The 70796-nt window shown below is 46.6% G+C and overlaps 3 protein-coding genes and 1 long non-coding RNA gene across 7 annotated transcripts; 1 reads left to right on the forward strand and 3 right to left on the reverse strand.

Moving 5' to 3' along the window:
• Window positions 1-20201: 20201 nt before the first annotated feature.
• LOC103630250 (probable dolichyl pyrophosphate Man9GlcNAc2 alpha-1,3-glucosyltransferase) lies at window positions 20202-23233 on the reverse strand. Of its 4 annotated transcripts, XM_023300379.1 has the most exons (8): window positions 22894-23233; window positions 22662-22739; window positions 22479-22580; window positions 22347-22396; window positions 22001-22255; window positions 21778-21885; window positions 20801-20873; window positions 20202-20719 (listed from the first exon to the last, which is right to left on the reverse strand). In XM_023300379.1, exons 5-8 carry the CDS (start codon window positions 22184-22186, stop codon window positions 20670-20672), a joined length of 417 nt encoding a protein of 138 aa, XP_023156147.1. In that variant the 5' UTR covers window positions 22187-22255; window positions 22347-22396; window positions 22479-22580; window positions 22662-22739; window positions 22894-23233; the 3' UTR covers window positions 20202-20669. The 4 variants fall into 4 exon arrangements, 1 of the variants encoding a protein (XP_023156147.1); XR_002262881.3 differs by lacking the exons at window positions 20202-20719; window positions 20801-20873 and adding an exon at window positions 21046-21373 and having other exon boundaries at window positions 22894-23222; XR_004850352.1 differs by lacking the exons at window positions 20202-20719; window positions 20801-20873 and adding an exon at window positions 21046-21373 and having other exon boundaries at window positions 22479-22545; window positions 22894-22994.
• A 2771-nt stretch (window positions 23234-26004) lies between these two features.
• Window positions 26005-26596, reverse strand: LOC103630251 (uncharacterized). The gene is made up of 4 exons (XR_002262883.2): window positions 26518-26596; window positions 26336-26437; window positions 26204-26253; window positions 26005-26112 (listed from the first exon to the last, which is right to left on the reverse strand). It is a non-coding gene; the product is annotated as an uncharacterized lncRNA (long non-coding RNA).
• A 3301-nt stretch (window positions 26597-29897) lies between these two features.
• Window positions 29898-39435, forward strand: LOC100274372 (Chlorophyll synthase chloroplastic). Its single transcript, NM_001148732.1, has 15 exons — window positions 29898-30071; window positions 30160-30210; window positions 30303-30397; window positions 32218-32305; window positions 35305-35390; window positions 35498-35584; window positions 36519-36584; window positions 36669-36752; window positions 36864-36925; window positions 37028-37103; window positions 37188-37250; window positions 37342-37423; window positions 37883-37959; window positions 38529-38576; window positions 39057-39435. Exons 1-15 carry the CDS (start codon window positions 29963-29965, stop codon window positions 39117-39119), a joined length of 1137 nt encoding a protein of 378 aa, NP_001142204.1. The 5' UTR covers window positions 29898-29962; the 3' UTR covers window positions 39120-39435.
• Window positions 39436-40616: 1181 nt separating this feature from the next.
• LOC542280 (embryo specific protein 5) lies at window positions 40617-41609 on the reverse strand. Its single transcript, NM_001111879.3, has 2 exons — window positions 41373-41609; window positions 40617-41230 (listed from the first exon to the last, which is right to left on the reverse strand). The coding sequence occupies exons 1-2, from the start codon at window positions 41488-41490 to the stop codon at window positions 41007-41009; spliced, it is 342 nt and encodes a 113-aa protein (NP_001105349.2). The 5' UTR covers window positions 41491-41609; the 3' UTR covers window positions 40617-41006.
• Window positions 41610-70796: the final 29187 nt, after the last annotated feature.

Below are 70796 nucleotides of genomic sequence, written 5' to 3' on the forward strand. Positions count from 1 at the left end.
CACCGTCAATTTCAAAATATAAAGTCTTTCAAATTTGTATTAAAAGAAAAGTTGTTTTCGATTGGTATCTTATTTGTGATATAATTTCAAATTGGAATACCCTCTTCAAAATTAATATCAAAAACCCTCTTGAACACTAAGAGGAGGATTTCATTAAGGGGGAGTTTTGTTTAGTCAAAGGAAAAGCATTTGAAACAAGGGGAGAAAATTTCAAAATCTTGAAAAATGCTTCTCAAAATCTTATTCATATACCTTTGACTATTTTCCAAAGACTTTGAAAAAGAATTTCTAAAAGAGTTTGCAAAAACAAAACATGTGGTGCAAGCGTGGTCCAAAATGTTAAAATAGAAGAAAGCATCCATGCATATCTTATGAGAATATATATTGGTTCAATTCTAAGTAACCTTTGCACTTACATTATGCAAACTAGTTCAATTATGCACTTATACATTTGCTTTGGTTTGTGTTGGCATCAATCACCAAAAAGGGGGAGATTGAAAGGGAAATAGGCTTACACCTTTTCCTAATTAACTTTGGTGGTTGAATTTCCCAACACAAATAATTGGACTAACTAGTTTGCTCTAGATTATGAGTTCTACAGGTGCCAAAGGTTCACAACAAACCAATAAAAAGACCAAGAAAGGGTTCAAATTAAAGGAGCAAAAGACAACCGAAGTGTGCCCTAGTCTGGCGCACCGTACTGTCTGGTGTGCCACCGGACAGTGTCCGGTGCACCAGGGAACCAAACTCTGAACTGCTCACCTTCGGGAAGTCTGGGAGCCGCTTCGCTATAATTCACCAACTGTCTGGTGTAGCACCGGACTGTCCGGTGTGACAGCGGAGCAACGACTACTTCGCGCCAACGGTCGTCTGCAGAGGACATTAAATGCGCTACAGTGCGCGGCTGCGCGCGCAGAAGTCAAAGCACGCGCCTGAAGGCGCACCGGACAGTCTACAGGACCTATCCGGTGCACCACCGGACTGTCCGGTGGCCCAGCTGTCAGAAACTCCAACGGTCAGAACACAACGGCCGAGTGACGTGGCTGGCGCACCGGACAGTGTCCGGTGCGCCAAGCGACAGCAACCTCCACCAAACGGCTAGTTTGGTGGTTGGGGCTATAAATACCCCCAACCATCCACCATTCATTGCATCCAAGTTTTCAGCCTTCAAACCTCATACAAGAGCTATAGCATTCAATACAAGACACAAACAAAGAGATCAAATCCTCTCCCAAGTCTGGAATCACTCCAAACAAATTGGTGACTAGAGAGAGACATTTGAGCTCTTGCGCTTGGATTGCTTTTCTTCTTCCTTCTTTCTTGTGTTCAACTCACTTGTAATCAAAACAAGAGACACCAAGTTGTGGTGGTCCTTGTAGTGGACTTAGTGTCCCATTTGATTGAAGAGAAAGGCTCACTCGGTCTAAGTGACCGTTTGAGAGAGGGAAAGGGTTGAAAGAGACCCGGTCTTTATGACCACCTCAACGGGGAGTAGGTTTGCAAGAACCGAACCTCGGTAAAACAAATCACCGTGTCATCCGCCTTATTCGCTTGTGATTTGTTTTCGCCCTCTCTTTCGGACTCGCTTTTATTTCTAACGCTAACCCCGGCTTGTAGTTGTGCTTAAAGCTTGTAAATTTCAGAATCGCCCTATTCACCCCCTAGGCGACTTTCAACCTCTTAATGCAATACTACGATCAACACTACACTGGACTAGGACGAAAGCCAGAACCCTAGAACAGAGTTTTAAAGAAGATAGGCTCAAAAGAGCCTCATTTGGGTTGTTCTGGGCCTCACCGGACTGGGTCCACAGGGGCCTATACTTAGCTGGTTGGGCGGTCTGGTGCACCGGACTAGGTTCGTGTGCACCGGACCGCATGTACGGCTGAACTCGGTGTTCTCAGGAAATTTATTATAAAATTCACCAGACCTTGAATAGTGTCGATCCAGTGGCGCACCGGACTGCCCTCCATTAGCTACCTCGCGAGCGCGCGGGCCAGACAATGGCTAGCTGACGTGGCACCCGGTCTCGAGGTGCACCGGATCGGTTTGGTGCCCATCAGCGAAGGAAAGTGTCAATCAGGATCCCGGACTTGGGGCACGTGGATCTGGTCCGGTGCCTCCGTAGGAAGCTAATTTTCGACATCTTTTGCTAGGAAGGGCCAACGACTATGGGGCCTTTTGGGGCTATAAAATCACCCCTATGGCGATCTCCTTCAGCACCCAAGCATACCTAGAGTCATACTACACTCCAAAACTCTATCGCCAGACGTTCTAGCTATTTTTAGTGAGACCGAGCGCAATTTTGAGCCATTCTTGTAACTTCATGTGTGTTGCGCTCTTGTGATCTTATTCTTGCGTTGTGTTGTTGGTTTTGACTCTTATGTGCGTACTCCCTCTCCTTCTCTTGTGCTTAAGTTGTAACTCTGATTTGTGTATGGGTACAAGAGACTCCAATTTGTGGAGATTCCTTGCGAGAGGTATTAATTGATATAAGGAAGAACTGTGGCACTAAAGTTTTATCTTCGGATCACTTAAGAGGGGTTTAGTGCAACCCTTGTCCGTTGGTACACCACAACATGGATTTAGGCAAGCATTTCAGGCTTGGTCGAACTACGAGATAAAATTGCTTGTCTTGTGCATTTACTTTCTTGTGATTTTATCTCTTCCTTAGTTCTCCTAATTCACTTGGAATATTTCTCTTAGTCTAATGTATATCTTTGAAGGGCAATCAAGTGAAGATAACTTTATCTCTTCTTCTCTCTCAAATTTGGTTTAAGTTTTGCTCTAACTCTCATTTTAGACCATGTTTGTGTTTTAATGATTATTTTGTAGGATCACCTATTCACCCCCCTCTAGGTGCTCTTAGCAACTCTGTAGTCAAAGGATAAGTATTGTCGTAGAAGAAATAATCATAGATGTGGTCCTCATGTCATTGATCCTTACGATAGTATTATTGTTCTGGTTGCTCAATTTGTTGTGTCATGTTGCACATTTGTTCATATGCTTCATCAATCTGCTTCTGAAGATGGGAAAGTCGAAGCATCTTCTCTTTGTGTTTCTCAACATGTTGGATAGTTTCGAGGTTGTGGATCTCTTGGTTGAGCTCTTCGTCTTGTGGTGGGGGTCAACAACTTTTATTTTTTGGCTTCAAGTTGACGAAGAAGTGCATCTTCATCCTAGTTTTGATCTCTTGGGGTAAGAACAGAACCAGTTGTAGTAACTTTCTTCAGAGGCATGATGAAGATGTTCCTTGTGGTCGACGTGAGTTCACTGGAGGTGGGCACCAATGTTGGTCACTCGTTTTCGGCTCATTCGGGAGATCAGAAACAAGGCAACAAAATTAAATCAAGCTTCTTCTTCATCCTTCACTTTACCTATCTCGAAAGAAAGATACAATAAAGAACGAAGATATTTGGAATCAACAGAAAACAAGTGGGAAACATTAAGAGCATATGTGATGTAACATAAAGATAAAACACATGATTCAACCTTATTGAATAATACCTCCTTCATCCTTTTATTATTTAACATAAGATTACAAGGGTATTGTCAGTTGCTTGAAGTTTATAACACGAAGGTAAAAAGTACAACTTCGTAGGCAGAGTAAATTGATTTTTCTACAGCTAAAAAGCATGTCCAATGCATGACATTGTTCCTCTATTTATAGTCAGGGGGTACAACTTCGACAAAATTACAATTATGCCCTTAAGCCTATGCATTTGCACTAGCTAGCAAGTTAAGGGCAATGCTATCATTTCCTCTTGTATTCTTGCTGAAGAAGTCATGATCGCTTTGCCCTATTCCAGTCAGCTTCTTCATCATGTGCATGTGGCAACAATATGAAGCTACTAGCTTCATCTTTGTAATCGTAATGGTTGTGCACTATCCCTGAACAAAGGTATTCTTTGGCATATATCATGTCATACTTAAAACAAGCTAAAGAATAACTGGTTAATCAATGTTTTGAGGACCTTCAGCTAAAGAGGCCCCCCAACACATTCTATGTATATATGAGTGGTAAGACATGGTAAATACTATTTTCAAAAACATATCTATGATTATATGATAGTAGTGTCGGGGACCATAATTAGGGGTACCCTCAAGACTCCTAATTCTCAGCTGGTAACCCCCATCAGCATAAAGCTGCAAAGGCCTGATGGGTACGATTAAATCAAGGATCAGTCCATTCGAGCGACTCGATCACGCCTCGCCCGAGCCTAGCCTCGGACAAGGGTGGCCGACCCCGGAGGATTTCCGTCTCGCCCGAGGCCCCCCTCCGACGGCGAACATATTTCCGGCTCGCCCGAGGCCCTGCCTTCGCTAAGAAGCAACCCTGACTAAATCGCCGCACCGACCGACCAAATCGCAGGAGCATTTAATGCAAAGGTGGCCTGACACCTTTATCCTGACGTGCGCCCCCCGGCAGAGCCGAAGTGACCGCCGTCACTTCGCCGCTCCACTGACCGGCCTGACAGAAGGACAGCGCCGCCTGCACCACACCGACTGCGGTGCCACTTGACAAAGTAAGGCTGACAGGCAGTCAGGCCCTGCCGAAGGAACCATAGGAAACTCCGCTCCGCCCGACCCAGGGCTCGGACTCGGGCTAAGTCCCGGAAGACGGCGAACTCCGCTCCGCCCGACCCAGGGCTCGGACTAGGGCTAAGTCCCGGAAGACGGCGAACTCCGCTCCGCCCGACCCAGGGCTCGGACTCGGGCTAAGTCCCGGAAGACGGCGAACTCCGCTCCGCCCGACCCAGGGCTTGGACTCGGGCTAAGTCCCGGAAGACGGCGAACTCCGCTCCGCCCGACCCAGGGCTCGGACTCGGGCTAAGTCCCGGAAGACGGCGAACTCCGCTCCGCCCGACCCAGGGCTCGGACTCGGGCTAAGTCCCAGAAGACGACGAACTCCGCTTCGCCCGACCCCAGGGCTCGGACTCCGCCCTGGCCTCAGCCGACGACCTCCGCCTCGCCCGACCCAGGGGCTCGGACTCGGCCTCGGCCACGGAAGACAGACTCGACCTCGGCTTCGGAGGAGCCTCCACATCGCCCAACCTAGGGCGCAGGCCAGCCACGTCAACAGGAGGCGCCATCATCACCCTACCCCGAGCTGACTCGGGCCACAGGAAACAAGACCGGCGTCCCATCTGGCTAGCTCCGCCAGATAGGCAATGATGGCGCCCCGCGTACTCTGTGACGACGGCGGCTCTCAGCCCCCTTACGGAAGGAAGAGGACGTCAGCAAGGACCCAACCGCTCCGACAGTTGTCCCTCCGCCAGGCTCCATCGCTCCTCCGACGGCCACGACATCACACCAGCTGGGTGCCAAAATCTCTCCGGCTGCCACAACGGCATGTACTTAGGGCGCTAGCTCTCCTCCGCTAGACACGTAGCACTTTGCTACACCCCCCATTGTACACCTGGATCCTCTCCTTACGCCTATAAAAGGAAGGACCAGGGCCCTCTTAGAGAGGGTGGGCCGCGCGGGGACGAGGACGAGACAGGCGCTCGCTTGGAGCCGCTCGCTCCCTCTCCCGCGTGGACGCTTGTAACCCCCTACTGCAAGCTCACCCAACCTGGGCGCGGGACAAACACGAAGGCCGTGGGATTCCCACCTCTCTCACGCCGGTGTCCGGCCGCCTCGCTCTCCCCCCTTCGCGCTCGCCCTCGCGCTCGACCCATCTGGGCTGGGGCACGCGGCGACACTCATTCGTCGGCCCAGGGACCCCCCCCGGTCTCGAAACGTCGACAGTTGGCGCGCCAGGTAGGGGCCTGCTGCGTGTTGACGAACAGCTTCCCGTCAAGCTCCAGATGGGCAGTCTCCAACAACCTCTCCAACCCGGGACGGTGCTCCGTTTCGGGAGTCTTGAGTTCATGTCCTTCGACGGCAGCTACGACATGATACTCCTTCCACCGCCGCGCGACAACGACAATGGCGGCCGACAGCCCGCCCGCCGGCGGCGGAATCGACGACGTCTTCCCCGCGTGGTGGAAGAACAACCTTCGAGCTCATCCCGCCCTCTTCCCCGCCGACGGAGGGGAAGGCAGGGCAGCCAAGGCCAAGCAGGAGGCAGCGCCTCGTCGGCTGTCGAGCAAGTCGACGGCGCCGGCACCCCAACGGGGTGCGCACCGGGTATCGACTTCGCGCTTGAGACGAAGACGAGCGCCGTCTCCCCGCGACACGCCAATCCCGAGCAAGCGGACGACGCCAGCACGCTTGCGAAAAGCTTGCTGGACGTCGCCCTCGTACCTGAGACGACGGTGCAGTCAGTCCCCGACGTGACTTTATCGCCGCTCGTCGACCAAGAGGTACCGATCGATTCCCATCCCACGTCATTTGGATTCAGCCTCAACCCGCCTAGCGACCTCGCTTTGGCGGGCGCTCTCGTAGAGGCGAGTCCAAACCCTCTGGGGTTTCGCATGCGGTCGCCTTGGGACCGGCTGACGGGCGTCTCGACCTACGGGCCTTCTGGGTCCGAGGAAGACGACGACCCCAGCATCTGTTGGGATTTCTCTGGACTTGGCAACCCTAGTGCCATGCGGGACTTCATGACCGCATGTGACTGCTGCCTCTCCGACTGTTCCGACGGTAGCCGCAGCCTCGACGACGAGGACTGCGGCCCAAGCCGCGAATGTTTCCACGTCGATCTAGGGGGTCCCTCCGAAGGCAATCATCTCGGCATGCCGGAGGACGGTGATCTCCCTAGGCCGGTGCCCCACGTTGACATCCCACGGGAGCTAGCTGTGGTCCCCGTTCAGGCGGGGGGCCATGACCCACAGCTCGAGCAAATCCGCGGGGTGCAGGCCAGGCTCGACGAGGGAGCAGGAGCGCTTGAGCCGATCCGCCGAGACGTCGGGCAGGCATGGGCGGGCCAACCCTCGGCTGGAGAAATACGTCACCTGCCCCAGGGCTTCCAGCACCGCGTCACAGACGACGTCCGGGTCAGGCCACCACCCGCATCTAGTGGGGTCGGCCAGAACTTGGCTGCAGCAGCGATGCTTCCCCGCGCGATGCCGGAGCCATCCACCACCGAGGGCCGGCGAATCCAGGGGGAGCTCAAGAATCTCCTGGAAGGCACTACGGCCCGACGGGCCGAGAGCTCTGCCTCCCGAAGGCAGGGGTACCCCTCAGAACCTCATGCCGCGACTTCCCGATTCATGCGGGAAGCCTCGGTCTACACCGGGCGCACGCGCAACACCGCGCCTGCGGCTCCGGGCCGCCTCGGCAACGAGCACCATCACCGCGACCGTCGGGCCCACCTCGACGAGAGGGTGCGCCGAGGCTACCACCCTAGGCGTGGGGGATGCTACGACAGCGGGTAGGATCGGAGTCCCTCGCCCGAGCCACCCGGTCCGCAGGCCTTCAGCCGGGCCATCCGACGGGCACCGTTCCCGACCCGGTTCCGACCCCCGACTACTATCACAAAGTACTCGGGGGAGACGAGACCGGAACTTTGGCTCGCGGACTACCGTCTGGCCTGCCAACTGGGTGGAACGGACGACGACAACCTCATCATCCGCAACCTCCCCCTGTTCCTCTCCGACACCGCTCGCGCCTGGTTGGAGCATCTGCCTCCGGGGCAGATCTCCAACTGGGACGACCTAGTCCAAGCTTTCGCCGGCAATTTCCAGGGCACGTACGTGCGCCCCGGGAATTCCTGGGACCTCCGAAGCTGTCGGCAGCAGCCGAGAGAGTCTCTCCGGGACTACATCTGGCGATTCTCGAAGCAGCGCACCGAGCTGCCCAACATCACCGACTCGGATGTCATCGGCGCGTTCCTCGCCGGCACCACCTGCCGCGACCTGGTGAGCAAGTTGGGTCGCAAGACCCCCCACCAGGGCGAGCGAGATGATGGACATCGCCACCAAGTTCGCCTCCGGCCAGGAGGCGGTCGAGACTATCTTCTGAAAGGACAAGCAGCCCCAGGGCCGCCCATCGGAAGATGCTCCCGAGGCGTCTACTCAGCGCGGCGCCAAGAAGAAAGGCAAGAAGAAGTCGCAAGCGAAACGCGACGCCGCCGACGCGGACCTTGTCGCCGCCGCCGAGTACAAGAACCCTCGGAAGCCCCCCGGAGGTGCCAACCTCTTCGACAAGATGCTCAAGGAGTCGTGCCCCTATCACCAGGGGCCCGTCAAGCATGCCCTTGAGGAGTGCGTCATGCTTCGGCGCCACTTCCACAGGGCCGGGCCACCCGCGGAGGGTGGCAGGGCCCGCGACGACGACAAGAAGGAAGATCACCAAACAGGAGAGCTACCCCTCGACCGAGCCGAGGCTCGGCGGGTGGCGCGGCGCGCCAAGTCGTTCGTCTTGCTGGGCGAAGAGAAGGAGCTCTACCACCGCAGCCCCTCAGGCATCCTCCAGCGATGCATCTCCGTCGCCGAAGGTCAGGAACTCCTGCGGGAGATACACTCGGGGGCTTGTGGCCATCACGCAGCGCCTCGAGCCCTTGTCGGGAATGCCTTCCGACAAGGCTTCTACTGGCCGACGGCGGTGGCCGACGCCACAAGAATTGTCCGCACTTGCGAAGGGTGTCAATTCTATGCGAAGCAGACCCACCTGCCCGCTCAGGCTCTGCACACGATACCCATCACCTGGCCCTTTGCTGTGTGGGGTCTGGACCTCGTCGGCCCCTTGCAGAAGGCACCCGGGGGCTACACGCACCTGCTGGTCGCCATCGACAAATTCTCCAAGTGGATCGAGGTCCGACCTCTGAACAGCATCAGGTCCGAGCAGGCGGTGGCGTTCTTCACCAACATCATCCATCGCTTTGGGGTCCCAAACTCCATCATCACCGACAACGGCACCCAGTTCACCGGCAGAAAGTTCTTGGACTTCTGCGAGGATCACCACATCCGGGTGGACTGGGCCGCCGTGGCTCATCCCATGTCAAATGGGCAAGTAGAGTGTGCCAACGGCATGATTCTACAAGGGCTCAAGCCTCGGATCTACAACGACCTCAACAAGTTCGGCAAGCGATGGATGAAGGAACTCCCCTCGGTGGTCTGGAGCCTGAGGACAACGCCGAGCCGAGCCACGGGTTTCACGCCGTTCTTCCTAGTCTACGGGGCCGAGGCCGTCTTGCCCACAGACCTGGAATACGGCTCCCCGAGGACGAGGGCCTACAGCGATCAAAGCAACCAAGCTAGCCGAGAAGACTCGCTGGACCAGCTGGAAGAGGCTCGGGACAGGGCCTTACTACACTCGGCGCGGTACCAGTAGTCCCTGCGACGCTACCACGCTCGAGGGGTCCGGTCCCGAGACCTCCAGGTGGGCGACCTGGTGCTTCGGCTACGACAAGACGTCCGAGGGAGGCACAAGCTCACGCCCCCCTAGGAGGGACCGTTCGTCATCGCCAAGGTTCTGAAGCCCGGAACGTACAAGCTGGCCAACAGTAAAGGCGAGGTCTACGGCAACGCTTGGAACATCCAACAACTACGTCGCTTCTACCCTTAAGATGTTTTCAAGTTGTTCATATACCTCGCACCCACGCAAAGTTTAGTCATCAAGGAAGGGTCGGCCTCGCCTCGGCAAAGCCTGACCCTCCCTCGGGGGCTAAAAGGGGGGGAACCCCCTCTGCGTTGAAATTTTCCTCGAAAAAAGATCTCTTCTGCCAGAATGTCTTTCGTGCTTTTTGACTACTTCGAAAAGTGGATCCTGAAAACGACGGAGTACACGTAAGCAGCCAAGGCTGACCGAGCCGAGGGACTCCTACGCCTCCGGGATACGGATACCTCACTCATCACCTTCTGCGATAAGTAACTCACGTTCGGATAAGTGATTCCGCGGACCGAACAAGTCTTCACGTTCGGAAGCTCTTCTGCCGAAGCGATCCTTCGAGCCTTCTCGACTGAGTCGGTGACAGAGCCTCATGGACGGGTAAAAGTGCGCGTAAGCGGCAAGGCCGACCGAGCCGAGGGACTCCCACGCCTCCGGGATACGGATACCTCACTCATCACCTTCCGCGAGAAGCAACTCTCGCTCGCACAAACATCCCTATTACCGACAAAAAAGTCCAGATACTCGAAACAAGAGGAAAATAGACGCAACTTTACAATACAGCGAGGGTGTGTTCTGGCCTCGGCGGCCGCAGGAGACACACGCTACAAGACAATCTGATCCTGCAGGCTCGGGTCTTGACGCTGGAAGGGGGCAGCAACACCCTCGGCATCGACGACACCATCGGCGAGGTCCGATCTAGCCTCGGACGGCGACGCGGTCCGAAGATCTCCACTCCGAAGGACGACGTCATCGCCACGCCCGGGCCATCGCTGCCAGGGTCTCCTCTGGGAACCCGGCCCGAGCGGGCGGCTCGGCCGGTCGCCCCGGGGCCTCGGCCAGCCTTCCACCGAGGGCGCCAGCCCGACCCGAGGCGTCGGAGCGTCGGTCCCGCCAACGGACGACCCGACTAGGCTCCGACCAACCAGGTTTCATTTTTGAGCTAACTCTGCCCCTGTTCATGCTGATATCGCTACCCCTGGCCTCGGCTCATCCAAGAGCGGCCAAGGGGTCCCTTTAACTAAGCTAGAGGAGCCTCGGGCAACAAGGCCGACCGAGCCGAGGGACTCCTACGCCTCCGGGATACGGATACCTCACTCGTCACCTTGACACGGGGCGACTCACGCTTGGTGAAGCGGTTCAGACAACCAACAGGCGAGTCTTAGTGCTCGAAAATGAGGAAAAAACACGGCTCCGTGCCAAAATTACATAAATGTTCAGGCCTCGACAACCATAATGAACAAAAAACACTGGCATTCAAAGTGCCATTACAAAACGGAACTCCGGTTCCACCTCCGCAGGTACGAACAACCCCACTCGATGGGGGAAGGCCTGCGGAGCAATAGAAGACTGACGGGCGGCTCGCCGCCACCCGCTCTGACAGCGACAACAACGACCCCCGCTCCGGGTGGCCGAACTGCAGCAGCGCAGGCCTCAGGGTGGGCGCTGCTGTAATCTTGCCCTCGCCCACGCCAATGCTCGAGGGGCGAGGACAAGTACAAAGAGCCGGAGGCCCGAAGCGCGGATGGTGGCGGTGATCCCGTCGGCGACGGGGACTTCTCGAGCCGCCTCCGCCTCGGCACCGACGACAGGGGCCGTCAGCCCTCCGGCAGATCCCCACTCAAATCCTCCCGGACGAGTGGGACACCGACCTCTGCGCGGAGGCGCCATACCGGTGCAAAGGCAGGACCGCCCCAGAACATGAACGCCGCCCTAGCAGCGCGCGACATCTTGGGCGGTCCTCCCGTGCACACGGCGCGGCAGCCGCCTTCCGGCAGGAGGGGCCACCGGGAGCCAAGTCAACGAGCTCGACACGCTGGGGCTGACGACGCCCGCCGTCGACCAGCCCCGCGTTGTCGAAGTCCGACCCGCCCGCAGGGCCAGCGAGCGCCCTCTCCCTCGAACACCGCAGGAGAGGGTGACCCACGAACCCGCGCGGGAGGTAGAGCTCCGGCTCGACCCGGCCTCCACCCTAGCGAGGATGATGAACATCCTTGAAGCTGAGGGTGGGACCAAGATCGCAGCCCGCTTGCTTCTTCCCACCCAGGGGCTGGTGGTCGCCGTCTTGGGTGACCACCGGCGGGGGAGTACAGCCGGGCTGGCTGATGAAAATCCTTGAAGCCGAACGATGGCTGGAAGGTACCAACTCCCGCGGAGTTGCGTTCCCCCGACGACAAGGCGGAAAGACGGCGGGTATCCCCCATCCGGGGGCCTGGAAGGTGGAAAGACACGATGCATAAGGGAGAGCGAAGACATGGTCACCTTCCAAAGGGGGTCACCCTCCTTTTAAAGGCGACTCTCCCTACTTGCGTCCCCAGCCGTCACGGGCTGAGTCTTCTCCAACACGCTCCAAGGCCCTCCCCTGCGGCGCGGGGGCTGGGTCCCACATGTCATGCAAGCCGGCTCAGAGCAGAAGAAGCCAAACCGCCATGCGCGGTGCGCACAACCGCCCAGCGGTTACAAGTGACCCTCCACTTTTGCCTAGACCAACGGGCGAAAGGGGCGGGCAGCCATGCAGGCGGCATGCAACCGCGCCAAGTGGGCGCACTTCTCCGACTCCCAACACGCCCAGCATGGAGGCCCAGGCCCACGCATCAGGCAACCGGCGCGCCGAATGCTTCGTGCATGCAACTGCACCGCCACTTGCGCCACCACCGTGCCTCCTCGATTGCGGAACCAATACCGCGACTCAAGGCGACCCAGCGCACGACCCAGCAGCGCCAGCCTGGCGCGGCGGTCAGTGCGGCCAAAAATGGGCCGGCAGTAATGACGGTGGCAGGCGGGCGGGAGCAGCGGTCACGTCGTCAGCCAAGCTCACGTCCCATCCGGGGGCAGCGAGAGAACCCCCTCTCACGGCGTGAAGACAACGCGCCCGTGATCCGTTCCTTGAACGGCTCGCGCACGCGCAACGGCTGCCCCGCCAACCACTCGCCCCGTCGCATTAACTCCGCGGCGGGACAGGCGACGCCTCTGGCAGGAGAAGCGGGCGACGCTTCGCCTTCGCCATAATGACCGCGTCAGTAAAGGTACGCCGCGTCATTCGATTTCGTATCCTTTTCCTTTTTTCCTTTTTCTCTCTCTTGCAACAGGGACCGGGAAAGGGGGATACCCCGAAAAGGATCCTTCCCCGTGAAGGAACCAGGCTCCGAGCCTCCCTACTGATCAGAGGTTCGAAGGCTGGCCCCTCGGAAGGGTTCGACAGCCGCCTCAGATCGCGTGGGCCCTACACCCACTACTGGTCAGAGGTTCGAAGGCCGGCCCCTTGGAAGGGTTCCACGGCCGCCTCAGGCTACTCGGGCTCCGCGCCCATTACTGATCAGGGGTTCGAAGGCTGGCCCCCGAAGGGTTCACAACCGCCTCAGACACCGAGCGAGGGATGACCATGGGTACGTTCGATACATAACCAAGGCTCGGGCTGCGCTCCCGAGGTACCCTAGGACATTTCCGAGACCAGCGGGAACGATCTTGTAACGGAATCCCATCAGAGGGAGGCATCGAGCCCTCGGACCCCGTCGCCAGGGGACCGGGTCCGGCAGATCACCCGCAGGTACTTTTGGGCGTGCCTCTGGGCCCCTAGCCGACCCCTAACGAACGGGGCACGGACGTCCACTCGGATTACCCGCTTGCAGCTCACCGGAGACACCATGTTCGGCGCCCATCGAGGGCAACATGGCGCTTTCCCCCCTCCTCCTTGCGGAAAGGCGACGCAGGGGAGTATGTAAAAAAGCCAAGTCTGTCCCTGATCGCCCTCTCGCCCTATGCAGAGGCTCGGGGGCTGCTCTCGCAAACCCGGCTCTGGCCGAACCGTTGACAGCGTCAACATACCAGCCCGAGAACTTGGGACCCGACCGTACACCCGGGCTACGGCCAGCTCGCATGAGGGAACAACCAGACCAGCCGAAGCATTACACGAGGCATTAAGACCTCGAAGGAGTGAAACCACTCCTCCGAGGCCTCGGGGGCTACACCCGGCGGGTGCGCTCGCGCGCACCCACCGGAACAAAATGCAACCGAGAAAGGCTGGTCCCCTTGCAAAAAAGTGCGACGAAAGCCTCCAAGCGAGTGCTAACACTCCCTTCGAGGCTCGGGGGCTACTGTCGGGGACCATAATTAGGGGTACCCTCAAGACTCCTAATTCTCAGCTGGTAACCCCCATCAGCATAAAGCTGCAAAGGCCTGATGGGTACGATTAAGTCAGGGATCAGTCCATTCGAGCGACTCGATCACGCCTCGCCCGAGCCTAGCCTCGGACAAGGGCAACCGACCCCGGAGGATTTCCGTCTCGCTCGAGGCCCCCCTCCGACGGCGAACATATTTCCGGCTCGCCCGAGGCCCTGCCTTCGCTAAGAAGCAACCCTGACTAAATCGCCGCACCGACCGACCAAATCGCAGGAGCATTTAATGCAAAGGTGGCCTGACACCTTTATCCTGACGTGCACCCCCCGGCAGAGCCGAAGTGACCGCCGTCACTTTGCCGCTCCACTGACCGGCCTGATAGAAGGACAACGCCGCCTGCGCCACACCGACTGCGGTGCCACTTGACAAAGTAAGGCTGACAGGCAGTCAGGCCCTGCCGAAGGCACCATAGGAAACTCTGCTCCGCCCGACCCAGGGCTCGGACTCGGGCTAAGTCCCGGAAGACGGCGAACTCCGCTCCGCCCGACCCAGGGCTCGGACTCGGGCTAAGTCCCGGAAGACGGCGAACTCCGCTCCGCCCGACCCAGGGCTCGGACGCAGGCTAAGTCCCGGAAGACGGCGAACTCCGCTCCGCCCGACCCAGGGCTCGGACTCGGGCTAAGTCCCGGAAGACGGTGAACTTCGCTCCGCCCGACCCAGGGCTCAGACTCGGGCTAAGTCCCAGAAGACGACGAACTCCGCTTCGCCCGACCCCAGGGCTCGGACTCCGCCCTGGCCTCGGCCACGGAAGACAGACTCGACCTCGGCTTCGGAGGAGCCTCCACATCGCCCAACTTAGGGCACAGGCCAGCCACGTCAACAGGAGGCGCCATCATCACCCTACCCCGAGCTGACTCGGGCCGCAGGAAACAAGACCGGCGTCCCATCTGGCTAGCTCCGCCAGATAGGCAATGATGGCGCCCCGCGTACTCTGTGACGACGGCGGCTCTCAGCCCCCTTACGGAAGGAAGAGGACGTCAGCAAGGACCCAACCGCTCCGACAGCTGTCCCTCCGCCAGGCTCCATCGCTCCTCCGACGGCCACGACATCACACCAGCTGGGTGCCAAAATCTCTCCGGCTGCCACAACGGCATGTACTTAGGGCGCTAGCTCTCCTCCGCTAGACACGTAGCACTTTGCTACACCCCCCATTGTACACCTGGATCCTCTCCTTACGCCTATAAAAGGAAGGACCAGGGCCCTCTTAGAGAGGGTGGGCCGCGCGGGGACGAGGACGAGACAGGCGCTCGCTTGGAGCCGCTCGCTCCCTCTCCCGCGTGGACGCTTGTAACCCCCTACTGCAAGCGCACCCGACCTGGGCGCGGGACGAACACGAAGGCCGCGGGATTCCCACCTCTCTCACGCCGGTCTCCGGCCGCCTCGCTCTCCCCCCTTCGCGCTCGCCCTCGCGCTCGACCCATCTGGGCTGGGGCACGCGGCGACACTCACTCGTCGACCCAGGGACCCCTGGTCTCGAAACACCGACAAGTAGTTACTATATACAAGAAGCTCAAACTAGTGTTGACCTGTCACCCATTAATGTGTACCTCCGAGGGTATAGGGACCAATTGTGACGTGGCTCGAGGTTCTATGCAGCCAGCAAGAGTTAGAATGATTGGTTAGTTGCTCACAATTTAGAATTATATGTGAAAGATTCAAGCAAGAGGCCCCCCAAGCTCGAGGTCCTATGCAGTCAGCAAGAGTTGAAATTTGTGTTTCTAATTGTAGGAGCAATATGGGCAATAGATGATTCAACGGTATGGCAAAAACTATGATTGATGGAAAAGACCGATTGACCCGATGTTGGTGCATGCTAGTGGTGGTGGAAACTGGAAAGGTGCATGTATAGTGCGAGTATAGTTTCTTAAGTTTTCATTACCTTTAACTAAAATATATATATTTTAGATTTTAAAGCTACTCCATGTTCACTAAGGTGGTCGACTTAGGAGATGTCCCAACATAGAGAGGATCTTCCTCTCATAGTTAGGGTGGTAGTAGTAGTTGTTGTCAATACACGGAACAAGACATTGTCATCAAGAATTTTCAAGAGGCATTGAGGGCGCAAAACAAGTATAATATGAGGCAGAAAGAGTACTATAGGCAACAACAAGAGTACTTTACTAACTACAATGCTCAACAATGAAATTGGATTACTATAAGTATGATTTTAGAATAATTAGCATTTTGATCATTTAGCACAAATAACTAGTTGAATTTATAATCAAGGTTGTAGCAATAGTATGCCATACAAATGTTTTCTGAATTGACTGAACTAATAACATAAGAAATGTCCGAAAAATCCGCAAAAAATGACTAAAAACAATAAACAAATTAATGTTTTCTGAAAAATGACTTAATATTTACTACAATGACTTAATGTGTATTGGAATGACTTAATATGGCTAGGAAACGAGTTGCGAGGGGTTGGAGACGTACGGGGACACGAGCCGTGCGGGGTCGAAGCCACACGGAGGGCGGAGTCGCGTGGAAGGGCGGGCGCCAGGATGGTCCAAGTGATGGACTGTTGGATCTATCACCCTAGGTGATTATTAGAGTTCATACATATATATATACTATACTTAAAGCACCAGTTTTAACAGTCGTCCTGCGTCATTTTTTCACAAAAAGTTCCTATATTTCTTTCAAATCAACTCAGTGTAAAATGTTAAAAAAACGGTGCAGGACGTGGGGTTTGAACCTGCACCCTCCTACATTTCTTCCAAATCTCTACTCTCTACTATACTTAAAGCACCAGTTTCAACTGTTGTCCTACGTCATTTTTTATAAAAAAATCCCTACATTTCTTCCAAATCAACTCAGGGTAAAATGTTAAAAAGCAGTGCAGGAGGTGGGGTTTGAACCTACATCCTAATCCTAATGGGAAGAAGGGTGGGAGACATTAGATGAAGTTGTCTAACCAGTAGAACATCATGCTCATGTGTTTATAATATTGAATATAAATTGTACATACGTACATATGATTTTTTATAAAATAAAAAATTGTACCGGGCTAGGCCAGCACTACGGGCCGAGGCTACGGTCCAAAACACCGCACGACGCTCGTGCCGGGTTGGCCCAGGCACTATTAAATGGGTTGTGCCTCGGGCTGGCTCGCCAGACACAACCCATTTGGCAATCTATAACTCCACACAATAATCATAGTCCTCGCCTCAGTTGCCACCACCTCGTTCGCCATTCTACTTTTCTCTCTCCCCTCATGCCTCCACCTCCGTGTCACCCTATTCTCGGCAAAGGGCGTAGGAGCATGTGCCTCCTCCCCGTATTCGTCCGACAACAGCCCCGACATCGACTCGCGCTGTGGCTATTGCACGTCCATGAGGACGTTTCACACCATGCACGCACCATCGGTTTCGTCGTCGTCGGACATCCCGTTCGTCTTCCCGGCCTTCGCCCTGTTCTTCCTCCCCAACTTGCTGCCCCCGCCCACGGTCGCAGCCGTGAGCCGACCGACGCTCGTCGATGCGTTTACGGGGCGAGTCGGGCATGCTCCTCTCCGTGCGTGCCGTCGAGGAGGACATAGTGGCGCCTGCCACGCTTAGGTTATCTTAGCGATGAGGAGTCCAAGTTTGAGATATTGGACAACTAAGGCATGTAGCGTGGCAGCAGTCGGCATATGCTACAGAGTTGGTGGTGGTCTTGTGTCGCTTTGGCGGGTCCAGGGCTGGGAAGACACTCGCATTGTCTCGCCCTTCTCGGATTGACGCATTGTGCGAGTGACTCTAGGTTTGGAGCTGCTCCGGCTGGGCTTATTTCTACGCTTATGTGCTCTCTCCCTATATATCTAATAGTATACTACATATGTCGCCTCTAGATGTTTAGGTCTTCGTCGTGTCCTTCTCCGGCAACGAATAGGTATGTCCGCCTCTTTCCTTCCTCTCCTGCTCTACGAAACCTTGGAAGTAGGGGAGACGAGGGATAAGGGTCTCTGATTTACTGTCTATGGTACTCGTGCGTTCATAAAAAATATTATGCGAAGAGCGAAGACAATCAATAAAACATCTTGAGATCTTTTTATGGATAAGTTAAATGGGTATTGTTGTAAACCTTTGCAACACACGGTTAACCGACTAGCATATATATATATATATATATATGTGTAATTATGTGTATGTGTGTTTGTGGCATCACGGGTAGTGAGCACGGGTAGCAAGTGAGGGTGTGACGTTACCCTCGCGGGTATGGGTCTGTAAACCCTATACCCGCACTGTTCCCATCCCGGCACGTCAGTGGAATGCTCTGATTCGCGAATGCTATGTTTTTTCTATCTGTTGTGTGCTTTATTCAGATGTTGTGGCCACGTCGGTCCTTGTTGGAATTTTGGTGGGGTACAAGGAATGTTGGCGGTACCTTGTGCACGCGTTCCTCGTGCAACGGTGCAAGTGTACCTAAAATATTACTCCTATAGTTGTTAATTGGGGCACCCGGGAATGACAGCAACGCCATGGACAACATCAACATGCCTCACGAGCGTGGCCTAGGAGTCCACTCCAACCACCGCGTGTTTTGCAGTTTTTCACAATGGATACGGCATCCCACATGCAGGTCTTTTTTGAGCGCGACCGGTTTGGTGCCCAATGAAAGTACGGAGCAGGGAAATCGCTATTATTATTTGCTGCGTGCGGCAATTTAATCGATCGCCACGCCATCGCATTCCCGTGGATGAGATAGTACATGTGCGATGTGCGATGTGCGAGTGTGTGTGCATGGCGAGGCGAATCCTCGTAGCCAGAAATAAATACAAACAAAATGGCAGACGTCCTGTTCATTGTTGCTCTATCACAGTGGTTTTGCTCATTAATTGTAACATATATATTTAACTATCGTATTTTTACGGAGGTAAATTAAAATTAGGTTATAATAATAAAAATTGTTTGAGTAATCTATAGTTTTAATGCTCCTGATTATGGATTCTGTTTTGCTAGTAACCTACGTCCTCGTCGTGACGAGTCTAACCTTGGATAATTAATGTACTTACTAGGTATGTGCCCGTGCGTTGCAACGGGAGTACGCTGGGATGAGCATCGACATATATCTGATCGGATCTTATATTTCTTTGGGAATCTGGAGAAAGTTTGCTCGGAAGCCAAACATGTTAGGCTATCTCCAGCAGGAGACTGTAAACGATCCGGTACGCTAAATATAGCGCTTCCAATCGTCCGGAAACCGTCAAGCAACGTCTGCTATCGTCTCCGCTAAAATATAGCGCTCGTCCTTCGCCCGCTACATTTACCGATTTCCTGTGCGTCCTCTATCCATCGAATCCTCCAGCCCAGAGCCGAAGAGAGAAAGAGTGTCGCCGTCGTCTGCGAGAAAGGACGATCCAGTTTTGGATTGACACTCGTCGGGGACGTTGAACACACACGAATCGCCGGAGAAACGGAGCAGCTCGCGCGGCGAATCGTCGGAGAAACGGAGCAGCTCGCGCGACAAATCGCTGGGGACGAGGATGAGCTCGCGTGGCAGATCGACGAGGAGGAAGATCCCGCAGCCGTCGTGGACGCGGGCATAGCAGCTCGCTGGGCAGGACGACGAACACGCGGCCACCGAGGACTGTGTGCGATAGTTCAACGGGGAGGAGGAAGAGAGACAGAGCAGTCGCCGGCGAGAAAGGATGAACGCGCAAAACAACGAGGAGCTCAGCGCTTCAGGCAGAGGCGGCCGGACGGCCCCTTGGCGCGGCTCCTGCGCTGGTCGGAGGCGCGACCCCACGGTCGTGGTTCCCGGCCAGGGCGCGCGACCTCGCGCGCGCGACGCAGGCGGCCAGGGAGACCGACGCGGGCGCAGCACCAGCCCTGGCAGGCGCGGGCGCGTGCTTCCAGGCGGCGCGGCGCTGTCCAGTCGCCCGCGGCGACGGTGGCTCCGCAGTTGGGCGCTTGGGGGCCGCGGCGTGCGTGCAGGTGCCAGGCGGCGGCGGCCAGAGGGAAGAGGGAGGCGGCGGCGGCAACAACGCCATGGCGGATCACAGAGAGCCAGGAGAGGAACCCACGCCAAACACACACGTGCGAAGAGAATAAAAAATATTCTAGGTTAATTTTGGAGATATAGAGGATCGAATTTAGGGGACGTTGCTGGAGATGGAGAAAATATAGAGGATGAAATCTTTTAGAGTGTTCTGTAAAGGATAAGGAATATTCCTTTAGAGGACGAAATTTAGGGGACGTTGCTGGAGACAGCCTTTAAGACCTGAGCATGTGTTACCCCTATGTTCCATCAGCATATTGTCCCGCGCTTGTATGAGAAGAGCAGTAATCAATTTTTCAGTAGAGCTTCCAGTAAACTCTAATAGCAGTTATGGTGTCCAGGTGAATCGAAGTTCTTTCCATGCACAGGATTGCATGCATAGGATTTTTCATTGACTATGATGGGTGTCTAGCTATTCTGACCTCAGTGAAAAGAGCAGTAATCAATTTGCGTAATAATATGAACAACAGGCCTATTTGCATTTCAAAGTGCTAATTTGCATTAAGACCGTATTGCTCCACAAGTGTGTCAACAAAGGAATACTAAAGTGGAAAGCCAGACTTGACCAACTCAGGTCAGGTGTGGTAAAGTGTGTTCGATGAACCAAAAATAGCAACAATCATAAGACTATGTTTCATAAATGATAATACAGGGTAAATATTCCAATCCTAAAGCCTTGTTATTTCTACAATCAGAACGACACAAATCCAATGGTGATGCCTAAAATAAAAAAAGCTTGTTTGGTTAGTGCCCAGCCAGCTTTTTCGCTTTTGTCCTAGCTTTGATTTACAAATGCAGCTGGTACAGAGGAATTCCATGTGTTACCTTGATAAGAACAGAAAGCGCCGACTTGGATTTAGTGTTCAGAAAATGAAAACCATCAAAACAGGAATTTAAACTCACAACACAAAAGATGATGTTGGTTTCTAATATTGCAGGTCGTAATTTGTATTTTCCTTTGACCCTGATGATGCATTTAACATGCTATTTTTAATTATGCTAATCAATAATCATATCTAAACGTCGTAGTAGTTTATTCGGATGTACCCGTTCCTCCTGGACGGAGCTGCACATGGAGGGCAGGCATTAATCATCAATACTTCCAGGTCTAGAATCCAAATCCCACCCCAAAATAGTGAGGCCTGACCTTGCACTGGTGGCCCCGACAGCCACCACTCACACGGGCGCCACTGCACCAACCGCTGTTGCGCCCATATGAACTGCAAGCTCAAAGGAGGTCGCTTGTGAGAGTTTGTACGTAATGGGTCTAAAAAATCATGTCATTGGTACAATGACCATAATGTTTGAATGAAATCACAGCTCGCCAAAAAAATTGCTTAGATTTCACAACAGAACTGCTCAAAGGTAGTCAGTACAATCTATGCAGTTCATGAAGCCATAAGAAACAAAAATTCATAGCTAACTTGTTACAGATTGTTTATTCGATTGCAGGATTCATGGATGAAACAGTGCTTACCAAAACCCAGGAGGAAGATATATGCTAGAAATAGGTCATACAGGTCAAACAAACGACACATCAAATGAATCAGTAGTAGCTATATTATTTTTTTTGTTGCACATTGCAAAAATGCAAAATAATTTTCATGTGCTAATTTCCAAAGTAGGCAGACACATGAGAAAACAGAGGTAGGTACCTTTGCTATCTGTTCAACAGTCTTGAAGCAACTTCCTCCCCTATAGTGTTCGGATCAGCATCAGTCTGATTTCCATCAAGGGTAATGACCAACAATAGTAGAAGGCCTTCATATTAATTGCTAATTTAGCAGCTAGTTAAAGAAGAACAATAAACTTTACGGGCAAAATTAAGAGCTAAAACTCGGGAACAATAATATACTATCAAAATTATTAAGAGCTAAAATTCAGGAACAATAACATACTAATGAATGGGTCTGCACCAGCTGATTGTATCGTAGTAGAGCATAACCAGCTAGCAGAATAGGAATACTAAGGACACTGTTATGATTTCCTAAGCAAAATCACAAAGTTGGACATTTACTCCAATGGCTTCTACCTCACAAAATAAAAGTATATTTTGGAGTTGATTAGATAATTGTAGGCTTATGAATGACTGAATGAACACAATTTTCTAAACATGAGGCAAACCTGTTTGTGATTGATTGCAAGAGTGCAGAGAGCTGCAGCGACGAGCTCATTCCTCGACAGAACACCAGCAATTGCTCCAAGCGTAAGTCCAAGGCTAATGCAATTACACTGCAATACAACACCTAGTTGTCAGCCTACAAACAAAATGCAACACAAAGCACTCTGCTAGTCCACGCACTTGCCCCACCTAAATCACACACATTATTAGTGCAGTAAAACGCACCTGAAAATGGCCATGATCGATCAATACCAAGCAAGGACTGCTCAGGACCATGGCTAGCAGCCACATCCACCCCTCCCGTCTCTCCTCTCCACTAATACCGACTCCAAGTTTGATGTACGCCCACACAAACCACAAAGCAGCTGGGAAGAACACCAACAGATCTGATGACAGCACCGTCCACCGCATCAGCAACTTCCTAGTGGACCACCCTTGTCACTACATGTGCATGAACCGCCAAGGAATTCTGGCAGCTCACTGAGAAAAAACAAGCAATATTAAATGTTGGTATGCTGAAGCTAGGAAACAGCTAAAGGGAACAAGTTCAGATGAACACAGCTATGAGTACCTCGAATCTATTACTTCAAGAAGCATGCTCTGGTAGTTCGAACCAAGCACCTACACGGAAGAAACAAAAACTAATGATTGTGCTACCAAACAAGTGTCCACTAAAGGATGGTATACAATTTATGGGCCTTACATGAATCTTGGATGAAGTTTTTGGGTCAAGGAAGCCCTTCACGCTGTTCCAGATCCACTTAAATCCACTGCCAGCGTTCACAACAAACATTTGGTGGAGTGTCTGCATTCATCACATATTACTTAACTGGGTCAACAGGGAAAATGCCAAGAGAACATATTACCCATTGAAAAGAATAATTACCTCGGGATAATAGTCGCTATCAATCTTCTGCATCCGGTGCACAAGTTCTCTTGCAGTCTTGGAGAAATTCTTAAACCCCTAAAGAAATCAATAACAATCAAACTGAATAAACTACAAACGGATATGTATTCTGTAAGCACCAAGCAAAACTTAAAAATGACTGAATCGATAGAAGTTGATATATTTGGGAGGGAAAGAAGCATACTTTAAAAGGAAAGAAGTAGCAACAAACCTCAACGAGTAGAAAATATATGTCGACTCCTTTGGGGGCAAAATGACTGTTGGACCGAAGATCAATGCGAACTGCAAAACAAGAGCAAAAAACATGGAAAATCATTCAGCCAATATGTTGGTTACACAGTTGATGGGGTAAGCTAGATATCATGGGGAGGAGAGAAAAACATTGCTAAAGCACAAAGAAAAACTGAGGCAAGGGATTTCAAAGCAAATGAAGGTTCTGAATATCTGCAAAGATCTAGCACCTGCTGATTTAGCTGAGGACGAAGTTCTGTTGCAAACGGTTTTAGTGAACAGTGGTAACTGGTAAGATATAGGAAATGGAGAGAAGGAGGGGAGCAGGTGCTAAGGGAGTGGTAACTGCACATAATCGTTGTGGCAAGGTTTTTGAAGCGAGTAGCTGAGCCTCGGCAGTCAGTAATTTCTACTGTTGCTTCGCCACCCTCAGCACGCGATGAAGTTGTTGTTCTGAACATACAGCTGGTTCACAGTAATTGAAAAGCCTATACCAGAAAATATGCCCCCACTAAATGCATTATCAGCAACATCAATTATTTGAACAGTAATATTTCAATACTATGTTTGTGGCACTTGCGAGCTATCATTTCTTGCAAGCACTCTTTTTTTGTGAAATGCTTATTGATTTGAAGGTGCTTTCAGATCATGTTTCCTTCAATACTGCCTTGGGAAACATTAAGGATGCTTGTTTCATCAGGTGACTTCACATCAAGATCGATTCCAAATCTACTGGTATTACTTGATTTTTTGACTGTGTTGTTAGCTGCTTCTGCTGTGCTGTTTTCAATGTTTAAAATGCATTCATTTCCGTACTTTGATACTGCATTTTGTGCTACTGATTTGTGCCATTCTGATCTGGCCTCAAGTTCTAGGAGCAGCTAAGTCATATGGACCACAAACAGTAATATACAATGAGGTCCCTCCTTGATGTAATTGTATGCATAGGAGGAGCTTGTTTCTAATAGTGTGCTGATGCAGTCTGTGCCACTTAAACACTATCTTCGTGGGCCTGTTTTTCTGATGAAATGGATGCAGCAAAGGATTTAGATGACCTTCTCTTAACACTCTGAGACCTAAGTTTGAAAAGATTCTGGGAATTCTTCAATATTAACTTCCATGTCTATATTCAAGTTCTTTTGCTTTCTTTCTCCAAAGTTGGATTTGATCTTTATTGATTTGTTTACAACTTTACATCATTTCTTCAACCTGGAATTTGGTTGCTGATGAACTGCTTTATTGAAGTTTAGTTTGACAACAACCAGAAGATAAGATATAGCATAAGGCAATCAAAACCTATGTTCCACTATCGCTTTGTAAACGATGATGTAATGAAAATGCTTTCCACTGTCAAAATTGTCAGAGTAAGTGTATACTCACATGGATTTATGTTAGCACCATCAGCATATCCATCTGTTCATAGTGGTCATGAACAGTATAGTTTGTGTAGTGTGCACTATATTGAAAAGGTGCTGATATGCCTATTGTTGTTCCTACTTCAATATTTCTAAAAGTGATAGCATACATGTGTGTATCCTCTAATTTTGAATGGAGGCAGTAATGTTGAAATGCTTAGCTAGTGCGATGAATTATAAGATATCATACATGTGTGTTCATGTAACAAAGTGATATTGGTCGAATTTCCAAGATTCATCTCGATGCACTTGAATTCAATATGTTAACCTAATGGCTTGTTATTTTTATTGTATGGTAGGAGTAAGGAATTCAACACACTAAAAATTAGTTTTTCTCATCTTAATTTGAAGTTTGTGTTTTCTTTTACTTCTGAGTTTAAATATTGCTTTTTTGCATGCTTGTTTTCATGCCTTTGTGAATGTATAGATGTTATCCTATTTTGTCAGACGAAGGTATAATTATTTACTTATGCAGATCGGAGATCAAATTTGAGATGTTCCTGAAGTGATAAATTACACTAAATGGTTGCAGGAGCATGAATCACTGACTTGTGAACCATTACCTTTATGGGAAAAGAAAAACTCCATAAGCAGCCCTCTGGCCGTCTGATTGAATCTCTCAAAATGTTTTGATTGGCTTCTTATATTTCTTCTCATCGCCTTTTATCAGGAAGACCATCAAACCAAACTATTCGAACTTCAATCGATGGTAATCATTAACCCCCTTTTACGTGAAATAATACTCAAGTTATCACAAAATATTTGATTCTCTGAAGCTATTTCCAAATGAAGGTATATTGCATGGATATTCTTGGCAGCACTATACCATCTGCCCAGTTTGCAGCCAATGGGCTTAGATTTGCGGATGAATATTTTCCTTTTCCTCACCATTTAATTTTCTTCTCTAATGTTCTTGATGGTCTTCCATACCATATTTATTGGCGTTTGGTATTTGGGTTTTGTTTCTAGTATGGCAGAGAAAAAAACCAGAGATGCTTACTATAATACAAAATTGTGCAGTAAGTTCCATGGTGACATTGTTTCACAGTGTCTTCCATTTCAATTAATGTTTTTTGTTACCTGTGTGTTACTTATGTTCTATGTCACCTGAGTCCAAATCTCAAATATTAAGACACAATTAGCATATATTCATAAAGCCTCTAGGAATCCAATAAATCAATATTGTTGCCCATTTCATTTTTTACCAGAAAAGCACTCTCGTTGGGACTGCAAAAATGAAAGAATCAGAGGGAAACCTATAGTCCATCAATCCTTAGTGAGCTAACCAAGAGTTCTAAAACATTAAGGTCTATTAACTGGGTCTCCATTAGTTTGTAGTCAAACACAGGCCGCATTTGGCCGCATTAGGTGCCCATTTCAATTATGTTGTTTATGGTTAAGGTGATCTGCACTGAATAACTACCTTCCAGCTTGCTTAGCTAGCCACAATCATTTTTAGGGAGCAATTGGTGCCAACATATGCAGTAGCCTCGGCAGCAGGCAAGCGGATTGATTGATTTTTTATCCGAAAATGCAATCCACATGAGACTTAAATGCTCAGAATCAAGCAAAACAATACATGGTATACAATTCAAAAAATGGCTCCTAGCTAACTGAGTATAAACCATACTTCATTGGAGAGTCGATCATACCTTGGTCGAGGCCTGCGCGGTTGAGCAATAGCAGTTCCTATCCGTCGGCGGGGCAAGCTACTTCACCTTCATCCTTCCTCTCCAGCGGCACAATTTCAGGGCAATGAACCGCCAAGGAATTCTGGCAGCTCACTGAGAAAAAACAAGCAATATTAAATGTTGGTATGCTGAAGCTAGGAAACAGCTAAAGGGAACAAGTTTAGGTGAACACAACTATGAGTACCTCGAATCTATTACTTCAAGAAGCATGCTCTGGTAGTTCGAACCAAGCACCTACACGGAAGAAACAAAAACTAATGATTGTGCTACCAAACAAGTGTCCACTAAAGGATGGTATACAATTTATGGGCCTTACATGAATCTTGGATGAAGTTTTTGGGTCAAGGAAGCCCTTCACGCTGTTCCAGATCCACTTAAATCCACTGCCAGCGTTCACAACAAACATTTGGTGGAGTGTCTGCATTCATCACATATTACTTAACTGGGTCAACAGGGAAAATGCCAAGAGAACATATTACCATTGAAAAGAATAATTACCTCGGGATAATAGTCGCTATCAATCTTCTGCATCCGGTGCACAAGTTCTCTTGCAGTCTTAGAGAAATTCTTAAACCCCTGAAGAAATCAATAACAATCAAACTGAATAAACTACAAACAGATATGTATTCTATAAGCACAACACAAACTGAACCGTTCACATACCGCACCCTGGACGTCCAAGATGGTAGTGGTGGAGTCAATGTTCCTCTTGGCAGCCAATGTGCAGGCAGTGAACCTCTCCCTGAAGGCTCTCTCAAACTCCTGGACATGGTACTTGATGTAGCGATCCACAGAGGTGATCTGCATGAGTTTGTTGGGATCCACCTTCCCTAGCTTCTCAATGTACACGGGCTGGCTTTCGCGGTCCACACCATGGTAGCCCTGAGGGTAGTAGCGCAGCACATCATCCAGCTCATCGAAAACAAAATCCTGAACGCATGGAGCAACATAATATTATTAGTATATACCAAACAGAGATTAGTATCTCCCAAGTTTTGCTTGTGGTCCAGAATTGGCTGGCAGTGACCACCAACATTTACAATGCCTAGCTTGTGACACCCGCTTGGGTTGTAACTCATGTCACTATCATTACATCAACCATTGCTACTGCTAACAACCTGAACAATTGAGAAGCAATTCCCTTTCCTAATCAGCGACATTACAACAATTCATGAGTCCCAGCAATAGCTCACCCACCACCACTGGCTCCACGGTGACCGGTCATGCCTGCTTGGCCACAGGCAGATCTTAGGCTAACCACACTGCAAGTCTACAACTAGTGTAAGAACTAACTACTAAGAACCCCATATCCAAAGCACCCCTCAACCGCAAAAAATGCGCAAGCAGGAACAGGAAAGGGAAAAAGCGCAGGTGATCCGGACGGGAGCAGGAACGAGCGTTGGTATGTTGACCTGTGTGGCTTGAGCCGCGCGACGAGGAGGCCCTGCCCGAGCAGCGCGTCGGCGTTCTCAGTGGCGGTCACGGAGGGCAGATTGCCGTGCGTGGTGAGTAGAAGTTCTGGTGGTTCAAGAGCCCGCTGCCGTGATGTCGCCCCTGCGCACGGACGGCCGCCAGCGGGAAGGCCCTGACGGAGAAGATCGCTGCCTTGATCGATCTTTGCGGGGAGTCGAGGATGGGGGAGCGTGGGCGGCGGACAAGGAGCAGAGACTGGCGCGCGAGCATCGCGGAGGATGCGGCGCTGAGGCCGGGGCGAACGGAGAAGGGTTGGGAGAGTCGGTCGGGCGGGCGCTTCGCGGCGGGGTTCGCGGAGGGCGCTTAGCGGCGGGGTTAGCGGCTGGCAGGCGGGGTAGGAGGCGGGGGCAGTCTACAATCTCCTCTTAATAGTTAGTAGAGATTGATGTAACAAGCCAAGCCCACAAAAACAACATATCAACATTTGCACCATTTGTATCCAAGTCCAAATTATCATTTCTCCTCATTAAAGTATATATCGTCTTGGCTTCATTTATACCAAACTTCTTCAACATATCCTTGATATATTTTCTTGGCTTACAAAAGTTGTATTCTTCATTTGCCTCATTTGATCATTGACATTTTAAACTCATGAGCCACCATTTCTCTAAGTTATTCACAAAATTCTTGATTTGTTGTCCCATATATGATATCATCCACATAGACCTGGCAAATAAACGATTCACTTTAAATTTTTAAGTGAAGAGAGTAGTATCAGCCTTCCACATTTTGAACCCTTTTACGAGTAAGAAATTCTTTAATCTCTCATAACATGCTCTAGGTGCTTGCTTAAAACTATATAATGTTTTCTTGAGTTTGTACGTATGGTTGGGTTTCTTATTGTCTTCAAATATGGGTGGTTGCGCAAAAAATACAAGCTCACTAATGAAACCATTAATGATGCGTTCTTGACATCCATTTTATATAACTTGATGTTATGAGCACAAGCATATGCCAAAAATGTTCTAATTGCTTCTATATAATCTTGTATTTGGGACATATGTTCCTCGAAACTTAAGACCTTTAACTTGAGTGTAACCTTGAGCAACTATTCTTGCATTGTCCCCTGCAACGATTCCATCTTCACTTTGGTTATTCGTGAAGACCCACTTTGTGACGATCAGTTATGGTGCTTGGATCTCTCAAACAATTCACATACTTGGGCGTCTCATACATAGCATTGATCCAATTAATATCCAATAGAGCTTCTTCAAGCTTTGTTAGATCGGTGGATGAAACAAATGACTAATATTCGCAAAAAAGATGTTAATGTTAACCTTATTTGGACACCACTTTTCAAATATCTGACTATTTGATCCAAAGGATGATCTATTGCAATACTGATTAGTTGATTGATTTGAACTTGAGTGCTTGAACTTGGTTGATCATTTAGTTAGACTTCTCGAGTTGAACTGTTTTCATGTTCATCTTAATCAAAACTTTGTAATCGTGATGGATGTAGAACATGATATTTATCATCTTCCACATCATTGCTTCTCTTGGCTTCAAGCCTCCAATTTTCATTTTTTTCATGGCATTGCTAAGTTGGATGCCTCTAACATCATCTAGATTGTTTTCTTATTCTTGAGAGCTATTTGCTTCATCAAACTCAACGTCATGCACTTCTTCTATTATCCCATGTGCTTTGTTGTAGACTCTATATGGTTTACTTGATGTGGAGTATCCAAGTAAAAATCCTTTGTCACATTTATTCTCAAAGTTGCTTAATCCTGATCCTTTCTTGAGAGTATAACATTTGCAACCAAGAACTCTAAAATAAGCAATGCTAAGGACCCGTTTCAATCTCACGGGATAAACTTTAGCTTCTTGCTAAACTTTAGCCATATGAATTGAAGTGCTAAAGTTTAGCTTCTTAAGGTTTTTAGACTACTCTAATAAAGTTTAGCACATTGGAATAAAAAGACACCCATGCCCCTAATACGGAGAGAGAGAATGGGGTTGGAGGTGGAGGGTATGGGTGGAAAATGGGGTTCCCTGGCCCACGTCTAGCTCCTTTTTAGCACCCTTTGAGCAGATTATGAGATAATATGTGCTAAATTTTATCACACCACCATTAGTTCTCCTGTTTAGATTACCAAATGACTAAAAGTAGCTAAAAAAGCTGCTAAATTTTATCTCGTGAGATTGAAACATGACCTTAGTTTCCTTCTAACTAGTAGTTCATATGGAATCTTCTTCAGCAATCAGTGACAATAGAGTGATGAAAATCTTTTTTTTGTTTGAGAAAAAACAAATGAGTGAGAATGATGAAAACGGTGTGGTGAGTGGTGACACGGCTGAATGGTACCAGGCCGTTGCTGGGCCTCGTCTTCACTCTGCTTGTTGCAGACATTCCTATCTTTTCTTTTCTTTCTTCGTCGCTACTAGCGACATACGAGCGCCACCTTATCGGTTCCCCTCTCTGGCCCTCCCGGCCTCACTCACCAGCATCGGCTCTTCAGTCTTCACCATGGCCGCCGCCCACCTCCTCGCCGCTTTGTCCTCCTCCACCGCCTTGCGCCCTCCTCTCCGCCTCCGTTCTCCACAGCATCCACCACATATCCGCTTCAACTGTACTGGTACTGCCGTTTTCTCTCTCCAGCCTACGCAACAGCACTGCTGAGAGAAGTTTGACTGACCTCCTGATGCATGTCGGTTTCATTGCAGGGAGGCGGCCGTTCCCGGTGGTACGCGCGGCTGAGACCGACGCCAAAAACGGTGCGTGCTTGTCCCGGCCCCTCCGTGTGCTGTTCTGCTCTTTTCCGTTGCTCTCTCTAACTCTTTTGACGCGTGATTGATTGGTTGCACAGCGAAGGCGAACGCCAAGGCCCCGAATAAGGCACCCGCGGCGGATGGCTCCAGTTTCAACCAGCTGCTCGGTATCAAGGGTGCTAAGCAAGAGAGCGTGAGTCTTCCCTCAATCTCTTACTTCCCGTGGATTGGGTATATATTGCATTGGGTAGCTTTGGCTGGGTCGTGTGGATAATATTGGGTATTAAATACGAATTTAGAGCTACATGATTTCAAATTTCAATGCGTTGTCCTTCAGTCAGAAAGCCCAAATATGCTCTGTGGCAGACTCTGAATTGCTATTGCGCTAGATTGAATCAATTTGAATGTGGGCTCTGGTCTTTCTGTTACACAGTTACACATTGCCATGTTGTCAGCTTGTCACCTTGTCCGTTCGCTGGTCTTTCCTAACCAATGAATGTATGTGGCCCACAAACAACTACGATAGCAGCAGCTCAGATCCACAAACAAACAACTAATTTGGTTATCAGAAATTAAGCTTTGCCTTCTCTACGTGCTCCACGTTACTTCTCTCTAACAGACAAACATTTTACCAGGCTGCACAGTTTACATTTTTCGGCAGATTTGCTTGCTATGCTCTGCCCTACATTCAGTAAATACTTCATCCTGCACATAGCCAGGATTTCCATGCAATGAAAAGTTGAGTAATATTTGTAGCTCACAACATAATTTTCAAGTGACATCTCACCAATTTTTTAGGATGAAGTCTATTTTTTCTTTTTTCAGCCCTGAACAATGAAACTAGGTATAGGACACCCTCCAAATGTGGAAAGCGGATAAATTTGGTCCCCTTACACATTTCAAATATGGTTTTCTATTTTTCCAAAAATAATAGAAATCTTGTTTAATCTCTAAAAATTCATAACTAATTTATTTTTTAGACCAGAGCAAATATGAAACTAGTATTACCTTTTTTTTTCTAAAAAATCCATCTATATGATAATTGTATTTGTTAGCTAGATTGTATTTGTTCTTAGTGTTTAATTGCTTGTAGTCACACCTATTGAATAAAACACTATAACCATAAGCAAATAAGATCCAAATAACTACAAATAAATCACCAACAGATAGATTACATTTTTAGAAAACAATTGGTACTAGTTTCACAATTTTTCTGATTTAAATAAATTAGTTATGCATTTTTAGCGATCGGCTAGGAGTAGCGCCAATTGAAGAAAAGATTATTCAACACCGGTTGAGATGGTTTGAGCATGTCCACCGAAGACCCCCAGAGACACCGGTGCATAGAGGCATCATAAGACAGAACAATAATGTGAAGAGAGGTAGAGGTCGACCAAACTTAACATGAGAGGAGGCAATCAAAAGGAATTTGAAGGAATGGAATAACCCAATGGGGTTGTGTTTGGAGAGAAGTGCTTGGAAAGAAGTTATCCACGTGCCCGAACCATGATTAGGCCTTTTTCCTTTTAGTGCTCTCAAAAGCTTTTCCTCTCCCCTTTCTCTCTCTTTCTCCTTTTGGTGACATCTTGTTGTGTTTCAACTCTAGCCTATCCCAACTTGCTTGGGACTAAAAGGCTATGTTGTTGTAGAAAATAGAAAACCACCTTTAAAACCAGCAAGATGACTAATTTTGTCCAGTTTTGATATTATTTTATCGAATATGCAGGAGAACCGCATATCTTTCCATTGCAGTGAGTAAAAATAGCTCATATACATTACCAACTCATTTGGTTGAAAATTGAATTGGCGTGCAAATTGGAGACCAAATGAATGAACCTGACCTTAAAAAAACTTTTTGAACATGTCTTCCTCCCAGGCGTGTAATTAATTGTTTACTGTTTCCAGCAGTTAATAGCATGGATACCTCTTTAACCTTTTGCAATCTAGCCATTTGTGTCTAAAACTGGAAACTATGCAATATTAATCAATGTCCTCTTTCATATGGCGGCACAGGACATATGGAAGATCCGTCTTCAACTTACTAAGCCGGTGACATGGCCTCCGCTTGTTTGGGGAGTTCTCTGTGGAGCAGCTGCCTCTGGTATGCTTTGCTGCCTATAATGGTTTATGTCTGTTACTCTGTTCCTTAAATGCTTTTGTGTCTCTACTTCATAAAAACCCAACCTATAATGCATTTTTCCTATGTAATTACATCGAGTAATGCATTGTTATTAAGTTGTTGGTTGTCCATCTTCCTAAGGTTTTGCGGTAAAAAATCAGAGGCGCCTGAAAGTGTTACTCTTCATAAGGCCAATGTCTTATATACATGGTTCAACCCTTTACACGATAGACTAGTATACAGTTAGGACGCCTAGGTTGATATAAATTGTTACAAATTTGATCTATGACCCAACCTATTATGAAACCTATCGTACAAGAAAGGAATTGGTCTAGACACATATCTTAACAGGACCCTCTCAATCACAACTTACCAAGTTAAGATTCTACTTAAAGTTTATAACTTACGCACCGAAAGAGATTTGGTGAAACCATCTGCAACTTGATCTCCAGTGGATACAAAATTAATCTTAAGAAGCTTGTTTGCAACCCTTTCTCTCACAAAATGATAATCAACCTCTATGTGTTTAGTTCTGACTTGAAACATGAGATTGGAAGACAAATATTTTGCTCCTGTATTGTCACACCCACACCCACACACGTACGCGTGGCAGATATTAGGATGATATTGAGCCTTCATAACCTTGCAGTCGCTTCATATATACCTCCCTTCAAGTACCCATGAAGAAAAATGTTCTGCATGTCTAGTTGTCATAATGTCCAACTCCTGGAGACAACAATTGACAATACAAATCTGATAATGGTTGGCTTAATTACCAGACTAAAGATGTCTTACTGTCTTCATAATTTATATCATACCGTTGTTTAAAACCTTTGACAACTAATCGAGCTTTGTACCTGTCAAGATTGTCGTCTTGCTTTCTTTCAATTTTGTCGATAGCATTAATACCTTTTTGTGGAGGAAAAAGATGACATGCATGGTTCTTGATGAGCGCTGCATACTTAGTATCCATCACATCTTTCTAGTTATTTTGGAGGGCTTCTTGAAGATCACGAGGTTCACTGCTTTCCAATTTTGTTGTATGGAAGACTTGCTTGGTGGATGGTAAGGATGGAAGAGAGTAGACCCCTTGATGACATTGTCCTTTAAAAAGAGTTCTTGTGGTTTGGTCCTTGATAAAGAAGACATCGGGATAAAATTCAAGATATGCATAATTGACTTTAGCAATGTGATGAACAGAGTTGAGACTTTTATTGGCGTTAGGAATATAAAGAGTACTCCCTCTGTTTCTTTTTAGTTGTCGCTGGATAGTTCAATTTTGCACTATCCAGCGACAACTAAAAAGAAACGGAGGGAGTATTGTTTAAGGAAAGATTATGGCTTGGAGTTTTAAAAACAGTGTCCAGTATGGCTAATTTTCGTACCTGCGCCACTTGTAGTGAGGGTCTGGTCAGTCCCTTTGTATTTATCTTGGACCGCCAGCTTCTCAAGTTCTTTGATATGATTTGTAGCTCCTGTGTTCGTCTACTAATTGGAATCTACTACATAAGATGTAGCAGATCTGGCGTAGCTCATCTAGCATAAAGTCCTCATCAAACATATGCCAACAATTGAGAACAGTGTCCCCTCTTGTAGCATAGCCGACACTTGGGCTTGGTATCGATGTTGTTTTTGTTGAAGTTGTTGCCATGAGCCTAAGGTTGTGGATGCATCGAATCGTTGTTGAAGCCATGTCCTTGTGATCTGCCTGTGCGACCGTGGGACGCGCCATGGCTGTGTCCACGCTACTGCCAATGACCACGACTTGCTGAGTTCATGGAGAAAGAGAAACCCAAGTCCCCGTCATGGACGAGTGTGTTCCTTTGTTCCTGCGCAAGAAGTTGGAAGTAAACCTCCCCTATCGTGAGTGGCGTTGGCTTGGTCGCCAGGGTTGTCACAATGGAGCTGAACTCCTCATCGGGGTCGGAGAGAATATAGCAGACGAGCTCTTCATTTTCAATTGGCTTGCTGGTGAAGATCATCTCATCAGCAAGCACTCGAGCTTTGGTCACATATTCTATGATGGACTTGTCATCTTTCTTCAGATTGGTTAGGGCAATTCTTGTGTTGATGAAGCGTGCCCTAGTCATAGAGGAAACATTCCCTCTATGGTGCTCCATGCCACCGCCACGGTGGTGTTTGTCGGTGGTGTTTGTCGCCACCTATGTCATGACATATTTTGCTATGGATGAGAGAAGGTATCCAAGTACTTGTTGATCTGTTGCATACCACTCTTCATAGGCAGAGTTGGTGTTGATGACTTGTCATCCTGCTGCGCCGTCATCGTAGATTGCAACATCATTGACACTCCTCGCACCACGCCTAGAACCTTTGCCTTCCATAGGCTATGATTCATCTTGTTGAGCTTCTTGGCAACAATATGCCTGGCTAGAAAATTTGCGAAAGTAGCCATGAAATTGTGGTGGCTTGATTCTTGAGTCTAATTAGCAGCCCTAGTTACCATGTAAAAAATCAGAGGTGCCTAGAAGCGTCCCACCATCCATAGGGCCAGACTCTGTATTTATATGCAGGGTTTAACTCTTTACATGTTCCATAACTATGACTACTTAGTTGATACAGATTATACAAAATTGATCTATGACTCAACCTACTAGAAAACCTATCGTAAAGAAATAAATTGGCCTCGACGCATATCTTTAACACTTGTTACTTTGCTAATCAACAACAGTGTTATTGAATCTTCATCCTTATAACAAAGTATTTAGCGACTAACATTTATTGCATCGGAAAAGCAATGTAGTCTAGAAGATCTCTAGGTCCATCCTTGTTTTTGTTGAATTCAATCTAGCGAGCCCAGCAACTTACAAAATAACATCAAACTCCTTTTAATCCAGACAACTTGGCTTTTAGGATAAAGGCAACAGAGTACAGTGTCCAGCTGTTGTGCTTATGAACATTGCTCCTTGGCATATGGCTAGTATGTATGATTATGTTGTTTTCCCCTCATCTGTCTCATTCAGGAAATTTCCACTGGACAGTTGAAGATGTCGCAAAATCTATTGTATGCATGATAATGTCTGGTCCATGCCTTACAGGATACACACAGGTTTACTTTTAAATTCTCTTTGTCAGCCTTCATTTATACCTTCAGAGATGCTGCGTGGGAGACTATTTCTACTAATAAGTATGTCAGCCAAACATTCTTGCTTGTAGACACTTAATGACTGGTATGATCGAGACATTGATGCAATTAATGAGCCTTATCGGCCTATTCCATCAGGTGCTATATCAGAAAACGAGGTATGTCTGTATTTGAGAAAAATGGGAAGCCTTTTTGGCATATGTGATTATATGCATGCTTAGTTTCATCAACTATTGACTAGTTTGTTGGTACTCGAGTCCAAACTTGCCATTTTAGGGATGCCAGCAATACACAAAATAAAACCCATTCATACACCAGTTGTTTCTTTTATATCAATGGCCATTCGTTTCTTTCCTTTCCAGAATGTTATTTTGCAAGTTCAAGCGTTGGGGTTTTACTCTGTTTATACACCAAACAAGCGATTGAGTTTGAGGATGGTCATGCTTTTCTTACAAAGACACTACTGGTTTGCATCAAAACTATCCACCTGGACACATGTGTGTATGGGGGTGGATAAACAAACTATAACTTGGTGATGTTGCCATCTTTTGAAGGACATGCTTGGCACAGTGGTGAGAAGCCTTTCCACTGAACCAAAGGTCTTAGGTTTGACACAGTCTATCTGCAAAAGTGTAAGCGTAAGGCTTGTCTCGGGTATTCCTTTTCCAAACTTCACTCATGTAGGAGCCGTCAGCACTAGGTCTATCCTTGAAATCTATGTAGCCTATCATTTCAATCTATCCATACTGTTTGACATGCATTTAATCTTTGGTTGACTTAGTGTTAGTATTTTGTTGTTATATCCGCTGTCATATATATGGTTTGTTTTTAGATGTGATATCTTGCTTGGTGTTGTAGCCCTGCTGCTATTTGTGAATCCCCTCTTTCAAGTTGGCGTTAATTCCTGAATGGATTTGTTTTTCCATTGTGGCACATGTAATGCCATTTGCTACTGTGTAGCATTGAAATGGAATTGGCTCTTGATGATAACAATATTTCAGTATCATTTACAAGGGTTTTGCCAGCTCTAACTTTTAAGTTATCATGTCATCCCTGACTCCCTGGAATACTGATGAAAATGATTCTCTTCAGGTAATAACCCAGATCTGGGTGCTATTGCTAGGAGGGCTTGGATTGGGTGCTTTGTTAGATGTGTGGGTAAGTCCTTAAGTAATTGTTTTTGTGCACTAAGGTTGGTGAAATTAAAATTTTCATGCATCTTATAATGCTTTACCATTTTAGGCAGGACATGATTTTCCTATTGTGTTTTATCTTGCTGTGGGTGGCTCCTTACTTTCTTACATATATTCAGCACCACCTCTCAAGGTACTTGAGCGTTTCTTCTTTATTACTGATTCTCTTTGAAAAATACTTCCTTGAGATGCAACATGCCTTTTAATTGAAAGATGCTCACAAAAACCTCATCATAAATTTCAGCTCAAGCAGAATGGATGGATTGGGAACTTCGCTCTGGGTGCGAGTTACATCAGCTTGCCCTGGTATGATCTACGTTGCCGATTTCTCTTCATGTTGCGCAAACAATTTTGGTTTTGATGCTACCATCATATATGCACTAGACTTAAAGGGTTTTTTTTTTGCAGGTGGGCTGGCCAGGCGTTATTTGGAACTCTTACACCAGATATCATTGTCTTGACTACTTTGTACAGCATAGCTGGGGTATTTCGTCTCCACATCCTGTTCCATTTCGGTTTGATCATTCATACATGTCATGATGATTGACCTTTTTACTTGATTATGTAGCTAGGGATTGCTATTGTAAATGATTTCAAGAGTATTGAAGGGGATAGGACTCTGGGGCTTCAGGTTATACTCTTTTTTTTTGTGTAAATATTTATCATTAACGTGCTTCTCAATAACAGTTTCACTTTTTTTAAAAATGTTTTAAATTTTGTAGTCACTTCCTGTTGCTTTTGGGATGGAAACTGCAAAATGGATTTGTGTTGGAGCAATTGATATCACTCAATTATCTGTTGCAGGCAAGGCATCTGTTGCTTTTTTCCTTTATAATACAAATCCGCCTTCACTTCAATTCTTACTGTACTAGCTCGATCTGCATACCATTTTCTATTTGCCATGCTGTTCAGGGCTTCTTACTCCTGCTAGTGTACTGGATTGCCTAATATTATCCCTTGCATTTGTCATGGTAATGCATCAGATTTGAAGTTCCCCTGTCATGAAAATATAGCTTTGAACAAGATGTGTTTATTGCAAATTTTTCAGCTTAGATTCCAAAGATTTGAAACGTCAGCACACTATGAATGAGATTTAGCAGGGTTGTAGCTATATTGCCTTCAAGTCTATACTGGAACCTTAATTCTTTGCATGTTTCCATATTCTACCAGTAGGAAATAGGGAACACATCCATAGCTTGATGCCGTTATGTTGAATTTTGATAGGAAATTGTAACATTAATGTTCTATTCTTCATCTCTTCAGGTTACCTATTGAGCACCGGTAAGCTGTATTATGCCCTGGTGTTGCTTGGGCTAACAATTCCTCAGGTGTTCTTTCAGGTATACCTGAGTGTTGTTGCACCTTGTTTTTTTGTGGGTGGGCCAGTGGGGATTTTTTTGTTTGTTCCAGATGTTTTCATGTTTGAAGCAAAGTGCCTTCCTCCCTGTGTGTTACTAGGTTCAAACTTTTTGACCTGAGGATTAGCTTTGTGTAAGGCTGCAGAACTGCATATCTTTTGGTTACCTTCAGAAAACAGTATTGAATATATATCTCTGCTTAGAATGAAATATTGGTACTAAGGACATCTTTATCCACAATGCATAAAGGAAACAAGAACTATACCACAAAGTGGAGGAGAGAAGAGGGGCTGCCATAAAGGGCCTAATTCATTAACATATCCACTTCTATTTTTGTTCTCCCTATATAGACTATGATAATCCAACTAGTTTGAACATAGGTTTGGTTTGTGTTAAATAAAACATTGCAGATAAGCACATTTCTTATGTCTAACACTGCATGTCTGAAACATGAACAACGTAGCGGAGGTAACAGGGTTGTCTGTTACTCTGTTTCATTAACACTGCCACTTATGTGTTTGTGCATTCTAATACTTAATTTCCTGGAGCAGTTCCAGTACTTCCTGAAGGACCCTGTGAAGTATGATGTCAAATATCAGGTGTGCTTCAGCTGGTTCTCCCACTCTCTTACTACTTCCGATCCAGCTCCAGCTCTTCCCTTTCTAAAGGTCTTAGGTAGTGTTTGGTTCCGGAGTATGGTGGGACACGACTCCTAATTTATTGTTGTTTGGATTGATTCCATATATGACAGAGTGACTCTAAAAAGGAAAAAAATGCTTAAATATTGAACCATCCAGCTCTCCAGGATCTTCTGGACGGAGCCGTTCTCTGATATTGAACCGTTCCATCCAATTGGCTCCAGAACCAAACACTAGTCAGAACTTACAAGTAGGAAACAGCTTAAAGTAACCCTAAGGGCCCGTTCGGTTCTTACGGAACCGTCGACTGGAATGGTTCCTAGTTGAATTGTTTGCCTAATTTATATAAGTTTTGGTCAACTGGAATGATTTCTGGATGAATCCGGGACAAACGAACAGGCTTCATCTGATCTGATCCGGACAATTTTACTTTGCTGATAGGCAAGCGCACAACCATTCTTCGTACTGGGCCTACTGGTGACAGCACTGGCAACCAGCCATTAATGAAGGCAAACTTAAACAGAACGAGCAACCGTTCTGATACCGAAGAGGCACGTCTGGTGACCATTAATAAGCTAGCTGCTTGTGTGCAGGGTAGGAAGAGAACGTCTTTTTACTTGTAGAACACAGATCGATTTTGTAAGGGTTATGTGGTGGGAGGAAAAGTTAGCAATAGCACTGGATGTTGTTGTAGTAGGATCTGTAGTTGCACGGTAAGATCGTTACTTCGCCATTGTTAGCGGTTGAACTGGCAATGCTTTGAACAAACAGTTTTGTGTATCGGCCGTATTGTTGTATGATCAACCCTGGAAGATTGTACAACCTCCGTTCTGAGTATTTGCACCTCGTTCTCGAGTATTTGTATTTTTCGTCTGTTAGCACGTGGATACCATGTATGTTGTTCGACAACAATTAGTTGTCTACTGGACTGGTGCACTAGATCCATTATATATATATGGAGCTTAAGCTCTTTCAAACCATTTTCTTAGCACTAGTGGGATGTTAGATTCAAGTTAGAGCTGCTCTACGGTGGATTTGCACGGGATCCTAGATCTAAGTTGGAGCTGCTCGAAGGCATCTGCTTTAATTAGCTCTCAAACAGTTTTCACAACATCAGTGGGATCTAGTTAGAGTTGCTTTAAGGTAGATCTGAACTAGTGCGAACCGACTCTACTGTCGTAGTTTTTTAAGAGTTAGACAATCTTTCATTTTTTTTTGAGTTAGACAATCTTTCGGTTTTTATTTAGATTTTAGTTTCGGTTTTTCGGAGTCAGACAATCTTCAGAGGGAGGCAAGCTCTTTTTAGTGTTAAGAGCTATCAAACAGACTAATGAGCTAACGAGGCAATTGGTTTTTTTAGTGTTAGAGCTATCAAACATACCCTAATTAATGAGGCAACTACTAGTATTTAGCTGTCCAAAACTTTATTAATGTGGTAGTTTTTTTTAGAGCTAGGTAGTTTTTAATGTGATAGTTCCTTCTGGGCTAGTTTGGGAACCCTAATTTTATAAGGGCCCAATTTTATAAGAGATTTATATTTTTCCAATGAAAATTAGTTCATTTTTCTATAAAAAATAGAAATTCCTTAGAAAATTAAGGGAAAATTGAGGTTCCAAACTAGTTTTAAAGAGCTTAAAGAGTTTTGGGTAGTTTTTGGAAAATTGGGATTCTCAAACCAGTCCTTAAAGTTTGGTTAGTTTTTCCCGAGCCAGAACAGACCCCTATGTGCTAGTAAAGATTGCAGTTTATTGAGTCCTAGCTAGTTTGATTAGGCATTCTCGTCGATAGAAAGATGAATGTCCAAACTCAGTGAAGCCGTAAAATTGAGGCAGCAGGCATAAAACCAACAATTCTGCCACATGAGGTGCTACTGTTATATGTTTCCGTTCCGTTCTGGTTTCTCTCTTGTGGCAGAATAGCTAGCTAGCTACATCCTTCCCTTTCTTGTATATGAACGGAGAGACTCCAAACAAAATGTAGTCGAACATAAGTGAGAGAAGATTTGAGTTATGAACCAAACTACCTTAACGAAACAAGCACGGATACAAACTCGGAGACCTTAAGGCATCACGACCCACCACCACACGCTATGAGTATGGGGTCGTAGAGCTAGAACACAGGCTGCTACGACGACAAAGCCTGAAGAGACCTGCCTGCTTCAAACACGGTGACGACGACCAACATCAGAACCTAACTGAAGCGAAGCACGCATGATCATACGCGCACGTATGGTCTCCTACACGCGTGCTAGGACGACGACTGACAGCACTACATTATTCAGGGCACACGTGCCAAACGAGGAGCGGCACGTCGTACGACTACCCTACTACTACGACGACACTACATTCCTGCAGCTACGTACTACATGCTAAGCGGGGGCACGCATCAGATCTAGGACTTGGTCCTGAACTTGGACTCGTCGATCTCGATGCCCTCCCGGGCGGCGCGCTCGCCGCCGGACTCCTGCATGGTGCTCAGGCCGCCCTTCCTCCCCATCTCGCTGTACCCTTCGTGGCCCAGCTGCTCTTTGCGGGTCTGCCCGCCCTTGCTGCCCATCTCGCTGTACCCCTCATGGCCCAGCTGCTCACTCCGGGTCTGCCCGCCGTGACTGCGCCCTGCACGAACAGACCAACACAATCGTTTAATTGATGATCAGTTCTTCTTGGCTACTTACGCGCAGTAGTAGTGGGTTTATAGCACACACAAGTGAAAGGAAGATAAGAGGATCACAAGGCCGGCCGGCCGTAGGATACAAACCTTCGGCGAGGTGCTCCTGCGCCTCGAGGGTCTTGCCGCCGGTGCCGCCGGGGACGACGGTCTGCCCCTCCTCGGCCATGCGCGCCAGCTCCTCCCTGCTTTCCTGACCGGACGCCATCGCCGTCCCCAAACTAACGAGCAAAACTGGCGAGCTCGGTGCGGATCGTTGCTAGACGTACACAGGGACTACTACTGTTCTTTAGTTTAGGTGTTGGCTGTTGCTGCTGCTTTGCTTGTGTGAGATGGAGGATCAGGTGGCGCCGCCTTTTTATAGCCGTCCGGTGGGGAGACGCGGCACGTCGCGCGCGAGGCCAGGGCAAAGCCGGCAAGCCGGGCCAGGGACGTGTGCACCGACGCGGACGAATTGCAAGGTCCCTCGGCGCCCGTGCGGCGCGACGCGTGTGCGAGGAGGCCTCGCGGGGGCGACACGTACGTGCGTGTCGAGCGATGGCCTGCGCGCATTCCCCGGGCAGAGATGCCCCTCGGCGCACCATGCGTGCGCGTGCACCGTAGACCCCGTATTTATTTATCCGCTCTGGAGGCGGAGGGAAGGAGTTGAAGCACGCACGACCGCGCCTGGAAGATGGTAGTGTTAAGAAACCTTTCTTGGGCCAGGAAGGCCTATGTGGCCCATATGCCTGAAACCCTAGTTTTGTCTATAAATAGAGAGAAGATCCCCATATCATGTAACCTTTGGAGAGCAGCACCATATAGTAACAAAGAATCAGTTCCTCTCTACACTCTTGTCTCCTTGTGTTCTACTATTATTCAGTTAAGCAGCCCTTGGACTACACTCGGTAGCAAGGGGTTCTTAACACGTTATCACGCACGTGGCTCTACTAAGGAGATCGAGCAAAAGGTATTAAGAAAGATGTTGAACTCATATTTTATGTAATATTATTCTTTCCTCTCTATTCAAGCACATACATGAAAAGCACAAATCCCTAGCAGATTTATCGCCGACACGAAGTCGATGGGGATGCACATGTGATTGTTACTGATTTGAAATCGCCGACACACGTCGATCAATCACATGAGATACACACGTTTATTTTACTGCATCATCGCAAGCACAGAGAAAACAAAAACAAAAGTAGCAACGCTAGCATCAGCGTCGACGTCGTCGCCGTGCTAGCACGCGCGCAGGCAAGCAGCCACCGCCGTAGCTTCAACCTCGTCGCTGCCACACGCAGGCACGCAAGCAAGCAAGCCTTGCCATCACGGTGGGCAGGCAGCCAGGCACGTGGGCACGTAGAGCTGCTGCTGCCTCGTCACTGCCGTACACGAAGCACGGGCGCGCAGAGCTGCTGAGGAATACAAAGCGCCTCCGTGCATTAAAAAAAAATTACTCGTGCAGTGAATACGAAGCGTTGCACTCGTACATCTCTAGGCCCTTAATGCAAAAGCAGCGGCTCATTTTTTCATGTAATAAAGAACACGCATGCAAGGTGGAGTGGCCTAGTGAGCAACAACTCATATCTCTATATATAAAAAAAATGGAGCAGCGCGCATTCTAATGGTCCTTAATGGGCTGTTTTTTTTTCTTAAGGAAAAATAGAATAGAATTTTAATTTAGGCATTATTATGACTCTAGAAATTGATTTCTATGAAACTAAACAATGTAATCTTACATAATTGTGTAATTAAATTTGTATATTGCATCATTCATTTAAAATATTTGCTTTCTTGCGATTTTTTTTTCATCCTCTGAAATGATTACAAGAAGTAATCTAACTATAAAATTTATCACATGTAGATGACTGGTATTGTGAGCCGTGAATTCGAGGTGTTGGCCCCGCATGGTCAAAACTACCTCACGTGGGCATCTGATGTGCAAATTGTGCTTGGGGGCAAGAAGCTCAAAGTTGCAATCGGTCTTGGCCAAAAAGATGAAGTGGCTACCGACGAGCAAAATGACCAAGCATTGCACTTTCTTCGGCATCATCTCTCGCCTACACTCAAGAATGAGTACATGTCAGAGAGAAAGGCAAGCAAACTCTGGAATGCATTGCAACAACGTTTTGAGAGGTTAAAGTACACAGTCTTGCCCCAAGCACAGAAAGACTGGGCTCGCCTTAGATATGCCGACTTTAAAACTGTGGGAGAATACAATGCAGCATTGCACCGAATATGCACCAAATTATCTCTTTGTGGTAAGGTGATAACAAATGAGGAAAAGATTGAAAAAACCTTGTCTACCTTCCACCCAAGCGCCATCCAATCTGCTCGCAACTATCGACAAGACGCATACAAGAAGTATAGCGATCTTATCGATATAATGCAAGTAAATGAGGCACAAGATGATGCTTTGAAGACGAACTTCAATGCTTATCCAAATGGAAAGGGCATTAGCACTGAAGTTAATGTCGCCTCATACAAGATAAGAAAGCCTATCCAGAGAAAGAGAGGCAAGCATGGTGCTGGCAAGGGAAAGAAAGAAACCACAGTCAATCCCATCAATGCTCACGGAAAGAAAACAAGCAAAGAGAAGCCACAGCATAAGCCATACGGACTTCAAGACCAAACATGCTACAAATGTGGCGTGTGGGGACATTGGTCCAAAATATGCCAGTCACCAAAGCATGTCATAAAAGCATACAAGGCAAAGAACATATCCAAACAGAAACCTGAGGCACACTTCACCATGGCAACCAACAATGAAGCCATGGAAGAAGACCCTACGCTTGAAGCATCTGGCATGCCTCTTGATCTTGCAGGTGCTGTGAAGATGATTGCCACCGAAGAGAACACCTCCATAGCTCTAGTGGAGGCTGACACCGATGCCTTCCTTGATTCCATTTGAGTGCTTGCATGCACATTTATTTTTCAGAGTTCGAAAAAACATAATTATGGTCTGTAAGCTCTATAAGAGCATTATCTTTATTTCATGAATGTTGAACTATTTAAATTTACTATGCAATATTTCCCTTATGATAATTACTAATTGCAATAATTGTATTATGAAAGGTCTATGGAGGATATATGTATTGTCGATAGTGGCACGACAAATACCATTTTAAGGGAAACAAAATACTTTCACACGATCATGAAGAACGTTGGTAGTATTACCACAATCGCGGGAAGCGATTCATGTGTAATAGGCTCAGGTAAAGCCACAATTACACTCCCTATGGGTACTCAAATCGAAATCAAAGAAGCTCTATTATACCCTGAATCAACCAGAACTCTCTTGAGTTTTAGGGACATTCGTGCAAATGGTTTTCATGTAGAAACCACAGAGGAAAATGGTAAGGAATACCTATACATCATAAAGTATGGGGAATATGACAAAGAAATCATAGAAAAATTCCCATCGCTAGAATCAGGGTTATATTATACTAAGATTAGTGCACCTGCAGTGTACACTTCCCTAAAGACGGTGTTTAGACATTCTGAATTATTCTCTCTATGGCATTGTCGACTAGGGCACCCTGGTCTTAGAATGATGAGAAATATCATCAATAACTCACAAGGACACTGTATAAATGTGAAACACTTCCCAAATCAAGAAGATTTTGTGTGCCAGGGATGTGCCATGGGAAAATTGATAGTGAGACCATCCCCCTTGAAAGTAAAAAATGAAATTCCCGCCTTCTTGGAACGAATCCAGGGGGACATTTGTGGTCCAATCCAACCACTTTCGGGACCTTTTCGATATTTTATGGTCTTAATCGATGCATCCTCGAAGTGGTCGCATGTATGCTTACTATCAACTCGAAACCATGCATTTGCAAAGTTGATCTCGCAGATCATCCGGATTAAAAATACTTTCCCTGACCATCGAATAAAGTCCATTAGAATGGATAATGCTGGAGAATTTACCTCTAAGGCATTTGATGATTATTGTACCGCATCGGGAATTGCAGTTGAGCACTCTGTGCCTCATGTTCATACGCAAAATGGACTAGCCGAAGCTTTGATTAAAAGAATAAAGCTAATTGCTAGACCACTCTTGCAGAGTTGTAACCTACCCAACACATGTTGGGGCCATGCCATCCTGCACGCAGCAGCACTTATCAATTTCCGTCCATCAGCATACAACATTCACTCACCAATGCAACTAGTGCAAGGAGTCATCCCAAAAATCTCTCACCTAAGAAAATTTGGATGCATGGTATATGTACCTATACCACCTCCACAGCGAAGTGCAATGGGTCCTCTCCGGAAAATAGGGATATATGTTGGATATGAGAGTGCATCCATAATTAGACACCTTGACCCAATGACCGGAGAATTGCATACGACCCGATTCGCCGACTGTATTTTTGACGAGGATAATTTCCCATCATTAGGGGGAGGAAAAGAACCTTTGGATGAGAAATGCCGAGAAATTATATGGCAATCCATGGGAATCCCCGCTCATGACCCTCGCACCAAAGAAGCAAATCTAGAAGTTCAAAAGATAATCGATTTGCAAAACTTAGCAAATGAACTGCCTGATCATTTTTGTGATTTGAAGAGCGTGGTTAAGTCGCATGTTCCTGCACGGAATGCACCAGAGAGGGTTGAAATACCAAAGAAAATTGAAGGTATACTCGATCCTGTTAAGAGGCCTCATAACAAAAGGACAGGAACTCTGGCCTCTCAAACCCCAAGTACTCGGAGACGTCCGAAGAAAAGAGGGCAAGAGGACTTGCCACAGCCGATCACAGAAATGCCCCAAAGCAAGAAGGGGAGCCAGACGAGACCTGGCACCGGGAAGGAACACATGAAGAAAAGAATTCCGGACTTAAACCTTCCCGTTGAAGAAACCGCCAACCCAAACATGTGCGCACACAAAGGCGATGAAAAACTAAAGGAACTCGCTCCCGCAACAAGAAGTAGCAGGGAAACGCAAGAAGAAATGCAAGAAGCATCCCATGATGAAATGGCCATAAACTATGTATTAACTGGAGAAAGCATGAACAGAGCAACAGCCAACATAGACATATATTTCGCAAAGAAAGTTGCCTCGATCATTGATCATGACCCGGAACCGGCATCTATCGCAGAGTGCAAGAAAAGACCGGATTGGGATAAATGGAAAAAGGCAATTACTGCGGAATTAATTTCTCTAGACAAAAGAGAGGTGTTTGGGCCCGTAAGCCGCACACCATCCCACATACACCCTGTAGGTTATAAGTGGGTATTTGTCCGCAAGAGAAATGAAAATAATGAAATATCAAGGTACAAAGCAAGGCTAGTCGCTCAAGGTTTCACTCAACGCCCTGGAGTTGATTATGAAGAAACTTACTCTCCGGTCATGGGAGGAATTACCTTTAGATACTTGATCTCATTGGCAGTGAACTTGAATTTAAAAATGAAACTAATGGATGTTGTGACAGCTTACCTATATGGAAACCTGGATACAAACATCTATATGAAAATACCGGAAGGGATCCCAGTCCCAAATCGAGATGAGAAAAATAGAGCATTATACAGTGTTAAACTTAAGAAATCACTGTATGGATTGAAACAATCAGGAAGAATGTGGTATAATCGCTTGAGTGACTTCCTAAGCAAGAAAGGCTACATAAACAACGAGGATTGCCCATGTGTATTTATACAGCGATCCCCAAATGGATTCTGTATTATATCAGCATATGTTGATGACTTGAACATCATAGGAACACATAAAGAAATTGAAGAGGCAAGCTCATACTTGAAGTCTGAATTTGAGATGAAAGATTTGGGTAAAACCAAATTTTGTTTAGGCCTGCAGCTTGAACATTTTGAAGGTGGCATATTGATCCACCAATCAACTTACACTCAAAAAGTATTAGAAAGATTTGGTCTTGATAAGGCATATCCTGCCAAAACCCCTATGATTGGAAGGTCATTACAGGTAGACCAAGACCCATACAGACCTAGGGAAGAGGGGGAGGAAGTTCTTGGCGCTGAATATCCGTACCTAAGCGCAATTGGAGCGTTGATGTATCTGGCAAATAGCACAAGACCAGATATTGCATTTGCTGTGAACTTACTAGCAAGATACAGTGCGGAACCCACCAAAAGGCATTGGAAAGGGATCAAGGACATCTTCCGTTACCTACAAGGAAGCAAGGATCTTGGTTTGTTTTATCGAAAAAATCAAGATCTAAATCTTATCGGGTACGCTGATGCTGGATACCTGTCTGATCCACATTCAGGCAAATCTCAAACTGGATATGTATTTCTTTGTGGAGGAACTGCAATTTCATGGAAGTCGTCAAAACAAACTTTGGTATCGACTTCAACGAACCACTCAGAAATTATTGCATTATATGAAGCCTCGCGTGAATGTGCATGGCTTCGAAGAATGATCAACCATATCCAATCTGCATGTGGGTTGAATATTGAGCAAACACCCACAATCATTTATGAAGATAATGCAGCTTGTGTCGCACAAGTTCAAATGGGCTATGTGAAAAGTAATCTTACAAAGCATATAAACCCTAAATTCTTCTATGCACATGAGCTGCATAAGATGAATGAGATCAAAATATTGCACACTAAGTCATGTGAAAATCTCGCAGATATGTTCACAAAGTCACTCCCTGCATCATCTTTTGAAAGATGCGTCCGAGGACTTGGAATGATGAGACTTAGAGAACTGCAGATCTCAGGGGGAGAAACTTCACACACACCCAAATAATCTTAAACATAAATTTTAAGTACCCAAATAATCTAGAAGATTAAATTGTTATATTGGGTGAATTGTACTCTTTTTCCTTTATGTGAGTTTTCATGAAAGTTTCTCACTAAGGTTTTGATGAGGCAATTCATGCGACACAACAAGCGTGAGCTATGTACTCTTTCTCCAATTTTTTCCCACTGGGTTTTTATGGAGTTTTGGGACATATGCATCTCGCGGCATTGGGCCAAGGGGGAGTGTTAAGAAACCTTTCTTGGGCCAGGAAGGCCTATGTGGCCCATATGCCTGAAACCCTAGTTTTGTCTATAAATAGAGAGGAGATCCCCATATCATGTAACCTTTGGAGAGCAGCACCATATAGTAACAAAGAATCAGTTCCTCTCTACACTCTTGTCTCCTTGTGTTCTACTATTATTCAGTTAAGCAGCTCTTGGACTACACTCGGTAGCAAGGGGTTCTTAACAGGTAGCAGCACTCCTGTAGCATGGGGACGAGCTGGTGCTCTCCGATCATGCTGCATTGCCGTCGCGTGTGTGCATGCGCTCGGCACCCGAGACCAAGAGGCATGCATGACCGACCGGATCCGGATGAGACCAGGCGCCCCGGCGAGACAGTCTACAGGGATGCCATGGACCGCCTGTTGCCCCACTTTGTATTGGTTTTTGTTTTCTGTCTGGTCACTTTAATATGTCACCCCATAGAGTGAAAACAGTAACCACAACCAAAAACTATAAGTGATAGGTTACCTTACTAAGAAATCACTTATAAAACTATAAATTTTAACACAGATTTCTTCATATGAAGTGAGCTATATATAGGCTTCAATATGAAGTGAGCTATATGTAGGCTCCACACAGATAGAAACGAAGTGAGCTATATATAGGCTCCAATACGAAGTGAGTTATATGTAGGCTCCACACAGATAGTGATAGTCGCCTAGAGGGGGGGGTGAATAGGGCGAAACTGAAATTTACAAATATAAACACAACTACAAGCCGGGTTAGCGTTAGAAATATAAATGAGTCCGCGAGAGAGGGCGCAAAACAAATCGCAAGCGAATAATGAAGTGAGACACACGGATTTGTTTTACCGAGGTTCGGTTCTCGCAAACCTACTCCCCGTTGAGGAGGCCACAAAGGCCGGGTCTCTTTCAACCCTTCCCTCTCTCAAACGGTCCCTCGGACCGAGTGAGCTTCTCTTCTCAAATCACTTGGGAATCAAACTTCCCGCAAGGACCACCACACAATTGGTGTCTCTTGCCTCAATTACAAGTGAGTGTTTGATCACAAGAAAGAAAGCCAAAGAAAAAGAAGCGATCCAAGCACAAGAGCTCAAATGAACACTATAAATCACTCTCACTAGTCACTAGGGCTTTGATTGGAGTTGGGAGAGGATTTGATCTCTTTTGGTGTGCTTTGCAATGAATGCTAGCTCTTGTAAAGTGGTTGGAAGCTGGAAAACTTGGATGCAATGAATGATGGGGTGGTTGGGGTATTTATAGCCCCAACCACCAAAAGTGGCCGTTGGGAGGCTGTCTGTTTGATGGCGCACCGGACAGTCCGGTGCACACCGGACAGTCCGGTGCCCCCTGCCACGTCATCACTGCCGTTGGATTCTGACCGTTGGAGCTTCTGACTTGTGGGCCCGCCTTGGTGTCCGGTGCACACCGGACAGGTACTGTTGGCTGTCCGGTGTGCCAGCATGGGCGATTCTGACTCCTGCGCGCGCTGTGCGCGCATTAAATGTCGCAGCAGGTAGCCGTTGGCGCGAAGTAGCCGTTGCTCTGGAGTCGCACCGGACAGTCCGGTGCATACCGGACAGTCCGGTGAATTATAGTGGACGAGCCGTTGGCTTTTCCCGAAGCTGGCGAGTTCCTGAGGCCGACCTCCCTTGGCGCACCGGACACTGTCCGGTGTACACCGGACAGTCCGGTGAATTATAGCCGAGTGCCTCTGGAAATTCCCGAAGGTGGCGAGTTCGCGATGGAGTCCTCTGGTGCACCGGACATGTCCGGTGGTGCACCGGACACTGTCCGGTGACACACCGGACAGTCCGGTGCGCCAAACCAGAGGTGCCTTCGGTTGCCCCTTTGCTCCTTTGATGAATCCAAAACTTGGTCTTTTTATTGGCTGAGTGTGAACCTTTTACACCTGTATAATCTATACACTTGGGCAAACTAGTTAGTCCAAAGATTTGTGTTGGGCAATTCAACCACCAAAATTATATAGGAACTAGGTGTAAGCCTAATTCCCTTTCAATCTCCCCCTTTTTGGTGATTGATGCCAACACAAACCAAAGCAAATATAGAAGTGCATAGTTGAACTAGTTTGCATAATGTAAGTGTAAAGGTTGCTTGGAATTGAGCCAATATAAATACTTACAAGATATGCATGGATTGTTTCTTTCATTTTTAACATTTTGGACTACTTTTGCACCACATGTTTTGTTTTTGCAAATTCTTTTGTAAATCCATTTCAGAGGTCTTTTGCAAATAGTCAAAGGTAAATGAATAAGAGTTTGCAAAGCATTTTCAAGATTTGAAATTTTCTCCCCCTGTTTCAAATGCTTTTCCTTTGACTTAACAAAACTCCCCCTAAATTGAGATCCACCTCTTAGTGTTCAAGAGGGTTTTGATATATCATTTTTGAAATACTACTTTCTCCCCCTTCTTGAACATAAAAGAATACCAATTGAAAATACTCTTTGAAAAACTAAGTTTTTGAAATTGGTGGTGGTGCGGTCCTTTTGCTTTGGGCTCATACTTTCTCCCCCTTTGGCATGAATCGCCAAAAACGGAATCATTAGAGCCCATGAAGTACTATCTTCCCCTTTGGTCATAGTTAAATGAGTTAAGATTATACCAGAGACGAAGTCCGGTCCTTTTGCTTTGGGCTCTTACTCTCTCCCCCAAAGACAAGGTCCTTTTCTTGGAGCGATGGCGAAGGATGAGTTACGGAGTGGAAGCCTTTGTCTTCGCCGAAGACTCCAATTTCCTTTCAATACACCTATGACTTGGTTTGAAATACACTTGAAAAACACATTAGTCATAGCATATGAAAGAGATATGATCAAAGGTATATAAATGAGCTATGTGTGCAAGTTTAGCAAAAGAAATTTCTAGAATCAAGAATATTGAGCTCATGCCTAAGTTTGGTAAAAGTTTGTTCATCAAGAGGCTTGGTAAAGATATCGGCTAATTGATCTTTAGTGTTAATATAAGAAATCTCGATATCTCCCTTTTGTTGGTGATCCCTAAGAAAATGATACCGAATGGCTATGTGCTTAGTGCGGCTATGCTCGACGGGATTGTCGGCCATTTTGATTGCACTCTCATTATCACATAGCAAAGGGACTTTGGTTAATTTGTAACCGTAGTCCCGCAGGGTTTGCCTCATCCAAAGCAATTGCGCGCAACAATGACCTGCGGCAATGTACTCGGCTTCGGCGGTGGAAAGAGCGACCGAATTTTGCTTCTTTGAAGCCCATGACACCAAGGATCTTCCCAAGAACTGGCAAGTCCCCGATGTGCTCTTCCTATTAATCTTACACCCCGCCCAATCGGCATCCGAATAACCAATCAAATCAAAAGTGGATCCCCGAGGGTACCAAAGCCCAAATTTAGGTGTATAAGCCAAATATCTCAAGATTCGTTTTACGGCCGTAAGGTGTGATTCCTTAGGGTCGGCTTGGAATCTTGCACACATGCAAACGGAAAGCATAATGTCCGGTCGAGATGCACATAAATAAAGCAATGAACCAATCATCGACCGGTATACCTTTTGATCCACGGACTTACCTCCCGTGTCGAGATCGAGATGCCCATTTGTTCCCATGGGTGTTTTGATGGGCTTGGCATCCTTCATTCCAAACTTGCTTAGGATGTCTTGAGTGTACTTCGTTTGGCTGATGAAGGTGCCCTCTTGGAGTTGCTTCACTTGAAATCCTAGAAAATACTTCAACTCCCCCATCATAGACATCTCGAATTTCTTTGTCATGATCCTACTAAATTCTTCACATGTAGATTCGTTAGTAGACCCAAATATAATATCATCAACATAAATTTGGCATACAAACAAATCATTGTCAAGAGTTTTAGTGAATAAAGTAGGATCGGCCTTGCCGACTTTGAAGCCATTAGTGATAAGGAAATCTCTTAGGCATTCATACCATGCTCTTGGGGCTTGCTTGAGCCCATAAAGCGCCTTAGAGAGCCTATAGACATGGTTAGGATACTCACTGTCTTCAAAGCCGGGAGGTTGCTCAACGTAGACCTCTTCCTTGATTGGTCCATTGAGGAAGGCACTTTTCACGTCCATTTGATAAAGCTTAAAGCCATGGTAAGTAGCATAGGCCAATAATATGCGAATTGACTCAAGCCTAGCTACGGGTGCATAGGTTTCACCGAAATCCAAACCTTCGACTTGGGAGTATCCCTTGGCCACAAGTCGTGCTTTGTTCCTTGTCACCACACCATGCTCATCTTGCTTGTTGCGGAAGACCCATTTGGTTCCTACAACATTTTGGTTAGGACGTGGAACCAAATGCCATACCTCATTCCTTGTGAAGTTGTTGAGCTCCTCTTGCATCGCCATCACCCAATCCGAATCTTGTAGTGCTTCCTCTACCCTGTGTGGCTCAATAGAGGAAACAAACGAGTAATGCTCACAAAAATGTGCAACACGAGATCTAGTAGTTACCCCCTTATGAATGTCGCCAAGGATAGTGTCGACGGGGTGATCTCGTTGTATTGCTTGGTGGACTCTTGGGTGTGGCGGCCTTGGTTCTTCCTCATCCTCCTTTTCTTGATCATTTGTATCTCCCCCTTGATCATTGCCATTATCTTGAGGTGGCTCATCTTCTTGATTTTGTCCTTCATCAACTTGAGCCTCATCCTCATTTTGAGTTGGTGGAGATGCTTGCGTGGAGGAGGACGGTTGATCTTGTGCATTTGGAGGCTCTTCGGATTCCTTAGGACACACATCCCCAATGGACATGTTTCTTAGCGCTATGCATGGAGCCTGTTCTTCACCTATCTCATCAAGATCAACTTGCTCTACTTGAGAGCCGTTAGTCTCATCAAACACAACGTCACAAGAAACTTCAACAAGTCCTGAGGACTTGTTAAAGACTCTATATGCCCTTGTGTTTGAATCATATCCTAGTAAAAAGCCTTCTACAGTTTTAGGAGCAAATTTAGATTTTCTACCTCTTTTAACAAGTATAAAACATTTGCTACCAAAAACTCTAAAATATGAAATATTTGGCTTTTTACTGGTTAGGAGTTCATAGGATGTCTTCTTGAGGATTCGGTGAAGATATAACCGGTTGATGGCGTAGCAAGCAGTGTTGACCGCTTCGGCCCAAAACCGATCCGGTGTCTTGTACTCATCAAGCATGGTTCTTGCCATGTCCAATAGAGTTCGATTCTTCCTCTCTACTACACCATTTTGTTGTGGAGTGTAGGGAGAAGAGAACTCATGCTTGATGCCCTCCTCCTCAAGGAAGCCTTCTATTTGAGAGTTCTTGAACTCCGTCCCATTGTCGCTTCTAATTTTCTTGATCCTTAAGCCGAACTCATTTTGAGCCCGTCTCAAGAATCCCTTTAAGGTCTCTTGGGTATGAGATTTGTCCTGCAAAAAGAACACCCAAGTGAAGCGAGAATAATCATCCACAATAACTAGACAGTACTTACTCCCGCCGATGCTTATGTAAGCGATCGGGCCGAATAGGTCCATGTGTAGGAGTTCCAGTGGCTTGTCGGTCGTCATTATGTTCTTATGCGGATGATGAGAGCCAACTTGCTTCCCTGTTTGGCATGCGCTACAAATCCTGTCTTTCTCAAAATGAACATTTGTTAATCCTAAAATGTGTTCTCCCTTTAGAAGCTTGTGAAGATTCTTCATCCCAACATGGGCTAGTCGGCGGTGCCAAAGCCAACCCATGTTAGTCTTAGCAATTAAGCAAGTGTCGAGTTCAGCTCTATCAAAATCTACCAAGTATAGTTGACCCTCTAACACTCCCTTAAATGCTATTGAATCATCACTTCTTCTAAAGACAGTGACACCAATATCAGTAAAAAGACAGTTGTAGCCCATTTGACATAATTGAGAAACAGAAAGCAAGTTGTAATCTAAAGAATCTACAAGAAAAACATTGGAAATAGAGTGGTCAGGAGATATAGCAATTTTACCCAAACCTTTGACCAAACCTTGATTTCCATCCCCGAATGTAATCGCTCTTTGGGGATCTTGGTTTTTCTCATATGAGGAGAACATCCGTTTCTCCCCTGTCATGTGGTTTGTGCACCCGCTGTCGAGTATCCAACTTGAGCCCCCGGATGCATAAACCTACAAAACAAGTTTAGTTCTTGACTTTAGGTACCCAAATGGTTTTGGGTCCTTTGGCATTAGACACAAGAACTTTGGGTACCCAAACACAAGTCTTTGACCCCTTGTGCTTGCCCCCAACATACTTGGCAACTACCTTGCCAGATTTGTTAGTTAAAACATAAGATGCATCAAAAGTTTTAAATGAAAGACTATGTTCATTTGATGCACTAGGAGTTTTCTTAGGCAACTTAGCACGGGTTGGTTGCCTAGAACTAGATGTCTCACCCTTATACATAAAAGCATGATTTGGTCCAGAGTGAGACTTCCTAGAATGAACTCTCCTAATTTTGTTCTCAGGATAGCCGGCAGGGTACAAAATGTAACCCTCGTTATCCTGAGGCATGGGAGCCTTGCCCTTACCAAAGTTAGACAAGTTCTTAGGAGGGGCATTAAGTTTGACATTGTCTCCCCTTTGGTAGCCAATGCCATCCTTAATGCCAGGGCGTCTCCCATTATAGAGCATACTTCTAGCAAATTTAAATTTTTCATTTTCCAAGTTATGCTCGGCAATTTTAGCGTCTAGTTTTGCTATATGATCATTTTGTTGTTTAATTAAAGCCATATGATCATGAATAGCATCAATGTTAACATCTCTACATCTAGTGCAAATAGATACATGCTCAACGATAGATGTAGAGGGTTTGCAAGATTTTAATTCTACAACCTTAGCTTGTAACATGTCATTTTTAGTTCTAAGGTCGGAAATTGTAGCATTGCAAATATCAAGATCTTTAGCCTTAGTAAGCAATTTTTCATTTTCAATTTTAAGGCTAGCAAGAGAAATGTTTAATTCTTCAATCCTAGCAAGCAAATCATCATTATTATTTCTAGGATTGGGAATTAAAACATTACAAACATGAGAATCAACCTTAGCAATTAATCTAGCATTTTCATTTCTAAGGTTGTCTATAGTCTCATTGCAAGTGCTTAGCTCACTAGACAATTTTTCATATTTTTCAACTTGTTGAGCATAAGCATTCTTAACCTTAACATGCTTTTTATTTTCCTTGATTAGGAAGTCCTCTTGGGAGTCCAAGAGATCATCCTTCTCATGGATGGCACTAATTAATTCATTTAATTTTTCTTTTTGTTGCATGTTAAGATCGGCAAAAAGGGTACGCAAATTATTCTCCTCATCACTAGCATTATCATCACTAGAGGATTCATATTTAGTGGAGGGTTTAGATTTAACCTTCTTATTTTTGCCGTCCTTTGCCATGAGGCACTTGTGGCCGACGTTGGGGAAGAGGAGTCCCTTGGTGACGGCGATGTTGGCGGCGTTCTCGTCGGAGGAGGAGTCGGTGGAGCTCTCGTCGGAGTCCCACTCTCGGCACACGTGGGCATCGCCGCCTCTCTTCTTGTGGTACCTCTTCTTTTCTTTCCTCTTTCCCTTCTTGTCGTTATCCCTGTCACTGTCACTTGATAATGGACATTTAGCGATAAAGTGACCGGGCTTACCACACTTGTAGCAAACCTTCTTGGAACGGGATTTGTAATCCTTCCCTTTCCGTTGCTTGAGGATTTGGCGAAAGCTTTTGATAATTAAAGCCATCTCCTCATTGTCGAGCTTGGAGGCGTCAATTGGTTGTCTACTCGGTGTAGACTCCTCCTTCTTCTCCTCCGTCGCCTTAAATGCCACCGGTTGTGCTTCGGACGTGGAGGGTTCATCAAGCTCGTTGATCTTCTTGGAGCCCTTGATCATACATTCAAAGCTCACAAAATTCCCGATAACTTCCTCGGGGGTCATTTGAGTATATCTAGGATTACCACGAATTAATTGAACTTGAGTGGGGTTAAGGAAAATGAGTGATCTAAGAATAACCTTAACCACCTCGTGGTCATCCCACTTCTTGCTCCCGAGATTGCGCACTTGGTTCACCAAAGTCTTGAGCCGGTTGTACATGTCTTGTGGCTCTTCCCCTTGGCGAAGTCGAAAGCGACCAAGCTCCCCCTCGATCGTTTCCCGCTTGGTGATCTTTGTTAGTTCATCACCCTCGTGCGCGGTCTTGAGGAGATCCCAAATTTCCTTTGCATTCTTCAGCCCTTGCACCTTGTTGTATTCCTCTCTATTTAGAGAGGCCAAGAGTATGGTTGTGGCTTGGGAGTTGAAGTGTTCGATTTGGGCCACCTCGTCCTCATCATAATCCTCATCCCCTACGGATGGTACCTGTGCTCCAAACTCAACAACATTCCATATACTTTTGTGGAGTGAGGTTAGATGAAATTTCATTAAATCACTCCACCTAGCATAATCTTCACCGTCAAAGGTTGGCGGTTTGCCTAATGGAACGGAAAGTAATGGAGTATGTCTAGATGTACGAGGATAGTGTAAAGGGACCTTACTAAACTTCTTGCGCTCTTGGCGCTTAGAAGTTACGGACGGTGCATCAGAGTCGGAGGTTGATGTTGATGAAGTGTCGGTCTCGTAGTAGACCACTTTCCTCATCCTCTTATGCTTATCGCCTTTCCGATGCGACTTGTGAGAAGAAGATTTTTCCTTCTTCTCTTTGTGGTGAGAGGAGGAAGATCTTTTCTCCTTCCGTTTTGAGGAGTCCTTCTTTTTCTCCTTCCTCTTGGTGCGGGACTCTTCCGATGAAGTGCTCCCTTGGCTTGTAGTGGGCTTGTCGCCGGTTTCCATCTCCTTCTTGGCGTGATCTCCCGACATCACTTCGAGCGGTTAGGCTCTAATGAAGCACCGGGCTCTGATACCAATTGATAGTCGCCTAGAGGGGGGGTGAATAGGGCGAAACTGAAATTTACAAATATAAACACAACTACAAGCCGGGTTAGCGTTAGAAATATAAATGAGTCCGCGAGAGAGGGCGCAAAACAAATCGCAAGCGAATAATGAAGTGAGACACACGGATTTGTTTTACCGAGGTTCGGTTCTCGCAAACCTACTCCCCGTTGAGGAGGCCACAAAGGCCGGGTCTCTTTCAACCCTTCCCTCTCTCAAACGGTCCCTCGGACCGAGTGAGCTTCTCTTCTCAAATCACTTGGGAATCAAACTTCCTGCAAGGACCACCACACAATTGGTGTCTCTTGCCTCAATTACAAGTGAGTGTTTGATCACAAGAAAGAAAGCCAAAGAAAAAGAAGCGATCCAAGCGCAAGAGCTCAAATGAACACTATAAATCACTCTCACTAGTCACTAGGGCTTTGATTGGAGTTGGGAGAGGATTTGATCTCTTTTGGTGTGCTTTGCAATGAATGCTAGCTCTTGTAAAGTAGTTGGAAGCTGGAAAACTTGGATGCAATGAATGATGGGGTGGTTGGGGTATTTATAGCCCCAACCACCAAAAGTGGCCGTTGGGAGGCTGTCTGTTTGATGGCGCACCGGACAGTCCGGTGCACACCGGACAGTCCGGTGCCCCCTGCCACGTCATCACTGCCGTTGGATTCTGACCGTTGGAGCTTCTGACTTGTGGGCCCGCCTTGGTGTCCGGTGCACACCGGACAGGTACTGTTGGCTGTCCGGTGTGCCAGCATGGGCGATTCTGACTCCTGCGCGCGCTGTGCGCGCATTAAATGTCGCAGCAGGTAGCCGTTGGCGCGAAGTAGCCGTTGCTCTGGAGTCGCACCGGACAGTCCGGTGCACACCGGACAGTCCGGTGAATTATAGTGGACGAGCCGTTGGCTTTTCCCGAAGCTGGCGAGTTCCTGAGGCCGACCTCCCTTGGCGCACCGGACACTGTCCGGTGTACACCGGACAGTCCGGTGAATTATAGCCGAGTGCCTCTGGAAATTCCTGAAGGTGGCGAGTTCGCGATGGAGTCCTCTGGTGCACCGGACACTGTCCGGTGACACACCGGACAGTCCGGTGCGCCAAACCAGAGGTGCCTTCGGTTGCCCCTTTGCTCCTTTGTTGAATCCAAAACTTGGTCTTTTTATTGGCTGAGTGTGAACCTTTTACACCTGTATAATCTATACACTTGGGCAAACTAGTTAGTCCAAAGATTTGTGTTGGGCAATTCAACCACCAAAATTATATAGGAACTAGGTGTAAGCCTAATTCCCTTTCAGATAGAAACGGGATGCTCATCCTCAATACTAAAACATTGGTTTCTTAGATCATCGTTGAAGCGTCTCGATCCTTTGGGACTCAAATGTGATACAATTACTAGTCCCAAGAGACTAGTAACCACATTCCTTACTTCAAATAGTACAGATTTCGAATAAAAGTTATTACAATACCAGAGTACAAGCTCGAGAGAGCCAGAAATATAAAGCGTAGTAGGAGATAAACTAGCCCAAGCCACAGGCAGAACTGGGTGCAGACCCCCTCAATCAAGCATAGCAGAAAAGAAGTCTTCAGCTGCTAAAAAACATAAATAAATCTGGATGAATATACTAGATATTCCGCAAGCCCATCCCGGTTCCGTAAAGAGAAAGGGGCCTATATCATACATGCTTTATATGGTGGAGTTGAAGTCACTCTTCTTTTTCTTAGAGAAAGGTGGTACTTTTAGGGTTTTTCCCAAAAAAATAGAAATAACACATTACTCAACCACCACTGAGCTTCCCGCTCCCGTGGCATCGTTTTCATTTCCATAAACACACTCACGCACACATTTCCCTGTTCACGGAGGTTGTAAAACACTAATTGTCATACCACACCAGACTCGTCTGTTCCAGTGGACACGGACTATTCGAATATGTTTGAACTCTACGCAGAGGGGTACACTTTACCCACTAGTCCGGCTCTGCGATCTCATGGCCAATGAGATCCGAATCTCTTTCTTTCCTCGCACGTCCTAACCTTAACGGTTATACCGGAAGGAGTCAGACCACCGCCATGTCCAAACCGGACAAAACATTCCCCCTCCTTATCCTCCCGGTGCTCCCCAGCCTTCATGACCCTAGGGTTGAACCGTACGAGTTCAGATTGAGTGACTGCCCATACAGTCTCGAGTGGTTATACTTATCATGAGTACATGTAGTGAAGGATGACAAACCGATCCATATATGAGGGGACAATCCTTCTACTCACACCTAAACCAGTTGAGCCATCACCTTAGGCCCTCCCCTAAACCAGGGAGTCCCTGATCATCCCACTCACAAGGTGATGAGGGTGAATACCCTTCATCATACACTTTTTGAAAACATCGCTCAGTCAAAGCACTGCCCTTTTCCCATTCCACATTTTGTACTCAAAAGATGTTTGTTAATGCAGGTTATCTCTCTGCTCACAATGCAAATGTTCCATCCCTTAATCCCGGCTTAGGTAGTGGTAGAAAGAATAGGTAAATTATGCATCAAGGGAAGAATGGACTTGCCTTCGTTGAAGCTTTCCTGGCACAAAAGATCTATTTCAGAGGGGTCGGGTTCCTGCCCTTCTTCCGGAGCTACAAATTCCGGAGGATCGGATCCCTCTTCCGCTAAAAAACACAGATAAGGAACAATACATCAATCATGATGACTTGGTGGGGTGTGCCAATTATTATACATTATTATTTTTGTGCCCTATAATTTATTTAAACTATTTTTGGTGCATAAAATATCAGTATATGAATATACTAGGTGAGTGTCCGTGCGTTGCAACGGAAACACATAATAACCTAACGTAGTCTGAAACAAATATTATGGTCTGAAACATATATAGAGCTGCAAAGATGGGTCCAGGAATTGAGGCGAACACAGATCCGAATTTCCCAGGATAGTGAAAATGGCCCATGATTATTATAGAAAACATAAGTATTCACATTCTGAGATATAAAATAGCATAAGAGTGGAACGAGGGCGTCCACATTGTTCGTGGCCCCACCCCTGCTCCATCTCATGGGCCTCGCTCCTGCCGCTCAAGCACGAAAGAAGCCCCGACGTCGCGTTCTGGCCCTCGACGCCATCCGCGATATGACCTTCCGCTTCCTCTGTCGAGCGTGCTTGTTCCTAGCTTCCCTCCCGCCTCTGCATCAGATTCCCGTGCTGAGGCTGGAAAGTTATACCGTGAGCTTAGCTTCCCCCTCGACGTACCATCCGCGTCCTCCGATCGGTCACGCGTGGAGCTTCTGGAACCTCAGGTGCATCTGGCTTCCGCGCAGGCCACATCCCGTCCGCCCAAGGTTCGTAAGGCTTCAACCTAGAAAGCAAGCAAAAAACCCAATACCTTACAATTTTGGAAATAGAATGGAATAGAATGACCAAATTTATACCTTATCCATGAAGTGTGCTTCAGCTCTAGCGTACTAACCTCCTGCATAAAGCTACCGTTGTAGAAACCACCACAGCTATTTCCGTTCTGCATGGGAGAGTTCCTTTATACATTTCAAATCTAGGTAGTGTGCCAATTATGTTGCTGAAACCTTCACAAGTTCACATGCATGCAGCTTCAAGTTCGGTCCGTCTGAATAAAGTTATCCCTGCATAAACAGGGGGTTAGAGAAGTGGACTCACATGCCCAGTTTCTGTATTGAAGCAAACAATATTCTAGTGACCTTGAGCATATGCAAAGCACTGTAGCAAAGTGAGCACTGAAACAGAAATGAATAGCAAAATATTATCACATCAAGCAACCTTCCATGGTGGTGCTCTGCAAGCGCCTGCTTAAAGTGGTTCCAGAAAATGACTTAGTAAAACAATTAAATATGCCTACTTGATGGCATTGCTCAACATTGTTTATATACCATTCTCCAACAAAACGCGTGACGTACTTTAGCGTGTCGGGATGACTGATTGTAAACCGTGCTCAACTCATGTGAACACTCAAGTGAAACTCTCAGCAGCTTAGGGCTGGCCAATCAGCACATACGGAAATAATTTTAGGGCTTAGGGTTGGCCACAAGAAACTACTATCATGTATCATACAAAGTACTTTTTTCTCGAACACGTAGGAGAGCTGCACATCATTTTATAAAAGAGGAAAAAAACAGGGGAAAAGAATCCCTTACAAGAAACCCACTTCAATCCCCAACCTTGGGAGAAAGGAGTTGAGAAAACAAAGACGAATCCGCGCCTGAGACAAACATGATCGACCTCTAGAAAGGAGAGAGTTAAACCATCCCTCCTTCACGACCAAAAACCACCCACCCCACTCACTAAAGCCTAGAGCTTAGCAGCTCCTGCCAAACACCACAATCTAACTTCTTCTCTTCTGAAGTTCTAGGCCACCGAAAGAGAAGGAGAGGCACACTCAAAAGAAGTAAACAAGGCTACTGAATTGTTTGATTTCTTAATTGTCAGACCACTCAATCACACAAATATCAAATGGCAAATAAGTCTAGCTACATTTCACACAGGGAACACACTTGGCTACACAAACAGACATTCAATTGAAACTTGTATTCTACATGGAAGGTTAGACAAAGTGAGATATGGCAAACTAATAGTGCTTTTGGATGCATGTCGCCAAAATTCCATACAATGCAACATCTTAATCGAAGCAAGAAGCAAAAGTGGGAACAAACAAATACCTCACTTTCCATGGGCAATAAACTCCTCACATCATGCTGCTCAAATTTCGATGCCAGAAACTGCCCTCCAGCAGCTAACCATGGTGTCATAGCCATTGAAATGCCAACGACTAAAAATAGCAATGATGTTAATTGAGGTGATAGAAGACCCTGTAAAATAGTGTGTTCATTAGTTTCCCCTCTGCTCTATAGCATTTATCCATAGCACAACAATCATATGATTCGTGACATACAACAATTATAGATGTTCCTATGATCAACTATTGTGTACATGAGAAGTAGGTCTAGAGACATAAAAAGAGTTCTAGTTGTTGTTTCTGAAGAATGTATATTGTGGTGTTGGGCTGGAACTAAGGCTCTGCAATAGCTCTTAGGCGCTGGCCGTGTTAATTTTACTGGTGTGTGGAGCTAGGAGTCCTGTACTTGGTTAATTGGTGGGAGCAAGCTTTGCTGCTCCTACGTTGTTTTATTCCCTTCTTAATGAAATGACATGCAGCTCTCCTGCGTCATTCGAAGAAAAGAAAAGAAAACAACGTATGTTATCTGGTTGACAGCTTCTCCAAAGGCAACAAAAGCAAACTCACCACCAGGTGCAAGCAAGAGGCCAACACGAATGGCAGCTATAGCAGAAACCCCAAACACCCTGCCGACAAATGTAACTAACAATGTCATTCCAATTATCAAGAGACTCAATATATTTAAATTTGAATATTTAAAAATCTGAATATTTTTTATGTGGCGTATTCTATTAAAAATCTGAATATTTTTTATGTGGCGTATTCTATTAAAAAATCTGAATATTTTTTATTTGGCATACTCTGTTATAAAATCCTGGATCCATTGTTGGCAGGGAATGGTCAGGATCGCTAACAGTTGTGGCAAAGCACTCATTGCAGATAAGAAAGATGGTAGTGAGGTTCCATACACTTCGGACAAGGAGCATGAGCCACCACGTGAGCTGACTGGTGATCCTTGGTGATAGCTCTACCACACCCACCCTGGACAAGCTATGCACAACCTAGGTCCTTCCAACCATGTCACCTGTGGACGATGGCCAGCCTATCGACCTAGCCCTAGCGACCACCATAGAGGTGCCTGCGCTGAACCTGTGGCAACGCCTACCATGGACAAGGACAGTGTCGATGCTTCTTCAATCGTGGACAAGAATGAGACAGTATTTGCACAACGCCCACTGCGCGAGAGCCTAACAGCCAAGCTTGCAAGATATTTTTTCGTGACTCCTATGCTGTTAATGGTTTTGTTCCAGTGTTGATTGCTGAGAAGAAGGATGGCTCCATCTGCAACCTACAAGGATGTTTATCAACCTTGTAGGGCCGGCTCTGCTCAAACTATAGACAAGGTTTATGGCAAGGCTCTTCCTCAGTCAGGTACACTCAAGGGTCGTTAACTGTAGTGTGTTATCTTTTAAATAACTTTAGTGTGTCATCTTCTACTGAATTATTAGGCAACTTAGCGCTTATGGGAATCTCAGTCACAATAGTGATTTAAACTATGTGAATGATAACTGGTTTATTTGAATCTCTTCTGCAACTTTTGCAAATTATTTGCATCTGGGTGCTTCAAACATCAAAGTCCATACCAGAATTTCATCAAGAATGAAAAGATACATGAACTCTGTTGAAACCAAATAGGCTTTCTAAATATTGTAAAATGGTTAAATACAATTTCAATAATCACCACCAATAATTGTATAGCCAACCATGTGAATTGAAGCATATGACTTATTAGAAAGCAACATATGCTTGAAATGGAATTTATAAGAAAGGCTATACAAGTTAGTTTGGCTTGCAAACAACAAAAGAAAATTTGTCAAATTAATTGGCTTGCCTGTATAGCTAGAACAGTTTATACTTTATATAGTGGATAATTATTGCATCAATAAATACATGTTTACCAACCTTAAGAGCGTCATAGCATCTTGCAATTGGATTGGCAGCTGCAAGAAATGAAGTCCCTAAAATGAGTATTATTGTAATGGCAGCTTTGGCAATAGATATTGTCTGCTGCTCCATGGCCTCGGGAATCGCAACTCTGAAATTGCATAAGAAAACAGAGACTGGGTTAACAAGGTTTCGACAGGGCATAGCAAGAAAGAAGATTTACTATGTCTATTCTAGTTTCACCAAACATATAAACTGGCGCCATGTCTTTAGGTCGCATCTTATCAAATTCATCCATACAAACCACTCCACCATCAACACCAGTCTGAGCAGTGCATAGTTAATGGCTCGCCCCAGGTAGATCAACACATAATCCTTCCTTTTACTAAACCTTGGTTGTTCTTGCTTGGGATATACTACCTTTAAGACTATTTGTAAACGTGAGTTTCTTGTTTCTTTATTTTTTTTCCTGCACACAATAAATATATTGTGTAAGGATATAATTAAAAGAGCAAACTTTTGGGTGCTGATTCAAGTGATGACAGATCCAGACTATTTTCCTGTAAATGGTAATTAAAGTTTATGTATAAATAGTAACAATTATCTTCTATGAGTTTAGTTTTTGCAATGAAAATAATAAATCGTTTTAGGGGAAAATCAATCAGGGGAGTGCTTATTTTCATGTAGATTTTCTCATGGTCTAAAATGTTTTAGAAAGAGGATAATATAATAGAACTTAAGTGCTTATTTTCATAAGTAGAAACAAAAATAACCATACAATGGCCTTAGTGTTACGTCTAGGTGAGTTCACTTTGCAGGTGTAACCCAATATGTTTTCAGTAGTTCGATATTATTATTCAAAGCTAGATCGTAATTTATTCAGTAGCGCTAAGCGCATTGGGAAATTTGTGTTTAGTATGTAACCCGAAACACGTCTTATTGATAGGGAGAGTTCCAGACAATAGGTTGCATTCTACAGGAACGAAACCAATCGTAGCTCAGGTTCAGCATCTGCAGGAACGTGAGGTTCCCGAAGGCCGAGACAGCGCGCCGGTGAGCCCGTAGGAGGGCAAGCTCAGCGACACCACCACAGGCCTTCCATCGATGGCGTGAACCACTAACAAACCTCGGAAGACGAAGGCAGTGACTCGCCGAAGACGCGGGACTAGAAACCTGTGCCATAAGGCAGAAAGCAGTAAAGGCTAACACAAAGTTGCTGTGAGAATGAAAGCAACAACCCATGTGATTCCTAATCCAAGAGGAACCTAAAGAGGCAGCATCAGTAGTTCAGAAATTAGCCTCTCATATCAACCAGCATGCAGCACAGATGAAGGTAATGTGCTACTGGTTGCTTCTGGACTTTTAATTATAAGAAGACATTGTCGTTACTAAGCTAGCTAATTTCCAGGAACCATTAGCAGAGCAAAACATGTGCCCAAGAAGAAGGCCTATGCCAAGTTGATAAACGAGTTTACAAATGAAGGTAATGTGCTACTGGGGCAGATCCAATCCACATAATGCAGTGCAAAGTTATTATGAAACTTAAAGACACCATGCAAAATATTGTAGTTAGGATCAAACTTCAAAGGAGTCATCAACTTACGGAATCAACAGAAGCAATAACTGATACAACACACATCACAAGGCCCATTTTCCAGGAAAAAACTGGAGTTCCCCACTGCAATGGATAAGGAAATCTGAACCATGGTGAAGATCTTAAGGCATGCGAAGTGTCTACACGGCAAGATCTCACATGCTTCCAAAAAAATAATTGATGGGAACATGCCATGTTAGAATACTGCTTTCTCTAAAACAAACAAAAAATCAAGACAAATCTTGCTTCTTGCCGAGATTGCGTCGGTTATGTGGGGATAGAGTAATAAAGAAATGAGAAACAAGTAACGTAAGCAGGTTAAAAAATGAAAGCAACTAAAAGAAACAGTAAAATACTAAAGAATTGAACATTATTGTTCTCGTGGACCAAGACATGGTAGCAAGAATAATTAAGCAAAACAAAAATAATAAAAAATCCTGCTGCATACATGCATGATAAGATAATAAATGCTGCTGGGAAAAGCAGACTAAGAAAATAACATGACTAACCTTTGTATCTAATGCTGGATGAGAAACAGGGCTGTCAGAGTTTTCTTGCCCATCACAGCTAGCATCAGCCAATGGTTGCTCAAACCCATCTTGCAGCCTGTGTACTTTAGACGTTTCAACTGTCTTGGTTGCAGCTTCAGTCTCCAATTTAGCACCATTTATTGGATCAGTAGATATATTACTAAACTGATCATCTAAGCTCTGAGCATTTTCAATCGATACATTTCCAGTTGATGCATCATGCTCATGTTCTTATAAAGCATGACTATAGGTGCATCCTATAAAGCATCCATGAGGATTGTATGCTATTAGAGTTACTGTTGTTCTAGAGGAGGGGTGGTGGCAGTTTCCCCTCCATGAGCCTCTGCCCCTGTGGATCAGTTCCGTAGATCTCTCGTCTAAATTGCTTCTATCTGCTAGAAGTTAACTAATTAAATGGCATACATCTTTTGCCAGCTTCTGTTGATAATTTATTAAACATTAAAGTCTCATGTTCTGAACATATTCTCCAAAACAAAGCTGAGACTTGTGGTGAACTTTATTTTCCTGCATTGAGTTTGAAACTAAAGCTTGCTGGTGAAGACATGGCCAAATTTGCCAGATGCATGTGAGATGTGGAGTCAGGAAAATTGAAAGTTGATCATTTTCAAATTGCGGGTTTTTAATTAACAAATGCATGATTCTTCTGCTTTTACACCTCAAAACCACTATATTAAGGAAGCTTGTACATAATACATGTTTTAACAGGTGGACAAATGAAAGTACCTGCAGTATTTATTTGCCTTCATTAGAGAGTAGGTAACAGTCATGTTCTTTTTGCTTGTTGTAGCTATGTACTTCAGTGAAGATTGGAGTAATGCCTTGTCATTTAAAAGACTCGCCAAGTAGAACCCAAAATACATAAGTTATTGAGCAACATGTATGTCATTTAAAATTTGTATTCCTTGTTTGAGCTCAGTTTGCTAATTTGAGTACACATACCTGCAAGCAAAAAAATATGGATCAACTGCAACATTAAAGTAGCTATATGCAACAAGTTAGCTACTTGAAACCATTACTTTGAAAATGAGACTGCCAGTATCAGCAAGCGAGCGACTTGTGTTTTACCTCGCGCATGGAGCAATCCATTTCCATCAACCATGAGCAACTGCAACAGGGCAGAATGGCAAAACCTTAGAAAGGGCATGGGTAAATACATAGAAGATGCTGGTGATTATGCAAGACATCTCATAAACTAAAATGATAAATAGTCAAGAAAAGCAATTGATTGAGCAGTAAAATTCTTCAAATGTGTAGCTCCAGTGGTCATTAAGTGTATTTACATGTTAAGAAATCAGAAATCAGATCCGAACACATAAAGCAGGGCAGAGAATGGGTGCAGGGGCGTACATGGTTGGTGCTCGTCGCCGGTGAAGGACCTCGGCCTGGGCACCTCCTGTCGTAGGGAGCGCGGCGGTATCAAGTGGTCTCGATGGAGATGGCCTATCAATCTTCTACATCATCCAGCTCCTCGAAAACAAAATCCTGAACGCATGGAGCAACAGAAGATTATTAGTATATACCAAACAGAGATTAGTATCTCCCAAGTTTTGCTTGCGGTCCAGAATTGGCTGGCAGTGACCACCTCGAGGATGGTGTCAGTTCCGAACTCCTTCCTCCATTTCAGCATCTCCGACCACATCAGCATCGCCTTATCGGCTTTGAACTTCCTGGCCTTGAGGAACCTGAACCAAACCGCGAGTTTCAAGCACTGGCATAGTGGCATTCAATGAACCGCGTCCAAATGCAGCGCAGGCAAGGAAACAGAGGGGTGGGCTTTAATGTGACCTGAGCATCATGTGGTAGTCACCGTGCTTGTCGGGGAGGAGGCCGTGCGCCGCGAGGCGGTCCCGGAAGGAGGCGATGGTGCGCTCCCCCTGCCACCAGTACAAGATTCATATTCCTCCAATGAATGTGGATTCAGAGGAAGGCATAATTCCTTGTCAACAAAAAGGGGTTCTATCATCCAGCAACCCTCAAACTTCCTCATAAAGCCATCTCGCCCTTGCCTAAACTTTACCTGCAGAAGGTATTGCATGGATCAAAATATCAGGCAAAGTATTGCATTTGCTAACCAAAGGATAATGTCAGTGTTTCAGTTTTTTACAGTGTGTTTTTTTTCTGTTCTGATCAACAAAAACATGAACAGAAAAGGTGCCAGACCACCAGAAGAACTTCTAGATTGCTGTCTGCTCCACTTCAATATCAATATTAATATATAAGGAAAAAAAGATGGACTTCCATATAAACTGCCCATATTGAGCATGTATTGTCTTCTCTACTCTTACTTAGGGGGTGTTTGGTTTTAGGGACTAATTTTTAGTTCCTCCATTTTATTCAACTTTAGTCCCTAAATTGTCAAATATGGAAACTAAAATAGAGTTATAGTTTCCGTATTTGGCAATTTATAGACTAAAATGGAATAAAATGGAGGGACTAAAAATTAGTCTCTATTAACCAAACACTCCCTTAATAGGATGTACATTTTATGGTTATGGAGTAAAGACGTTGGCAGCTTCCTCGCACATTCTGATTACTGAAACGGAGATAATCCAAAGCATTACAAGTCACATGAGGAAGAATACCAAAACAAGTTCAATGATTCCAAAGGGTAACTCGCTGTTAAACTCATCTCCAGGAAAAAAATCTATGTTCAACTTTTCATGTAGTTCAGTTTTACAATGGTGCTTTCCTTCATTATGCTCAAACACTAAAAATCATAAAATTAGCAGATTGAACTAACAGGGTTAGCAATAGGTGAGCTACGGAAAAATATTGGATGGCTTCCATGTGAGTAGGGTCTAGAAAAGAAATAACCGAGGTAAGTCTTATCCCTATATATATTTTGCAGAGAGGCTACCAATACAAATATTATATAGAGGGCGTTGCAGTTGATTTTTCATAGCTTGACAGCAGTCACCATTTTTGGCTCAGCAGATGGTAATGCCTCGTCTCTAGCTGCTGCTGACGGGGTGATACTGGGATAGCCGTAGCTTTGCAGGACTCCTTTTTTGGCTCAGCAGATGGTAATCCCTCGGCAGCGCCGCGATGGCGGCCTCATCCAGCCCGCCGTGGCACCCCGCGCCGTCCGCGAACACGTAGCGAGGCCGGGCCCTATCGCCGCTGATGGTCGAACACGTAGCGAGGCCGGGCCCTGTCGCCGCTGATGGTCAGGGTGGCCCCGCGGTACCGCTTCGCGCACAGGAAGAGGTAGAAGCAGATGACGAAGGTGATGAAGATGGTCGCCGCCGCCGCCAGCATCGTCGCCACCGCTGCCACCGAGGTTCCTGTCACCGCCATCGGGGCTCCGGCTCCAGATCCCTTGTCTTACTGCTCCTCGTCCAAGGAAGCAGCATGTTCCCCAACTGTCTTACGGGCTTGCCGCGGTGGTGCACCTCGCGGTCCTTGCCCGTGGTCTTCCAGTACCCCCTCGGCGTAGCGCGGTAGGTCATGTTGCCGGGACCGCCCCGGCCCCCAGCGCCAGCGCCGGCGACCTTGCGGTCGAGACGGGCGAAGAAGTACCACTGGGCGTCGCGGCTGTGGATGCGGGAGAGGGAGGGGAGGTCCCAGGGCTCGAGGCGGTAGAGGTCGATCTCGGCGATGGCATCGACGCGGAGGCGATGGCCGAGGACGCGGCGGCGGAGGTAGTAGGAGACGAGCTCCTCGTCGGTGGGCGATGGGCGGTCCACCAGCGGGGGCGCAGGGCAATGGAGGCTGGCAAGCGGTAGGGGCCGCAGGGCGGTGGTGGCCGCGGGTGGAGGCGAGCAAGGAGCGGGAGCGCTGGAGGCCACCGGGGTGCTGGAGATTAGGGTTTTCATTTGTCGTGGGAGATGGGCCTCGTACAAATTGGCAGATGGGCCTCATATGGCGCATGTGTCTTTGTCTTCATGGTTTGCAAGTTAAAATTAGTACCACATTGCCCACCGGTTGGTGTTTAAATCTGCTTATATGCCTACCTGTGCGCGTAGTAGTACTGTTGTGGTCACCGGATGCGTTGTGGGATGTATTTTTTGGCTGAACCAAGAGCATGCACGAGGAACCTGTCAGAGACCAGGAGCATGCACGAGGAACCTGTCAGAGACCGAGATCATACGCAGAGACGGGTTATGTGGGCCCTACCTGTCAGAGACCGAACCGGCAGAACACAAAAAGGCAGGCTACTATTGCAGCCTTAATAAGTAGTAGAGATATATATGAAAATAGGAAAAAGAAATGGAAAAAGGAAAAAGAAAAGGATTTCTCAGCTAGCTGGGCCGGGGGGGAGATTTCGGCCTAGCGAGAGCGGGCGCGCGCGGGCGTGGGCAGGCGGCCCAACCGGCCCACGGAGGAGCGGAGCGGCGTGGGCGGACGCCGTGGGTGCGGGCCCACACGTCAACGAGAGGAGGGGGTAACAGCGTGGAGCGGGCGATGGGGGGGGGGCGAACCGGTCGGGCTCGACCGCCGATGAGGTCCGCGGCAGTTCTTCGCCGGGAGCCCGGTTTTGCGACGGAGGAGTGGTGGAGAGGCACGAGCGAGGGTAGGGGATCATGGGGTAGGGCCAATTTGACCGAAGGGTGCCTGGGGTGGCCGGTCCACGGTGCGGTGGCAGGCGCTCGCGGCGGTGAGGCTACCAAGCGCAATAGGAGGCGGGGATGGGTGCATTGTGTTTGTGAGGGAATGACGAAGCTCAAGAACTATATGAGTTAGACTGGAACTTAGCAGAGGGAGGAGGGTGAGGCTCACCGGAGCAGGGGAAGGACGCGGCGGCGCTGGCTCAATCGAGCTCGGGGAAGGAGGAAGAGGGTAGCCGAGGTTGGTGTGAGGGATTGGGGAGCTCGGGGTGGTCCTTTTATAGGCGCCCGGGGCGGGGAAGGGGCGAGAGGTGGCATGCACCAGCGAACTCGCCACGATGGGGATGGTGGCGCACAGTGGCGACGATGAGACGGCTCGGGCAGGGGGGTGACGGGATGGCTTGGCTAGCGCAAGGGTAC

Source organism: Zea mays, chromosome 6 (genome assembly GCF_902167145.1).
Source record: "Zea mays cultivar B73 chromosome 6, Zm-B73-REFERENCE-NAM-5.0, whole genome shotgun sequence".
In the NCBI taxonomy this organism is placed as follows: domain Eukaryota; kingdom Viridiplantae; phylum Streptophyta; class Magnoliopsida; order Poales; family Poaceae; genus Zea; species Zea mays.

Bases quoted from the DNA above. Each gene is read 5' to 3' on its own strand.
- LOC103630250 (XM_023300379.1), bottom strand. From the start codon at position 22,186: ATGCGGTGGACGGTGCTGTCATCAGATCTGTTGGTGTTCTTCCCAGCT. The intron at 21,886-22,000 runs GTGCGTTTTACT...GTTGTATTGCAG, and splicing joins TCGATCATGGCCATTTTCAG to TGTAATTGCATTAGCCTTGG. The intron at 20,874-21,777 runs GTTTGCCTCATG...TTGAGCTTGCAG, and splicing joins TTGCAATCAATCACAAACAG to TTCATATGGGCGCAACAGCG.
- LOC100274372 (NM_001148732.1), top strand. From the start codon at position 29,963: ATGGCCGCCGCCCACCTCCTCGCCGCTTTGTCCTCCTCCACCGCCTTG. The intron at 36,926-37,027 runs GTATGATCTACG...TTTTTTTTGCAG, and splicing joins AGTTACATCAGCTTGCCCTG to GTGGGCTGGCCAGGCGTTAT. The intron at 37,424-37,882 runs GCAAGGCATCTG...TCATCTCTTCAG, and splicing joins CACTCAATTATCTGTTGCAG to GTTACCTATTGAGCACCGGT.
- LOC542280 (NM_001111879.3), bottom strand. From the start codon at position 41,490: ATGGCGTCCGGTCAGGAAAGCAGGGAGGAGCTGGCGCGCATGGCCGAG. The intron at 41,231-41,372 runs GTTTGTATCCTA...CTGTTCGTGCAG, and splicing joins GCAGGAGCACCTCGCCGAAG to GGCGCAGTCACGGCGGGCAG.